This window comes from Quercus suber, unplaced genomic scaffold, assembly GCF_002906115.3.
Source record: "Quercus suber isolate HL8 unplaced genomic scaffold, Cork oak 2.0 scaffold_62, whole genome shotgun sequence".
NCBI lineage: Eukaryota > Viridiplantae > Streptophyta > Magnoliopsida > Fagales > Fagaceae > Quercus > Quercus suber.
Genome location: NW_027069527.1, coordinates 1155116 through 1227204, shown reverse-complemented (window position 1 = coordinate 1227204; position 72089 = coordinate 1155116). Strand labels below are relative to the sequence as shown.

General features: G+C 33.1%; 2 protein-coding genes and 1 long non-coding RNA gene across 5 annotated transcripts; all 3 read right to left on the bottom strand.

Annotated features, from left to right (window-relative positions):
- Positions 1–17284: 17284 nt before the first annotated feature.
- Positions 17285–23818, bottom strand: LOC112036026 (serine carboxypeptidase-like 33). Of its 2 annotated transcripts, XM_065772685.1 has the most exons (10): positions 23431–23816; positions 23089–23196; positions 22857–22952; positions 22645–22737; positions 22343–22431; positions 21948–22223; positions 21538–21695; positions 20854–20949; positions 20179–20284; positions 17285–17630 (listed from the first exon to the last, which is right to left on the bottom strand). In XM_065772685.1, the coding sequence occupies exons 1-10, from the start codon at positions 23735–23737 to the stop codon at positions 17484–17486; spliced, it is 1476 nt and encodes a 491-aa protein (XP_065628757.1). In that variant the 5' UTR covers positions 23738–23816; the 3' UTR covers positions 17285–17483. The 2 variants fall into 2 exon arrangements, with proteins under 2 accessions (XP_065628757.1, XP_065628758.1); XM_065772686.1 differs by lacking the exon at positions 20179–20284 and having other exon boundaries at positions 17501–17630; positions 23431–23818.
- A 4191-nt stretch (positions 23819–28009) lies between these two features.
- Positions 28010–36064, bottom strand: LOC112036037 (beta-glucosidase-like SFR2, chloroplastic). Of its 2 annotated transcripts, none has more exons than XM_024068854.2 (11): positions 35819–36064; positions 34164–34521; positions 33731–33869; positions 33383–33549; positions 32785–33006; positions 32302–32473; positions 31991–32224; positions 31746–31895; positions 31523–31652; positions 29135–29401; positions 28010–28367 (listed from the first exon to the last, which is right to left on the bottom strand). In XM_024068854.2, exons 1-10 carry the CDS (start codon positions 35988–35990, stop codon positions 29217–29219), a joined length of 1929 nt encoding a protein of 642 aa, XP_023924622.2. In that variant the 5' UTR covers positions 35991–36064; the 3' UTR covers positions 28010–28367; positions 29135–29216. The 2 variants fall into 2 exon arrangements, with proteins under 2 accessions (XP_023924622.2, XP_065628755.1); XM_065772683.1 differs by having other exon boundaries at positions 32302–32470.
- A 19712-nt stretch (positions 36065–55776) lies between these two features.
- Positions 55777–57011, bottom strand: LOC112036055 (uncharacterized). The gene is made up of 2 exons (XR_002885591.2): positions 56869–57011; positions 55777–56481 (listed from the first exon to the last, which is right to left on the bottom strand). It is a non-coding gene; the product is annotated as an uncharacterized LOC112036055 (long non-coding RNA).
- Positions 57012–72089: the final 15078 nt, after the last annotated feature.

The window sequence follows — 72089 nt, the reverse complement described above, 5'->3', positions numbered from 1 at the left end:
TGCCACATGAGGTGAAATGGTTGAGAGTTTTTGCTCAAAATACTTTTATATGGAGTCTCCTCTCATACCATGCACTGATGAAGAAATGAATGATGTCATTGATAAATGGATGGCTAATGGAGTACTTAAGCCCTTCAAGCCTAGTCGAGAACCTACTCCGGAAGACATGTGAAAGCCCTTTTATTGTCAGTATCATCGATATGTGAGTCATGGAACTAGAGATTGTAGAGAAATCCGGAGAACATTTCACAAGAAAATTTTAGATGGCACCTTAAACCTCACCCGTTAGCAGGAGGTCCAATAGAACCCACTGCCTCAGCATCACAGAGGGAAAGCCACAGTAGTTGTACTCTTTCATAATGGGGCTGATGAGGATGAAATGGCCAGCAGTACAAGTATGCCTCCAGCAGCTATCTCTGCTCTTCAAAGAAGCCCAACCTTTCGGACTTTGTTCAATCAATTGGGGCTCAAGGAAGAGTCAAGTAGAACAGCAACCGAAACTCTTGTATCCATTGCTACCAACTCAAGAACCCACTGCCTCACAGCTGAAGCTCATGCTAGTCGAGCTTTCCTAAAGACTACTAATGCCATTACCTTCACCGACGAGGATATGGAGGTATAACTCCCTGATCATAGTAGACCATTATATGTTGCTGCTTAGATTAATGATGTTCACATGAAAAGGGCACTAGTCAACACGGGTGCATCACTCAATCTTATCCCAACCAGCACACTCAAAGCAGCTGGAATCCCACTCAGCAAAATAGTTGGGGCTCCTATTGGAATTTTGATTTTGCTAGAATTCATGAGTACACTATCGGTAGTGTACAACTAGTTCTCAAAGTGGGGACCGTTGTGGCTCTCACCAGATTTCATGTAATCGACTCACCCATCTCTTATCATGCTCTACTTGGAAGGCTATGGCTCCACAAACACAAGCTTATGCCATCTACGTACCACCAATGTGTTAAGGGAAGATTTAATGGCAAGCCTATATGCAGCCCTACTAATCCTACACCATTTGATTTATCCGAGGCACACTACTTTAAGACTACTTTCTATGATGAGCTCACCCCAAGTGGAGAAGATTCTACTTCAAGGCTTGTTGGGATCCCATAACCCTGCTGGCAAGACATTGAGAATGATCTAGAAATAGACATGAGGTCTCTCCTTGATCAAAAAAGAAAGAAAAGAGAACGTGGGAAAACCTCCAGCAGTGTCTCACAGCCACGATGTGTGCAAGTCCAACTGCCAAATGGTCGTTTGGTGTATCATTTATGGTAGTACATGGGGCCTAGCTGCCTTAAGCAGAAAGGTCCCGGATTGAATGAGGCAAGCATTACACCAACATGTTGCAATACTCAAGAAATAGAAGCCCCAGCGATAGAAAAAAATCTGCCTAGTAGTTTGGTAGAACTATCTGAAGAGCCTTCAGCAGTGACCAATTTTTCAACTAATGTAAAGCTAGAAACCATTAATCTCAGTGATGATCCTAGTGTCCAATGACCAAGTTCAGTTAATGCAACTTTGCCACCACTGAAAAAAGCTCAACTCATTTCACTATTAAAGGAGTACATTGATGTCTTTGCTCTGGAGTACCATGAGATGCCCGGTTTGGATCCTAGCCTAGTAGCACATGCTCTTAACGTGGAACCAGGGGTAAAGCCAGTAGTACAACCCATATAGACCTTCCATCCTCATGTTGAAGCTTAAATTATTTAAGAAGTCGAGAAACTCCTCACGGTTGCATTCATCAAGTCCATCATGCATCCAAAATGGCTTTCCAACATTATCTCAGTCAAGAAAAAGAACGGACAAATACAATGTTGTGTCTACTTCCGAAATCTTAATAAAGTATGCCCCAAAAATGAGTTTCCACTTTCGAACATGGATATGCTCATTGACTTAGCTGCTGGACATGCTATGTCTTCATTCATGGACAGTTTCTGCAGTTATAATCAGATCAGAATGTCATCCAAAGATGCAGCCAAAACAGCCTTTCGAACTCCTATTGGCAACTTTTACTACATCGTCATGCCCTTCGGTCTCAAAAATGTTGAAGCCACATATCAAAGGGCTATGATCGTAATCTTTCATGATATGATGCATAAAGAAATCAAAGATTATGTGGATGACATTGTTGTGAAGTCAAAGACGAGGAGATCATCTTACTATCTTACGAAAAGTCTTTGAAAGGTGTCGGCTCTATAAGCTTCTCATGAATCCATTTAACCGTGCCTTTGGAGTTATGACTAGAAAATTTTTGGGGTTTCTTGTCCACCAAAGAGGCATAGATGTTGATCCTAGCAAAGTGCAAGCCATTGCTACTTTGAAGCCACCTACCACACTAACACAACTCAAAAGTCTTCTTGGTAGACTCTCATACATCTGGTGGTTCATTCTAGGTCTCGCTACCCTCACAGTTGTCTTTACACCACTACTGAAAAAAGGAAGACCCTTCCGCTAGACTTCCAAATGCCGGCAGACGTTCCTCTAGCTGCAGCAACTTATGACCAAACTGGCAACCGTATGTGCACCCATACCAGGAAAACCATTCAAGCTGTATTTGGCTTCCAATGATGAAGCAATTGGGGCATTTATAGCCCGAGATGATCAAGAAGGGATTGAACAACCAATTTATTATATTAGCAAAAAGTTAAAGGACATTGAATCTCGCTACCCAAGGGTTGAAAAGGCTTGTCTTACTCTAATATATGCTGCCCAGCGACTGCGTCATTATCAGCTAGCTCACACAATACAACTCTTAACAAAATCTCATCTGATCCACTCACTTTTGAGGCATTCGGTTCTTTCCAAAAGGCTAGCACAATGGCTCTTGCAATTATCTGAATTTAAGATCATTGCAATCACCCCAACAGCTATAAGGGGTCAAGCCATCACTGATTTGCTGTCAAACTTTCCTGGTGAAGACAGTTGGAAAATTACTGATAATGTACTTGGCGAGTTGCCAGAGATTGCACTGATGGAAACAGTTGGAGCTGTTTGGACTTTACGTTTTGACGAATCCTCTACCACTTCTGAAGGAGGAGTTAGAATAGTCCTGTCCAAGAATATCGGAGAAACAGTGGCAATGTCATTCAAGCTTGACTTTCCATGCACCAACAATATGGCTGAATATGAAGCATATCTTATAGGCCTAATGGTGGCTTGTGAAATGGGTATCAAACATCTTCAAGTAATTAGAGACTTAAATCTAGTTGTTTGCCAAGCTAGAGGAGATTTCACACTCAAGGAACCATCCTTTGCTCCATATAAAGCTAGGCTTAAAGGTTAGAGGACTCTTTTGAAGAGTTCAATATTGAACACTCTCTAAGGTCCAACAATCACTTCGCTGATACTTTAGCCACCTTGGGACAGCTTTGAAGGTGCAACTACAGATGTCACTATTGTGAAAAGGCCTATTCCTATCGTACATATGCTAAAAGAAGAGTTCTTTGATCAACCGCTGGAACAGACAGACTGGCGATCATCCTTTAAAGAAGCACTATTATCACTGGATGAAAAGGATCATTTGAAGGTGCTCAAAGATTACGCTCTAATGGTAGGGGAGCTATACAAAAACTTCCTGAAGGAGTTCTAGCTAGATGCTTGAGCCCGGATGAGTCCACTAAGCAATTAAAAGAAGTTCATGAAAAATCATGTGGCTCTAGCGGTTCTGTCAGTCTCTATAAATGCCTCCAGCGGCTAGGGTATTACTGTTACTGGCCAGAAATGAGCAAACAAGCTACCACTGTCCAAGAACAATGCACAAACTGCCAATATGCTTTTGATCAGATGGAGTCATGTGCAGTCTTTACCACTAGTGATTGGCGTATACCCATCCTTGAGTATCTCATAGAAGGCATCTTACCTAATGTGCGGGGGCCTTTTTTGTGTGCGTTAGGCTAGGATGCCTTTCGCGGTAGTAGGCTCGAGTGTTCTGAGTAAGGGAGTTGAGACCGGTCCAACTAGAACTAAACTTAGGCCGGCTTGTGCACAAACGTTGAGTCCAAGTCCAAGGGAAGATGCTACTAAGTGGGCTTATCCCCTGTTTCTGCCGCAGGAACTTTTCTCCAGTTTCTGCTGCAGGATTGACTTTTCTGCTGCAGAATGAACTATTCTTCGGTTTCTGCCAAGGTCTAACTTTTCTGCTGTGCAACAAAACTTTCTGCTGTGTAGTAAAACCGTCTGCCGTGCAATAAAAGTTTCTGCTATGCAGTGAAGCTACCTGCTGTGCGATAAAGCTTTCTACTGTGTAGTAAAGCTTCCTACCGTGCTTTAAAGCTTTCTGCCGTGCTTTAAAGCTTCCTGCCATAAAGCCTTGTGCAATAGAGCTGTTTGCTGTGCATTAAAGTTGTCTGCTGTACTTTAAAGCCGTCTGCCGCGCTTTAAAGCCTTCTACAACGTGAATGACCACTCTTCATTTTTACTGCAGAAACACTTTTTTACTTCCTGGGCATAAATAAATCTAAAACCCAAAGAAAATACCCATCAAACAAATATTAGTTTAAATGGGTTAGCATATTCTCAAATATATACATACATATATGAGTATATATACTTATACGTATTCACATATACATATATAAAATATATTTTTTCAGAACATGAGAAACAATGTATATGTATATATATACTTATGGCAGGATAATGATTAGCTTGTGTCAACAATAAAATACGTAACAACAAATAAAGAAGAAAGCTTCGGCAGGAAATGGTTTAGCTTGTATAATAATTGACACGGTAAATATAATAAAAAGGTACTACAGCAGAATAAATAATACAGCAAGTAAAGACACCACAGCAGGACAACTGATGTGGCAGATGTGATAAAAACGTGCTACAGCAGGATGACTAAATACGGCAGATCTAAGTTATAATGAGAGAAATCAAATATATTTGCAATCAAAATTAAGTAATAAATCTGCCCATAGAATAAGTAAACCAAGAAGGAACCCATACTCTAACTTCAACAACCTTATCATGGGCTCCTGCCATAAAAGTTGTTCATTTTGGAGAATAGGCCTAAATGGCTACTAGCTATTACTTTTAGAGATTTCAAAGAGTGGGTTTGCTAAGAGGGAGGGAAATGATGGTCTATTGATGCATGCCCCTATTCCTGCCGCGTTTTCTCTCTTCTTTTTCTTTCTTTCTTTCTTTCTTTTTCTCCCCTCTGGGTGTTTTTCTTCTTCCCCTGTTTTTCACTCATTCCCCTGTTTTTTCCTCCACTTTGGTCTCCTTTTTTCTGCCGTGGTTACCTTCCTTTTATAGTGAGCTAATTCAATGGGATTTCTCCCTTTTACCCCTAGGGCTTCACCAACTGTTTTTGGTTTGTTGTGGGCATCCTTTCAAGATTACCCACTCACCCACTGGTTGCCCCGACCACTGCCATCTGCTCAGAACATGTTTGTTGCACGACAAAATTCCATTTTGTTTGTTCCTGCCGTATACCTCTACCTCACTACCTAGCTCTATGGCACGCATCAGTGGTCCCAACCATTTATTACTTCTTTTAGGTAAGATACCTTCCCAGCAGGATATATTCCCAAAAGAAGTTATGGCAGGAAACCAAATATAGACCCCCTTTTCCCCCCACCACCAAACCACGCCCTCTGAATCTCTTTGACCGTGGGCCCACCTCCCTTGTATTGGCTGGGTACAAGTTGGTGGTGCCTCGACCCTTCTGCTCTTGCTCTACTATTTTTTGTTTTTGTCTCCCACGCCATTCCTGCCACAGCAGATTAGTTCTGTTTCGTCTGCTGCGTGTTTTTGTCTTATTTCTTCACGCGTTTCCTGCTGCATTTGTCATTTCCTTTAGTTTGACTCTTCCTTCAGCAATTCCTGCTGCTTCTTGTTTCCTTCCATCGTTCTTTTTCATATCAGTTCTCACGCCTCTCTTTTTTTATACAAAAGGATTTGGGCCTTTGTGGGCCAAATAATGTTGATTGGATCAAAAGGCGTTGGACCCAATTTATCTTCATCTGCCGAAGCATCCTGCCAGAGAACTGTATTCTGCGGCAGACTTGTATTTTACTGCAGATTTGCGTTTTGCCGTAGATTGCTTTCACTTGCATTTCTTTCTTTGGACCCTTCTTGTTCTTTGGTCTTCTTGGTGGGCCTTGCTCTTCATTGGGCTTTCTTCCTCATAAGCCTTTGGGTACAAATTTGTAAATATGGGCATCAACCCGATAATCATGAGGAAGCCTACCGCTTGAAAAAATTGGCTACTCGTTATTTTGTGGAAAGAAGTATTCTTTTGTAGAAGGGGTTCAATGGGGAGCCTTTGAGATGCCTAGGGACCCCCAAAGCACAATCAATCATGAAAGGTACATGTAGGAGAGTGTGGTGACCATTAAGGCAAAAAGCGACTTCTCTAGCAGCTGCTCAATCTTGGGTATTTCTGGCCCACCATGAAACAAGATGCAGCTGAATGTGTGAAGACATTCCATACTTGCCAAGTCCATGGGAATCTCATACACACTCACCCCACCAACCTCCAAAACATGTTGACTCCTTGGCCATTCCATACTTGGGGGCTTGATCTATAGGCCCAATCAATCCAGCATCAAGGGTCACATTTGGATACTAGTAGCTACCGAATACTTCATAAAGTGGGTTGAAGCCGTTTCCCTAAAGAAGGCTATAGGCCTAGCTGTTGCAAACTTTATCTGAGAGCATATAATTTGCAGATTTGGCATTCCTCACGAGATTGTTATTAATAATGGCACTCCTTTTGTCAATAAAGATGTCTAAAAATTACTTGACCATCACCACATCAAGCACTGCAAGTTCACTCCCTATTATTCACAAGGCAATGGTCAAGCGGAAGCCACCAATTAAGTGCTATTGAGAATTCTCAACAAGATGGTGCATGAATATAAGGGTGGTTGGATAGAACACCTACTGGAAACCCTATGGGCATACCGAAGCTCAAGCAAAACAGCCACCGGACTATCACCATTCTCTCTTGTATATGGTACCGAGGCTATATCTTTAGTTGAGCTACTGGTTCCCACCCTAAAGGTTGTTCATGGATAAGAAGTAGACATGGATGCAGCCACTTGTGCAGAAATCAAAATTACGTACCTTGAAACCTTGGAGGAGACACAAAATCTTGCCTATAACTGTACCTAATAGTACCAGCAACAGATGGCCAATGCTTACAACAAGGCCATGACATCCAAGGTTTTTGTCAAGGGACAAATGGTTTTAAAGGTAGCAGATCATGTCAGGAGGAACCTCTCAGCACCCTCTAAGTTTGCCCCAAGTTGGGAGGGCCCTATCTCATAAGGGAAGCTAGTGACAGCGGTTATTATTGTCTAGCTACAGCGGAAGGTGAAAGTCTCATGGAACCTATTAATGGCAAATGGCTTAAGTTGTACTATGCTTAACTCAACTTTCAAGTATGTACTAACTCTCCTTGTATAATCTTAACTACTACTATGTGAATAAGAAGTAAGCATTGTCTTTTGCCTCAAATATGAATTTCTTATATTTACAAATACTCTAATATTACTTTCTATACAAAATATGCATACTCTGAACCATGAATAAAGTTGCAGCCTTAACAGCTGGGTATTTTGAACCAAAACAGTCATAAGCACAATAAATATTTTCAAAACTATGTATATGATTTCCATGACAATACTTTAACTTGAACATACTATTCTCTGATAAATAAAGCATTTTTCACAAAACAAATTCATATACCTGTACAGAAATAGCCTACATAGCTAAATAAACCCAAAATACGTAACATGTTTCATTACATCATAACTTAAGGACAGGTTGTTCAAAAAACTAAGCTACTAATAAAAAGCTAGTCTAATAAGCCATCACCAAAGGTTTCCCCTGAGGAAGAAGCACCTCTAGTTAACGATGACTGCATCATTTCATCCCTTTGGCTCACTAAAAGAGAAAGCTCAACTGTCTTTGCTGCAATTTCTTTCTCAAGATCAGCTATCTTCACTGCAAGCTCATTTAACATAGTCTCATTATCTCGAGCAATACAAGCCTCAGCAGCAGTCTAAATCTTATCAAGGAAGAATTGAACTCCAAACTTCATGAACAACAAATCCTTAAGAGCATTCTTCCACTCAAGTGCTCTCTTCAAATTTTTACTCTCAAGCTTTGTTTGCTGCATATCTTGCAATACTATAACAAGCAACTAAAGTCTAGATTTCCTCAATGAAGCATCTAGCTTGCATCCAGTCATGAAGTGAGGATGTTTCCTTACAATTTCTTCTAGCAGTGCCTGACCCTCTGTAGGAATCTCAGACCGCTAGAACATGATAGTATTACTTGAAAGGGGGTAGAAGTTAGCCGCTACTTTCTCATTCCCTTCATCTTCAGCAAATTGCTCCAAGAATTCTTCAAGGCTCATTCTCTAGATAGCAGCACTAAAAGATTCACTCTACAACTCTGCAAAAAGGAACATGATTATATGAGGTTCCTTGCTCTATTGAACATTATGGACAATCGAAGAAGCAACATGCGTTTGGTTGGGCATCCTAGCAATAGCTCCCCCAACAGAGACAGCACAACAAGATCCTTGCCAACATGTTCTTGGCTGGGCATTCCAGTAGCAGTTTCTCCAATAGTGACAGCAATAGTAAAACCCTCATCAACCGTCTCTATATCTTCATCAGTTGGACCTAGAGAATAAAGGACATCAGGAGAGGAAACGCGAGAAGAAACTGAAGCAAGGGACAGTAGTTTATTGAAGTCAGCAGTTGTATCCTCAAAATCGTACTCTTCTGATTGTGTCTCTTCACTATCACCAGACTGTTGTAGCCATAAAAACATATGGTTAGCACCAAAAATGAAGGCAAAGAAGAAAAGAAAAAAGATAGAAAGGATGTAAGAAGATAAGGGATCTATCATAATATCTCTTCTAAAGAGTTAGGAACCTTTATGTTAAGGACATATTTTATGTAATTGGCTAATCCTGTGACAAATGCACTTTACTTGTAATTGAATAGATTTAGGATGTACTTAATACTTCAAGAAATAAGAGTTTAAGTTTAGTATTAAAGCCATGCAAATCTGTCCAAGAAACAAGTGAAGAAGTGTAGATTTTTTAAAGCTCGATAGTTGCTCGACACCTCTCGACAACTAAGCTATCTATCAAGCTCTTCAGCTATTTCCTATCACAATCTCGACACCTCTTGACAGTTGGTGTATTAATTGAGAAAACTGCTGTCCCCTCGATAACTTCTCGACACCTCTCGATTGATCTGAGTTTTACGAAATTCAAATTTCCAGATCTAATTTTCGGCTTATGCTGACATATATGTGTAGGGTTTCTTTTCTCATAACCCTAGACATATATAAGGCTTATTTTAGAGGCCGTCACATAAAAGAATACAAGGAGAACGTATACAAAAGGTGATTGATGCCTTATTTTCTCTGAAAGAAGCTACTGCGTCTTTGTGCTTTAGGGTTTTGTAACAAAGTGCTTCTTGATCTTCATTATTGATGAAGTGAAGAACTTTGTAGCCAACAATCTTCTTCAAGTTGGTATGTTAGTCATATACTGGGAGCCGTGCATCTTTGGTTAGTCACGTATTGGGATCCGTGCATTAAAAGGGTGGCATTCATATATTGAAGAGTTCAGAGGTTCTGAAGTGGTAGAAGGTTTCTACTGTAAGTTCATCTACGGGGATTGTAGAGTCTAGAGACAAAAGTTTTGTACTAGATCTGAAACTTCTCTTTACTATAGTAGATTGTTTTTTAAGAAGGTTTCCCCCCAAGTTTTTTTACTGTGAAACTAGTTGTTTCATTGGTTTTTCTAGGTCATCATATCTTGTCTTATTTAATTTTTCTATGTGCATGATTTTGACATGATATTGATGTTTGTTTATTTTAACAAGTTTTATTCATAATAAATCTAATTAATAACTTGGGTTTAAAACTTGATAATTCTATCAACTGTGGTCTATATTTCCTAACACTTTACTCTATCAGCACTAGTCTTCCTTCCACATTGCTTCAATGGCGAAAGTGCATTAGTAGATGCCACAACTGGAACACTGAACTTAGTAGCTGGAGCTGCACCAGAACCAGATGGGACAATAGCTGGGGCCTTAGGACTGCTAGTCTTGGGGTTCTCAGAACTTGCTCTCTTATGCTTTACCTTTTTAGGCTTATCTTCGGAAGGAGGTGATTTGCCACGAGATCTCTTGGTTGCACTAGTGGCTAAATTAGACTTAGGGGCTCTCACTCCATTCTATGGGAACGTTGCCACCATGAACCACCCAGCCATTAAGGTCAGCCTGCCACTTAACAAATCCCAAATTTTGCCTAGTAGCCCATGCCAAGCTGCCCTTGTATTTGGAATAAGCCGAGCATTGGTAGAAGGCTCACTCAAAGGGGGACTTATCACCACTTGGTCAACCTCTCGGCTATTTACAAAATCAATGAAAGTGCTTATCACCTTCCTCTAATACAGTTGCATATTTGAAATGGCATACCCCTTAGGGTGCCTACTTGAAACCAAGACTCTCTCCACCTTGCTAGCCCAATATTCCATTGTTGTACCATGAACCAACGACTTCATTGCATCACTCAAGGGACATCTTGTGGCATTGTATTGTATCAAATCAAACCCGCACCACTCGGATATAGGATGTACGAAGGGGATGTAATAGGCAAAAATTTGGGAATCTTCTCATGATCAGCTAATCCAAACTCTTGAAATCCAGGCCTAGCATTTGGAAAAGGGTTCAGAAAGCAAAACCCAGCAACAACATAAGAATAGGGCTTCCAAGCAAAGTGAGCCCCATCATCCAGCAATGTGATTAAAGGAAGATTCCAAACCTTCAACCCCATCCACTTCATAAGCAAAGGAAAACCATCTTCAAAACCAAGAAATTGAAGCTCACCATTAGGTCCAGTAGCTTGGACCACCCAATTGGCTATTTTCACATCGCCAACATCTTTGCCAACATCAATATAATCTTTTGAATGCTCTCATATGAAAGTTTGCAACAATACTACATTAACACTAGACTCAACAATATGGTATGGAGATCCTTCAAGCTCATCGCTACGTAATATATCAAGCTCAGAATAAAGGGTACCTAAACACAAAGTGCCTAAACACAAAGTGCCTAAAGGCAAGGACATGCCTCTACTTAACACCACAGCTAGAGGGAATGTGAAAGGCTTCATGAATTGTACTGGAACGGAATTAAACACACATTTGCTCATCCACAAAGCTAAGAATGCAGCCCTCCTTATATCAACATCCTTGGATTCTCTAAACTCCAAAATCCTAAAGAAGAACATGACTCTATTAACTATCCAAGATGTAGAGCCTAGCCTCTGCACCAACACCTACGACAATAGCCTCAGCTTTGCCCTCAGCCGCAGCCTCACTTCTTGACACAGCCACTCCAACAGTACCAGCATCACCAGAGCCCAGCAGTTCTTCCCTTTCAACCATGACTCACAAAAGCAAAAATATTTTTTTCTCATAAACAAAAAATAGGGAAATAAAACACTCACTGCCACCGCGGGAAGTAAAAGAAATTGTGGGCCTTTCTCTCACTTGGCCGAAAGCAAAAAGGAAGAAAGAAAATCTTAGTTTCCCTCTTAACCTTAGCTAAAGCTCTCTATTTCTCTCACTCTTGGCCAAAGACAAGAAAAAGGAGGAAGAAAAGGCTCTGAATCTTAGTCACTCTTTCTGTTTTGGTTAAAACTAGTGTTACTCTCTCACCCTTGGCTAAAAATAAGAAGAAGAAGAAAAGGCTCATTCTATGCCTTAATCTCTCTATCCCTCGGTCCAAGCAACCAAAAAAAAAAGAAAAAAAGAGAAGAAGCAACCAAAGCCAACCTTTTTACTGGTAGGCATGAAAGCTACAAGTGACAAGACATGGGAAAAAGGCCAGCATTTAATGCAAGAAACCTGGGGAATAACTGAAAACCTACCAAGTGTTGAATGTGGGAAAGTTATAGGAGCTTAACCCCTTCTTACCTTCTTGTTCATGTACTTCTACATTATATAGAATGTAACTATGACCGAAGCCACATAATTCTTAGACTGTATCTAGGACCAAGGCATTGTAATGTTATTTATATTTAATGTAAAATTTAATTATTCAACGGAGTACATTCCAATCATAAGGGTTTCTTATTTTCCTTTTAAATAAAATAAGTGACGACTTCATGTAAAATTCTCAATTTATGGGAAAAAAATATAACCAATTGAATTGTCATTTTGAGAAGCACCAACACGATTCCACACATTCACGCTAGTTTGGCCCAACTAAGGAATGTTGGTGGGTTAGAGGTGCAATCTCTCACATTTTCCTATTTAAATAATTAAAATAAGTAATGACTTCGTTTAAAACCCTCAATCTAAAGAAAAAAGAATCAACATTTTGAGGGAAATTTTTTCAAGTATGAATGATTCTAATTTTTTCATGTCATAATTTTTTAAAAATATATACAAAATTAATGACAGTCAGTGTTTATTTTAATGTTGGTAAAGTGACAAAATTTGAACTATTAATTAAAATATGAATTGATAGAATTTTAAGAACTTTATAATAAATGTATTTATAGAAACAAAATAGTGTTAGTCAATATTTGTTTAAATATTGATAACTTAATAAAATTTAAATTATTCATTTAAGTACAAATTGTTAGGATTTTAAGAAATCTACAATAGAGATTGTTGAGGTACAAATTTTCGAGCCCTAATCCCATTACCCCACTCACTAAAAAATACCCATACAAGCCCATAAACTATTTTGGGCCCACATAAATATTTCCTACATACTTTCCACATATTACCCAAATATTCTCCATATTATTACCCAACTTGGGCTTCTACAAATATTTCCTATATAAGCCCCATAAATTATCTTGGGCCATTTCACAAATAGTACCCATTATATCCCATTTGGGTTTTCACAAAAATAATTATCACACTACTACCAAAATTGGACTACAAAATTATACTATCTCCACAAAAAGGCCCAAACTCATTTACCTTGTGGGCAAAACCCAAATAGCCCAACAAAACCCTCTTACAAAGCCTGTTGCTACACAGCATTTCTAAAAGCCCGTTGCTACACGACACTCTTACTAAAACCGTTGCTACACGGTAATATTTTTACAAAATCCCAAAAGTTCAGATACTATTTTGGCAATTATTTACAAAGCCCAAATACTATTTTGGCAATTATTTACAAAAGCCAAAAATATTATTTTGGCACCGATTTACAAAGCCCAAATATTATTTTGGCAACTATTTTTAAAAGCCCAAATATTATTTTGGCAAAAACAATTACATTATGCTTAAAGCCCAAAACTATTTCTTAGCAAAAAAACATATTTTCATATACTAAAGTCCTTAACTCGTGGGAAATATAAATTACTCAAAAATACTTCCTTTACAAAATTTTTGGGAGCTATTCTTATTTTTTTCATAATCAACTAACTACAAAAGCCCATGTATATCACCCATGGCAAAACTATTCATTTTGTAGGGATGAACAAGTCCAAGGAAGCCCAACAACAAGGCCCAGCCGAAATAGCCCAACCCTGTGCTTATCTCAACAATTGAAGCTCAATTGAGTAACTAAAGTGGTTAGACTAACCACTAGTCAAGTTTCAGTACAACCAAGCTGATAGTTGGGGCTCATTACCATCAGTTCCAGCTTGTCAAATCAAATCAGGAGAGGACACGTGTCCAGTAAGGGTTAAACCCTTCCCTACCAAGCTGATTTTCATCATTTCTTATGTGACACAAAGCTGAGATGACATGACATAAAGATGGAAAGTTTTCGCCAAGCATCTTTCCTTTCATCTCCAACCCATTCGGTTATGGACTAAGGGCAGCCATAACCAAACCATGAAAAATTCTGGAATGACTTGAAAATAGTTCACTATTATGCCAAAAATGTGTATCTTCTAGTTCATGGACCAAGCACATGAACCAAAATGGAGAAACTTACGGGAATGTGGTTTGGAGGGCACCAAATGGATCTCCAGTAGAGTTCCTAGCAAAGGGCTCCAAGATTGACACTTGCCTTAGGGTGATACAATCTGCTCTAGAGATCTCTGATTCTAGCAGCAGCAAAACCAAGATCATTAGCCTAATACATACTCTAATCCCATTAGCTAAGGACAATCAACATTTAATGCTAAGTCAGAACTCCAACTACCATTACCCAAAACAACAAAGAACACTCTAAAACTGAACTTACCACTCTTGGCCAAATCCTAGGAACGATTCTCCAAGGATTTTCTGAAGATTGAGGCTGACTTAACGATCAAATCAACTAGTCATAAGCCCTAATTGGACCACCAGATTGAAAGTTATCATCAAATCAAGTTTTAATGGCTGAGATGCACTATCACAAATTGAGTCCGACTATATGTGATTATGAACAACTGATTTCAATTAGCTATAAGTGTAATCGATTGGAGATCAATGATGTGTCAGAATTTGATTGGTTAGGATTACATTTTATGGTGAGGTTGCATACACCTAATTAATTAGATAGTTAAACATTAATTATTCAATGAGTAATTTATGCAATTATCTTCTAATTAGAGTAAATTTGGAACCAATTAAGTCTAAAATTGGAGTGACTGGAGCCATTTAATGATAATTGGGAGCTAATTTGGGACCTATTAATATTAATTGTGCTGAAATCATTTTCTAACAAATGACCTCTGCTCACCATTTCATTAATATCTCTTAAAATATTTTGAATCTATGAATAAGGTTAATTTTCCTAAAAACTAGACATCCGGAGCTTCAATTTAAGCATAAGAACGAGACAATTCCGATCATAATTGAGTCAGATATGATTTTTTGAAGTTGGCTCTATAGGCTGTTACAGCAGCTACGGGAAAACCGAATTTTGGCTTGCTCTCCACTCCGACCAATCTCCTCATTTAATGCACCAGATTTTTTCCAAGGCTAAAATGAGGTCTAGGTTCATGATTTTTTGTCAACCCTCATTAAATGACCTTCCATTCATATTTCCTCCATCACTACTATATAAACCCTCCCTCTCCTTCATTCTAAAACACACCAAAACCCCCTCTATTCTCCTCTCTTGAGTTCTAGAAAGTAAAGTAGTCTTATCATATCTTGGTCTTCTTGAGACTCAAGGTATTAAGTGAGACTCACTCTCCCTCTCCTAACTTTTCTTTTCCTCCACTCATAGGACCTTTACCAAGAATCTCTTCCTCCACCATATGGATCTTGCATAGGTATAATCCCTTTCCCTAAATTTTTTTTTTGTGAGAATTTAGGATTAAAGCATGATAGTAACTATTTAAATTCTCTTGAATATGTTTGAATGTTCTTAAATGTTCTTATGTGTTCTTTATATGTTCTTGGTTGTTCATCACATGTTCATGCATAACACTAGTTTTGATCTTAAATTCACATCAAAAATATGAAAAACATGTTTGTTTAATAATTCTTTCAAATCCTTAAATCTAGGCTATCACCATCCATACACATTCACTAGAACTTATTTTTCAATCCAAATGCGATACTTAATAAATTGAATTAAGGTTTATCACATGCACACACTTTAAATTCAACATGCAAATTGATTGGATGATGTGATTTGAATGTTGGCCACCATAGTCTAGAAGACCAGTTTCACCAGGTAAGGTGAGTGTCTAACACCTTCCCACCTTGTAACATAGCCTCCGAGTTTAGATCAAGGGTTAGTAGATCAAATACTTATCCATGTAATTTTCGATTTTTAGATTGTAACTAGGAAACAAAGCCATGTATTTTATCTTAGATTGTATCTAGGACCAAGGCCATATAATTTTCCTATGATCAATGTAAATTCAATTTCAAATTAATAAAATGAGGATTTTTTCAATTTTAGTTTTCTTATTTATTCCAATAATTAAATAAGTGGCGACTTCATTATAAAACCTTTAATCTAAAGGGAAAAATGTAATCAGTCGAACCTCCATTTTGAGAGGCAATAACACGACTCCACCCGTTCATGTTGGTTTGGCCCAACATCATAAAAAACGAGCTAGGGGCGCGGTCTCTCACAAGGTTCTGAGTCTTTAAGTTCTTAGTTTCAAACTTAGAAACTAAGTTCTTCAGCCCCTAGCTCACAAATACCCCTCACACCTCCATTTATAAGCTCTTATCCATCCCCAGCAACTTTACTAAACACTCTCTCACTCACTACTCATACTACCCAAAAATGACCCTCACCACTTACTACATATATTATATCCACGAGCATACCCTAGCATCAAAATGATCTTGCTACGCTAGCTAGAATGTCTCTCTCTCTCCCTTCATCTCACACTAAGTTTCCTCATTATTTGTTATAATAGAGCCCATGTTGTTTGTTTATTTATTTACTATTGAAGGTTATGATGTAATTGTTACTATAGAGTTCTTCCCTCATGTCATTGTATTAGAGGACTCTTCTTCATTGGAACCAATGGATGATGGTTTTGAAGATGCAAATACTTTGTTTAATCTGTGAAATAATTAATGGCTGGAATATTTTACTACTAGAATATTTTACTGCTAAAATCTTTTACCACTAGAATATTTTACCACTGGAATATTTACTGCTGAATTATTTTGCTGCTGGACTATTTCTTTATTGCAGTATACCTTTTATTGTGCTGACGTGTCTGTTGTAGGAAATGTTTTTTGGGCCATCCCATAACCCTTGTCAGTCCCATCCTAAGCCCAAAGCATCAAATAAGGCGAATTCTTTAAATTTTCACTGATAGCCTTTGGGTCGTACTTCAAACCCATTGTCAAGTTTCGATCTAAGCCCCCAACCCAACATAAACCTCATTTGTCGGAAGGAAGACTTTTCCGCCCCCAACAGAGATCACTTAAGTAATCTAGTGGATATCAATTCATAGAAATTAAATCATTCAAATCTAGGTTAATTTTATATGTTTTTTTTTTTTAATTAATACAATAAGATTTGAAATCTTTGATGCATACTCTATTTGGATCCCTTTTTAATGACAAGAATTGAAAGTCACGCAATAAAAATGTATTTGAACACGTAAAATTCGGATAAACCAAGCTGGTCCACCTATAACAGACTTCCTTAACAGCATCTCTTGACATCCTTTTTCATGAGAAGATTAAATAAACCCTCTTTTTTAACCCTCATCAATAATGTTGACAATTGAACCAAATCCTAGCCACTTAGTGAAATTATTATTGCCATTTCGCCCTTCAAAAAATAAAAAATAAAAAAAGAGAGAAGAAGAGAGTGGAGGGAGTTTATGTGTTGAGCTCAAGAGCTAGCGGCACACAATTGCCATGGTAGACATTTTTATATGCTTCATTAAGGTACCTCAAAGTCTAATGGATGAGTTTTTAGTTTGCCTTGCATGTGTGATTAGTTTCAATTTTAGCTCCTCATTACAAATTTGTGTTACAATTCGAGGCATCAAAATCATTATGCCAAATTGCCAATGATTGGAACAAGGTGCAGAAAATATCATCTGTGTGCAGGGAGGGGTTCACCAGTCAAGAAAGAGTGAATGAGGGAAAGTGCTTCACTTGGCTTGTTGAGAGGTACCAAATGACCTGCCCCTCTCACTGTTACAAATGTTAGCCCCTCATACTCTACCATTCTCCCTCCAACCTGCATTTTGTTTACCAAAATATCATCAAAATCCAATTTCATTTTTTAGCCTTAAATAGATCAAGAATTCACCTTCTTTTTTCTTTTTTTTTGCAATTGAAACCATAGTACGCAGATAAATGTCATGACTCATGCTTAAAGAAAACAAGCAAGCATTTATTCTAACAGGAAAAAAAAAATGGAGGGGGGGGGGATGTGGAGTTGGAGGATTCACACCAATGAGGAATTTTTGAAATTCTATAACTAAAATTATTTTAACTAACTATTTAAAATTGAGCAAAACTTAAGTACAATACTTATGTGTTGTTCCTTAGGTTCATTTTTTAAGATTTTGCCATATGGATTTTTCTCATGGGAAAGAAGTGTATTTTTTAATTAAATAGTCACATGGTTGAATCTTAAGAGGGGAATCTAAAAAATAGCACCTAAAATACTGTACCTAAGTTTTGTCTTTAAAATTTATTGAAATATTTTATTATCAAAAATAGGAATTTATTATACCCATATCAACTCAATCATTCCTTAAAGTCATTTGTAATTAATAATGTACTAATTTTGTAACAATTTTTCTTTTAATGTACAAAATCAAGGATTCCATAGAATATCATCTCTATTTTGTTGTGAAATTTATCTTTTATAATATTCATGATTGAAAATGTTTGTTCCATAGTTGCAATAGAAATTAGAAGAATATGTACAAGTTCAACCACTCTATAAACAAATTGGTAGATTATTGATTTTTCAATTAATAATGGTGTTCAATCGTAAAGTCATCTTGCTAATTACGAAAAAGAAATGCCCAAATAATCATTTTTGTGGTTTCTCCAAAAAAAAAAAAAAATTATGTGGACCTAGATAACATGGTAGCACCCTAATCCCAAAATATCAAACTTTTAATTTTGCTTTCCAAATAAGCTAACAACCAAAATATCATACCAAATACTTAATTATGATGCATAAGTCATTTGTGTTATTTCGTAAGCGAATATTTTTTTCGCTTTTACTTAAATTTTTTTTTAAGTGATTTGTTTTTGTTTTTGAAGTGGACCACCGACCACATTCATGAGCTAGGTGACTTTTGGGGACTGATTTTCAATTTGAGGGATATGATTTTTTGGACCACAACTTTCAAATGATATTTATTATTATTCATTATTAATTAGCTTTCAAAAGTCCAAGAAGGCCTTTCGATTTCTTCTTAGTTTCATCATTAGTGAGAGGTAGGGATGGTAATGGTGTTGGACGAGCTTAGATCACGGGTGTCTTGTCTTATTTTTGGGGTGGAGAAAACCTGCATGGGGTGGGACTATGGGAGTGGGGCAAGTTAGGTTCAAGGTGAGTTGGAGGTATTTTTCTAACCTGACATTGATGCCATAAAGATGAAACAAAAAGGGAAAAAGATGATGGTGAAAAATACCAAGAGAGAAAAAGAGATAAGTATTTTGGAGATAGTAACAAAATATTTGAATATGTATAAAAAAAACAAATTATATGTATATATATGTGTATATATATATATATATTAAGGAAAATATGCATATACATATTTAAGATAGGGCAATGTAAGACGATGGGGAGCAAGCAAAGCCCATCCCTATCCCGTCACCTCTTCAAGACAAAAATAATCCATACAAGACAGTAAAATAGGATGGCTAGATGATTGACAATTGATGTGTTTTTGCCATCCCTAATAAGAGGTCTAGTCACTGGTAAGAGATCTATGTATAATATGAATGCATAAGGGTGGACAGGTGGATTTTTTTGCCATGTCTGCTTGTTGTTTGCTTGTTTACCATCACCCATATGGCTTGATGGCTATATATAAAGAATATTCATTCATTGCGAAAGTTCTCTACTTTAGTAAGGACAAGCGGTGGAGGTTATAGGGCCCTTTCCAAACTCAGTCATTCAAAATCTCATCAAATACACATGAACAGAATCTTATCTATATCTGTTATATAATATTTTTTTTCCCTTTAGTTAGAAATCGAGGTTTTGAAAATGGAATAGAATAATACACCTCAAGGAAGATGAAATAGAATAATTTAACTAGAAATTGTCGTTCCAAGTAACAAAGAATGTAAAGCCCCATACAATAAAATTCATATAATTTGGATCTCAATTTGCTAAATAAATAGTGGGTCAACTAGCTTTGGGAACGAGGAATTTTAAATAATAATAAAATTTCAATTCTCGTGTTTAAAACCATGTGTTCAATTAATTTAATTTATAAAGTTTTTTTTTTTTTAAATGAACACCAAAAGTAATTAGTATCTTAACTTGATAATAAAATATAAAACTGTGTATTTCAATTAACTTAATTTGTAAAGTTTTTTATTGTTGAATAAAAAATTTAGATTTCAAAACCCGTTTACTTCAAAATCAATTAATATTTTAATTTGATAATAAAAAACAGTTATTATGAGATGAACGCTATGAATTAAAATTTTATTTTATCTATTTTAAAGGTTTAATTTAATAAAAAAATAACAACTTGCATTATATAACGGGGAAAAAGAAGAATATAATAAAAAAGAGGATAATGAACCTGACTGTTGTGGTACCAAGAACGCCAAGGGGATTTGAGAGAGAGTCCAAGAGCCTCAATGCAGTAGCGTGACCCAAGTACTGGTACTCTGCCATCTGCATCCCCACTGTTACCAACTTTTTGTATTTGCAAATATCGTGAACAAAAAAAAAAAAAAAAAGAAAGCAGCAGACGCTCGGTCTGCCGTTATCCAAAGATTCCAAACCCAGCCATATAAAAGGCCATCCATTGATTCACGAGGTTGTTGGGGTGTGGACCAAACTGCAAGAGACACGTGAGGTCCCTGTCAAAGGTTTAAAACCAAGCTTCGTCTCTTTGCTTTGCATTATTATTAGTTTTTTTCACGGTCCACCTCGAGAGCCCTTCACATTGTGTCCAATCGTTCCCCATCTATTTACTATTAGGCTACATCTTATTGCAGACCCTCATATGCACACTTTTTGTTTCACTTATAATTGCCTAACGATGAAACACAATTTTAACTGAAATTTTGTTTTTACGATTTCAACTACCGTTAGTAATTATCATCATTCTTATTTATTATTAATATAACGATGTTGATGATACAGGTTTTTCTTACTCACAAAAAAGTAATAGAAAAAATTTAAATAAAGAATAAGAATTAAGAAGAAAATTAGTTTATTTATTTATTTTTAGAATCCGCATAATATGTACCTGTAAACCCATATCTTGAGGCCACCCTTGCTGAGTTTGGTGTAAATGGGTAGGATAGAAAAGACCGTGTCATTATATTCCCGAAGGATGGAATCACTGAAAAATTATAGTAGTTACAACGTGGAGCTTATTGAGGGGAAAAATTTATATATAGAAAGAATTACATTCTAAGTTATATTTAATGTAACTTTAAGTAATATTTTGTCATTTAATAACTTGTTATTGAAATCATAATTTGAAAATATCACTATTGAATTACATATTCTATATATTCTTAACATGCATGTCAATTTCCATGCCAAATAGAAGTTATTTACAATTTGATCTATAAACTTATATTTTATATATGATTTTAAACTACAAAAAACTTGAATTTATACAATTGATTGATGACTTAACTATTGATCTTTTATTATCTTAAAATTTTGCAAGTATGAAAAATATACAAATATAACATAATTCAATGGTGGATTTTATTAAAATTCACATCTAATCAAAAAAATATTGAATGGTATATAAACCTTTATCTAAAGGCCTTAAAGTTTTAACTTTTAAAACAATGTAATAATTATATTGCAAACCAAATTGAACAAAACTACTTCAAAAGAAAACAACATATGTGTGGTTTGAAAAAAATACTTCAAAAGATAAAAACATATATGTGGTTCCTTAGTTTATACTTACTTGCAGACCTTCCATTTTACATTGGTAGTTCTTCCTTTAATGCTTGCATGAAGGGATGATTGAACATCTTCCCTGTTGAAGTATTCTTCTATGTAATCAGAAAAACATGGGTCATAGCCTCCAAAGATTCTCATCCTCCTCATCCTATAATTATTCACCTTTTCAACCATAATTCTAAGTTAATATTCAGTGCATCCAATGTTCTTATTATTTTGCCTAATATTAAGGAAAATGCTGTAATTATTATCAATTTTATTATGGGAACTTACAACTGAGATTAATAATTATGACTATTGTCAAATAAAAAATGCAATAAATAATTTTTTAAAATACTTTTTATTTTGTAGTTTAAAAGTTGACACGCCAATTTATAAGAGATTTATAATAATATTCATAATACCAATTATCACCTTAGCGAGTGAATTAACACTGTCACTGCTATCAGCCAGCGAAGATGTGCTGTTGGTAAGGCACTTGGGGGCATAAATATTGTAGATGTCAATCTCATTATATTTCTCAAAGAGTTGGTTCATGACAATGTTACATTCGCTAGACCAGTTGGGGCTCTTAAAATCACACACTTGTTTAGCCTTGTCATAGTGCTGGTCTGTTATAACAGTGTGGCTCCACGCATATTCTAGTAATCCCTTATAATCATAATAATCATCAGTTTCCGGATTCCCTACCTGCAATACATATATAACATGACAGTTTTATGTTATAAATATACTACATTTTGAACATAGAATCATGATGAAAGCTTTTGTGCAACATATAAAGATTTCAATTTGGGGGGCTTACGTACCATAAAACCTTTGAGATTGATCTTTGGGTATTTACTTGTATCCTTGTTTCGGTCATATACAAGCTCTGCAAGTTGTGGCACGTAGTGGCCTACAAAATATAGAGTTTATAATTGAGTGATAGTAAAAATACTACAAATTTTATTTATATAAATTTTACAAATTAAAGCATCATCAATTACAAGTAATTTCGACATTTCTTTTTAATTTATTGTCAAATTAGTTTATAAGCTTTTTATTATACAATTGCTAGTAATTTTGAGAGAGAGAGAGAGAGAGAGTGTTCAAAGTTCATGTTACTCACCTGCATAACTCTCTCCTGCGATGAAGAAATCATGGGTTTTAAACTGTGGAAATCTTTGCAGCCAGTTCACCAAGAAATTGTAGGCATCCTCAGCTAAAGTAAAGTGGACAAATTAGAGTTCACAACTAGTAAATATTTAATTTAATCCTTTAGAAAAAATAGTATATAATTAATTGATTCAATAATGAGGTAGAAAATGGTGAACTATGTACCCACAAACCCATCATTCAATTTGGTGAAGTCAGAAGATGTGTTAGTGTAGGAGAACCCTACTCCAACTGGGGACTCCACAAAGAGCAAATTTGCTTCTGCAAGGGTAATAAAATACTAATTTTCAAGCTAAAAATACGTACAAAAGTTTTTTTTTTTGGGCTCTAAACATATTATCCAACAGTGAATAGATACGAATAATCAAAATAGGATCAAAGTATTATATGAAAGGACCTTTATTCCAAGCATATTTATTGAAGTGAAGTCCAACTCCATTTTTATTAACTCTAAGAGGTCCCAACTCCGCAGCTGCACCATACCCAACTGAGGAACATCCAGGTCCTTCAAAGTTGCAATTCCACAAAATAATTAAATATACTACACCTTTAAATGACTAAATAATGCACAAAAGATTTGTTAAAAAAAAAAAAAGAAAAAAAAGAGCAAAACTTTATAGTATATGATTGGTAAATAAATTGGAAATATGGGGTGAGAGAGATAGCAAATTAAGCTTTACAATATATGATTGAGAAGAACAGCAAGCATAGTTTTAGTAGGACTAAAATGTTTGTACACCTCCATTAAGCCAGAGAAGGAGAGGCTTTTTGGACCATTGAGATTGAGCTTGAAAGAACCAGTAGAAAAGGGCCCTCCCATGGTGTTGATTGACATTGATGTAACCTGAGAACTGGGAGATAGATGGGCTTGTGGGTTGGCCTGGTAGATTTATTACCCTATCAGATTCCTGGGATTTGGGGTATTCTTCTTGTGATGCTTTAATGCAAGTTGTCATGCACTGAAGAAAGAGAAACATGGACAAGAGAGAGAGAAAGAGACATTTATTTGAACTAGGATTGGCCATTTTTGTTCCAAGCTTTTGCATTCACTCCACTTGTAAATACTAAATAGGTCCTTGAGTATGTGTATGTGCGTGTTTGTTAGAGAGAGAGAGAGAGAGAGAGAGCTAACGGTACTTACAAGATCAAGCGGAAGATAACAGATGATGATGAGGTCTGAGCTAACTGATAAATTATTCAACGGATAATCCTTTTTTTTTTCTTTTTTCTTTTTTGTCTTGTTAAACTCACACGCCACAAGCAAAACTGCATGTGGCAATTACTTGCGCGGAGTGAGTTATTAGGAGAAACACACACACAACTGCCCGATGTGAGATCGTATAGAGGCAATCCCTAAGTAGAAGCAGTAAATATTTTTTCGTTAGACTCACACACCACAAGCAAAACTACATGTAGCAATTACTTACATGGAGCGAGTTATAAGGAGAAACACAAACACACAACTGCCCGATGTGAGATCATATAAAGGCAATCCCCAAGCAGAAGTAGTAAATATTTTTTTGTTAAACTCACACGCCACAAGCAAAACTGCATGCGGTAGTTACTTGCGCGGAGCGATCGAGTTATAAAGAGAAAAACACACATTCAACGGATAATCTTATGTTATCAATTTTACTACAAAAACTTTATCAAGGAAAGTGATAATAATATTCTTCTTAAAAAAAAAATAGAGAGAGAGAGAGAGAGAGCTAACGGTACTTACAAGATCAAGCGGAAGATAACAGATGATGATGAGGTCTGAGCTAACTGATAAATTATTCAACGGATAATCCTTTTTTTTTTCTTTTTTCTTTTTTGTCTTGTTAAACTCACACGCCACAAGCAAAACTGCATGTGGCAATTACTTGCGCGGAGTGAGTTATTAGGAGAAACACACACACAACTGCCCGATGTGAGATCGTATAGAGGCAATCCCTAAGTAGAAGCAGTAAATATTTTTTCGTTAGACTCACACACCACAAGCAAAACTACATGTAGCAATTACTTACATGGAGCGAGTTATAAGGAGAAACACAAACACACAACTGCCCGATGTGAGATCATATAAAGGCAATCCCCAAGCAGAAGTAGTAAATATTTTTTTGTTAAACTCACACGCCACAAGCAAAACTGCATGCGGTAGTTACTTGCGCGGAGCGATCGAGTTATAAAGAGAAAAACACACATTCAACGGATAATCTTATGTTATCAATTTTACTACAAAAACTTTATCAAGGAAAGTGATAATAATATTCTTCTTAAAAAAAAAAAAGTAAAGTGATAATAAAATGATTGGTGTTATTTCAACAATATAATTAAAAAAAAAATACATTTTGTTACTTTTTTCTTTAAAAAAATTGATTTTTTTTTTCTTTTTGTAATTTTAGATGCACTTTTTTTTAGATAAATTGATAGTAGAGTAGGGGAAGTCTTATTTATTTTTATTTTTATTTTTTTGTCTTTTTAGATAGGTAGGCAGGGGCGAAGAGGTAAGATTCAAATTGTAGACATTGGGACATTTGGTACCACAAATGATGCTTTCTCATTAGAACATCACTTGAACCCCGATTATTAACATATGAAAAATGTTAAAATTATTACAAATTTTACTACAAAAGATTACAAATTAATGCAAAAATGAATGTAATTAGTGGATTTTCAACAAAATAAATGAATAATAAAATTGTCTTTATGTGATTGGTGTCACATTAGTTTGTAAGGCTATAACTATATATTGCAATTTATAATGTCTTTAATGTTACTTGTAGGGTTAGGATTTGTGGCCCAAGCCCAAAACAATAAACTTGTAGAGTATGGGTGAAAGAGCTAGGTTAGATATGAGATTAACAACAACGAATCACAACTTTCAAACACAAGCTAACATGGAACTACACGTAAAAAGTGAATATCCGAAGAGCTATATTATTGATTATTTGATGAACAAAACTCTTAGGGTTACAGTCCAGTTCTCTCCTCTTCTATTTTCTTTTTCTCCCTCCTCCATATCGTTAGGAGCCTCCTTCCTTTATATAACCCCCCTTCTCTTCATCTCCATCGTTCACTTGTTCCTCATCCATGAGTTTACTTGAGTACGTGTCACGTCAAGCATCTTCTTTTAACTCTGTGTGAGTGGCGGTAGGTTAGGATGCACTATTCAGGGGTCTTCTTCACATAAATGCGGCCAGAAAAGTTGCTGCAGAGTATTAAATACAGTGGTAGCAGTTTTCCCTTTAGATATTTCTCCATCCTTATCGTTTCCCAATATACTCAGAGCTTATCTTGATCAGGTGGAGTCCTCGAAAAGTCATTTTGGCCTTTTACACACTCAATTGATTTATAATATTTGCGTCAGAGGATTACAACCTCTTCGGACAGGAGATATCCTCTTCGGATTGTGATAATTCTTCCTGCTAAGGGTCCCACTTTCAGATGGGCCCTACCCTTACCATCTCCTTCTTCTCGGTCGCAAAATAGCTCTCATATGGGCTCTCGGCCCATTGTGTTGGACTGAGCCCTTTTCCCCCCACATTACTTTTTCTTTTTCTTTTCTTTTTTATGAGAAACTTGTAACTTTATTAAAAAAAATATAAATTCATTATATCATGAGAAATAGTCGACTCAATTACTAGCATTCAAACAAAAAAAGGAATATTTCTTATCATAACTCTCAATTTGATGGAGTGCACATGTATATGACATATTTTAACTGATAGCTACAATAGTTCACATGTATTGGTTAAGAGATGTATGGTCCAACTGAATGACTGAATAATATGTTGAGCTTAATTAACAGTATTATATTCAAAGCCGCCTATTTTGACCACTCAACAACCACAAGTCCTTATTATCCACACCCCCCCCTCCCCCCCCCCCCCCCCCCCCCCACAAAAAAAAAAAAAAAAACACCCATAAGTCCTATGATTGATCAATTTGACATTAACGTGCAAAATGACATAGCTTAAAAACTATTCCCAGTTTTTCATCTATTGGAGAGATTTGAATACCTGAGGCTGACTGCTTTGAGTCTTTTTTAGATTTCTTGCTGACTTTGTCTTTTTTCTCAAACCAATCACAGAATGGGTCCCTTCTTTTTTTATGAATCATATGTCAAGTCCAGGAAGATATATATATATATATATATTTCTTTTTAAGTTTAATTCCAATCAGTGTTGGTCCACTTTCCTCAAACTAGTTGCCAAAATCACAATATTCAAACTTTAGAGTAACTTTTTAGGTGGATGATAATTGAGTGAAAGCATCAAAAGTTCAAGATTGGTTTGTTGAATTTTCTTTTGAACAAGTTGCCAAGAAAGATCATATGTTTAAGCACATTATCAAGTTAATTAAATTATATGGTCATTTTGATTTTTTTTTTTTTTTAAATAGAGGTAAGTTTGTTCACAAATTACTTGATTAGATTTTTTTTTAGATAGTATGATTACATTTTTTAATCCCTTTGCAAATTTATGCTAAAAATTAGTTAATTAGATAACTAAAATTTATCAAAGCACATACAAAATTAAATGTAACAAACCTGAATTTGTCTAATAAAATTTTTTGCCACAAAAATAGGCTAATTTTGCCAATAAATTGAAAATATGATTTTTTTTTTTTTTAAATTATATTTCTTATCTATAAACTTAAAAATCCAATCTTAAGTCTATATAAACATGCATATACACACATTACTAATGAAAATAATAATTTTATTTTTTTATCACTCTATCTTACACGTCAAGCTTGGTTTGTGGACTAAAAAAAAGGCATAAATGGTTTGGAAAACGTTTTACAGAAACAAAATCTGTAAATCATCTTTTTACATGGCGTTTCTCTTTGAATGTTTAATAGAAATCATATTTTCTGGTTTGACTAAGGTTTGTTTTACAACAAAGCAAACACCAAAATATGCTGAAAATGTTTTCCAGGAGAACATTTTATATCCAAGCAAATGGAGCCTAAAGATGCACAAGTTTTTGTGTAAAGTAAAGTCTACATTTAAACAGTTGGTCCATTTGTACAGTGTACTCTGCATACTACATGGTGATATGTAGTTGTGGTTACATTTTTGAAAAAACTAATTTTGATTGGTGCTATGTCGCTATGAAAAAGTATATGAGCCAAAAGAACTGAGCACAACCTTGCAAGCCTACCGACAAAGAACCACATCACTTCAAGATTCACACGTAACTTTCTTTTAATGCAACCAATTGGGTAATGACACAATATATGAATTTAGAAAGGTCATTCCACTGCAACAGTAAAACCCCAGAACTAAAATTCTTTTAGTCAACAAAAGATTTTGTAGGTAACTAACAAGCAGTCTAAAGAGATAAATTTGTATTCTTCTGTTTTTCTGAATTCCATGGCAAAGTCTCCAAAGTGCTAGAAATAAATTTTTTATTTTACAGGAACTATGTACTAATATCCATAAAACCAATACCGTAAAAGATATCATGTTACATATGCATTATATTACAGTTAAGAAACAAGGACTGAAATTTCCTCAAACAAAAAACGAAACAAGGACTGAAATACATGCTGTGAAAGAATTCACACCAACTTAATGCCTTCCATGTCTAGCAAGCAGTCTCCTAATGTTTTAATCAAATTACTTGAGAAGCTAAATATCCTTCGGTTATCAAAGACTGCTTTCAGGAACTTGGAATCTTGTTGTTGCTGCGCATTTGAAAGGAAAAGAAACACTTTTAGATCTTCACAAAAATATCACAAAGCATTTTGAGCAATACAGAGATATTGTATGATGTTTCTGCTGAAAAGAAAAAACAAAAAAAAAAACAAAACGAAAATGCCTTGTCCAGGAGTGAACATGGGTTAGAAATGCTCAAGGTCCTCAACCTACAGCTACTGATCCTATGGGAAATCAAGGATTTGTCGGTGCTTTCATTTTTGGCTGCAACCCCTGCATGCAGTGGATTGTGTCCCTTCTGCATGAATTATTTTCTATTTCGAGGTTTCTTAGGATATGAAAAATTATTTACAGAGGGTCCTATCAACTTTTTTTTTTTTTTTTTTTTTGTGAGAAAGAACTCTGTAATTTTATTAATGAATAGCCGAATTGGCTTGAATTATAGAAACAAGATGTGGATGAATATCCTCCATCCACACCGTAAACTTATTAACATGTCTCGCATGTCTAGCAATGTTATGGACTGACTTGTTCGCTTGTCTTGGCACGTGTTGAAACTCCACTTGTTGAGTCATATCAACTTGTTGAGTCATGCAACTGAAGTTTACTATAGCAGGAGCCATGCTTTGGCAATTAGCTGTTTGTTGGATGCAGATACTAAGATATGCTAGAATATTGGATATATATGCTAAAATATGCAACACCAAAGAAAAAAATTTTAGGTTACTAAAGACAGTAAATCAAACTAGATCATTAAGAAACCCTGAGCAGAATGGGTGGAGTTCATGTCCCTTGCCTTGGTAGTGCTATAGTTTGAGGTTTCCCGTAAGTGTATAAAGTATATAGAGACTGGACAAGAGTGGGTAAGCCATCAGAGGCTAAAGATGCTGAAGAACCAATTCAGCGTCATCCTTTTGAGGTATCCTTTTCCTTTTGATAGAGAAAGGGCGGAGAATAAATCTTGAAAAGCGACTCAATGGGTCCTGCAGACCTTCCATCTCATAGTGTCCAAATCGCCAATCTCGTACAACATAAGGTCTCATTATAGGTTCCTCAAGTCCTCCTGTTAAAATACGGAAGAATAAGAATCAACATATACATTATTTTATGGGATACTAATACAAATGAATTATATGCACTGCCATTAGCAAAGACTTTGGGTCATGCACTAGAAACTACCACATTTCTATCGAGACAGTACCATATATAAGCAAGTTCAGGAAACTAGAACTTACCTGAGGGTACTGTGTTTCGAAAATGCATTATTTATTTTTGATCGGTAGATAAGAAGCTTTATTGAAAAAGGAGAAAAAAGATATATAGCAATAGAAACAGATTCCTTGGTATACAGGGAGTGTATAACGAAACCAGGAAAATAACTATCCAAAACTACATAATCTAAAAAATCCAATAAGAAGGTATGGCAAAACCACGCAAAGCAGTCATCTAATTAAAAAGAGACAAAAGGAAAATGCACTTCAAGTCAATGGTAGAACGCTCCTCCCCCTTCAAAAGTTTGGTTATTCCCTCCCTCCATATATTCCACATAATACAATGTGGAATGACACCCCAAATAGATGCTACTCTATGCCGCCCAATACCACTACGCCAACCTGCTAACAACTCAACCACTCGTTTAAGTATAACCCATGAAACACCAAACAAGCTAAGCCCAAATGACCACATAACTGCGTTAGGACAATGAAGGAGAAGGTGGTCCACCGATACCCAATCATTCCTACACATGCAGCATCTATTAACAACACAAATATTCCTCTTTCCCAAATTATCCAAGTTAAGAATCTTCCCCTTCGCAGCTGTCCAAGTGAAAAAAGCTATCTTGGAAGTGGCTTTCACCTTCCAAATACTCTTCCAAGGGAAAGAGTGGCTATCTCTACCTGATTGCCCAATTGAAGATAGGTTGGGCTTATTCAAGTCAGGCATGTGGTGGCAACTGATTCGTGTGCGGAATCAATTTCCTAGCAAACACCTCATTCTGGGATTAAAGCGCCTTCCATCCATTACCAGTTGATAACGAAAAGAAAATATTAACATTGAGAATGCATTGTGTTTGTTAAAATTTCCTTATTCAGGCTATCTATTATATTCATAAAAAATATTTCTGTTAAAATAGCCTTACAAAAAATGTTGGGTGCAACCGTGCAAGCACTGTGTGGGTCCAGCCCACATGCTTGGGTCAAAGCTCATTTAATGAGCTTGCTTCCTCAAGTTTCCAAGCCCAGACTGCCATTCCTTGGGCAGTGACTTAGGCGTGTGAGACACGCTGAAGCTGACAAAGAAGAAAAGAAAGAAAAAAAAGGCCATTCGGCCAGTGTGTGTGACAGAGAGAAACACACGGAAAAGAGCTGAAGCAGAGTGTTATTTTTGGCTATTGTGTGTGAGTTCCAGAGAGGGCAAAACACAGAGCAGGAGAGTGCCATTCGGCCATTGTGAGAAAAACACAAGTGAGAGCTTCAGAAGGTGCAGTACGAAGAAATAGAGAGAAACATAAAGAGAGTGAGAGAGTGAAAAAGAAAAAGAAAAAATTTTTCTTTGCTCAAGCCACATACAAAAAACATAAATTGATAAGAGTTTTTATGGAGTTTTTAAGTGTTATAACCATAGAGAGAGAGAGAGTTGGAGTATTTAGAGGAAGATTTTGTTACTAGCTTTATAATAAGATTGTATTTATTTTTTGAGATTTATTTGTTGTATATCTAATTTATTGTGCATTTAAGTTTAACATAAACTTAATAGTTGTAATTTCTATTTTATAGTGAATTTTTTTGAAGCTACCGTGGTTTTTCTCTAAGATTTGGTATTTTTGTGTGATTGTGTTTTCGTGGTGCTTATTGGAATTTTTTTTGGTTAGTTATTATGCTATTGCTTGGTAGCTCTTATATATTTTAATACAGAGGAGATTAGGATTTTTACCCCAACAAAAAAAAAAATTCCGATATTTCGTAGGTGGCTAAGGGCCCCAGTACTGAATGGGGCAATAGGGCCCCAATTCAATTTCCATATAACTAACACAAAATTTATTTATAAAGTTATCAGTGTTTAATATGAATTGCAAATCCATCCTTTGAATAAGGGAATTGGGGAGAATGAATTACAAAACTTAAATCCAAGAAACGAGAGATTGTAATTTGAAACTAAAAAGAACTTGAGTTGCATGGTTTACCTGCATACATGAAACCATGTTTATTAACTGCCCGATAGAATGGACGTGTTTTTTTCTCCTCAGCGGCTCTCTGGAGGTCATTCCATGCTCGTGCCCGGTCTTCACGTGTAATTCTACCTGATGTCACCACCTGAAATCAGGACACCCACTTAAAATTCTACTAAAGATTGCAATCAGAGGATAGAAATATGACCAAGGCGACAAAACAAGCAAAAGTTCTAACTTTAGAGAATAGATGGTATGAAGGACGTGGAATCCGGGCAAGCCCATCAGCCCGATCAACAGCTACAAGTCCAAACTTGGGACCATATCCATCAGCCCACTCCCAATTATCTGAAATTGTCCAAAATAGGTACCCAATCACAGGGACACCCTACAAAATAAACATAGGCAGGTCATCACCAATTATCATTAATGAAGTCCAAATTATAGCCAAAATAACTAAAAAGTTAAATTCGGAGTAAAAACCATGATCATGGCTGCATAAACAGCAAGCAAATGTTCTAAAATATATGGCCGACGGATCAAGTCTGTCTCATCTGAAACCCCATTTTCAGTAATGATGAAGGGGACATTGAGATGTTTGTATTTTTCATGGAACTGTAGCAGCATGCGGTACAGGCCATCAGGATATACCCCCCGTCCAGATTCACTATACTCGTCAGTCTCTACAAGCTTCAGTCCAGAACCAGAGATCACTTCCTAATTGGTCAAAAAAATAATGTCAATTAAAAATGTGAGTATGTATGAGATTTACTTAGCAAGAAAACTTGAGGTACCTGTCCATAGTAGTTTATGCCTATAAAATCCAGTTTGTCAGAGATACTATCCACATATGGGAAAATAGTCATGGAATTTGCCAATGTAACAGCAGCAACATCAAAGAGCCCATATGGCCGCATAAACGAGACATGGTGTGCAACTCCAACTATTGGATTTGATAAGGTACTGCTAGAAATACAGAGAAATTTTGAAGAGGCTTAGAATCTTGTGTAAGCAATTAAATGTTGTGAATAATTTTGAACAGAGAGAAGGTGAGATTGCCAAGAATAAATGGAGGGTGTAACTCTAAGTAGAACTCAATGATGAAAATAGACGTGATATAAAAACCTCAGTATGGATCAAACATGGCTGAGCAGTCCATACAGTAGGGCACATTGAGGGTCCATGGGCCATATAAATTATGAAAATGCTCAAGATTCAAAATTTCAAATTCATATGAAAACCTTTCACACATTCGAGATTCTGTGAAGAAGAGAAACCTTTTCTCATGTATGTACTCATAGGCTTTTGAGTGCGCAATAGCCATCCAATGCATCGCCTGTTGGAAAACACCAGTTGGTAAGGCAGATGTGGCAACCTCCAGCATATCAGGATGACCACCAGGCCAAGCACCAGCACAATACGTCAGCATACAGAAAACATGAGGCTCATTAAAAGTCACCCAATAGTCTACGATATCTGATACACGGTCAACAACCAGCCTGCATGAAATAAAAAGAGTTCACAGAACTGACAGGACAAATATGACTCACTCCACAAATAAGAGAAGAGCTAATTGCAAAAGAGCAAAATGACATTAATAAAAAAATTAAAAATTAAAAAGAATGAAAATTAAAAGGGGCCTTAACATTTCCGACTTAGTAGTCTCTTCTCTTCTCTACTCCTCTCTCCTCTCCCTTTTTGTTATAACTAGAAGCTACTTTATTGACGAAGAGATATTTCAAAGAAAAATGAGACGGCATTCAAATAATAAATAAATGAGAAATGGATGGTCACTGGGGAAACCAAATAGACATTGACAATTTAACAACTGAAGTGCAGAAAAGAGCTAAATCAACCATTTAAAGGAAGACTAACCTGGTAAAATCCATGAAATAATCAACAGTTTTTTCAAGCTTCCACCCTCCATACTCACCAGCCCAAGGTGGCAATGAGTGATGGAATAGAGTAAGCATCACCTTCATTCCATATGAGTGAACTCTATTGATGATCCACCTATAACGTTCCAACGCCGCATAATTGACCTAAAAAAGGACATCATGCAACTGAATAGGTACAGATTTTATTTAAAAAGGAGCCCTAAATTGTTAGTTAAACTCCAGTATAATTTCCTATATGCACTGCCAAAAACCGATTTTCATCCAATGAAATCATCATACATCAAAAGCATTTCTAGCTGTCTATGAATGGTCAAACTATACTTACAATATCCTTAAGACCACTGACAGGCTCTTTGGGCATGATTCTTGACCAATCAATTCCCATTCGAAAGACACTGATGCCTGTCCTTTTAGCCAAATTAAGCTCTATATCAGGATCAGACCAAAATTTAAGCCTTTCTTCCCTGAAAATCAAGCAAGCAAACTAATGTGTCCTTAAGCCAACCATATATTTTTGTGATCTGAATAAATGTAAGGGCTACACATAAGCAAGTTACATCTTATACAATCAACTCTATATCAGGATCAGACCAAAATTTAAGCCTTTCTTCCCTGAAAATCAAGCAAGCAAACTAATGTGTCCTTAAGCCAACCATATATTTTTGTGATCTGAATAAATGTAAGGGCTACACATAAGCAAGTTACATCTTATACAATCAACCCATTTTCAAGACATCATATTGGAAACCCAAGCTTACGGGTGTGGAACATTGTGCCATGCAGCTACTTTGTGATGGCATTCTTCGCTTTGTACAGGTTCTTCTTCACCCTTTTCTTCTATGTACTTCGCGAACCCCCTAATCATTGCTTCCATTGCTATCTTACGAGATTTTTTCCTCTTAAGTGTTCTATTAGTGTCTTTTTGTGGTAATGAAGCTTGCTGCGACCCACCATCAGCAGAGGCAGAACCTATCAAAGCATCTGCAGGTTGCTGGCCGTGGTGCTCTGGTTTATCACAAGTGTCTTCTTCTGCAAATTGGAGCCAAGCATCATTGAGCTTGTCTTCAACATGTGCTGGTGCTGTCGCCAGTCCAAAGAAAAACGAATTCTCTCCTTCTGCAGAAAATCAAAACATAAAAATATATCATAAATTGTAAATTATCTACAAAGATGCACCTAGTACTCTCCAACCAGCAAACAGAATTGTTCAATCCACCACATTTGAAAACAAATATAACAGCTCGCAATCATTATTATGACTTTGCTGCTGTCTTTCAGGCATTTTTAAGTGCCTAGTTCTAGTGCTTGTTTGGGATAACTTATTTTCATAATTTCATTAGTCTATTTGGCTTAAAAATAATCTAGACAAAACTACAATTGTACTTAGAAAAGTAAAGCTTTAAAAAGTCTCCAATAACAACCTAGGAAGCACAAATATTTCAAACTCACAGCCGTATCTATATCAAACACATATCCAATATATCGAAACTTTCCAATAAACTTTTAAAAATAATAATAATCTTTCTCTCCCTCATGCTGACTTACTTTCTTTCTATAAAATTAATAGTTTCTTAATAAGTTTTGTTACTTAATCATATTCTACTCCTTTTTTTTTTTTTTTCTTTTTCTCTGTTATATCTCAAACTAAAAACTCTAAGAATCGTGTTTGAAATAGTTTTAATTTTCACGTATCGATATAATTACAGGCGAATCAATTTGATTGCCAATGTATTGATGACCTTTCTCAGGCGTCGATTTTTGTGATTCAGTATTGCCTCGATGAAGAGAACTTTTACTCTATTGATGCTGATGCTATTGGATCACACTGTGTTTATCATTAACAAAAATGTTAAAGAGATTAGAACTTATTTATCTATGATGCTACCAAGCTATATTGATGGAATTTGATTGAACTAAGGATTCCAAAGATCTACAAAGTTAACAGCTACAAACTTGTTATGAATCTAAGAAATTTTCATAAATATGAAAGAGTAATGATATTATAAGCTATTCACGAAAAATTTAACCGAGCAAAATCAGTAGCTATTCGCTTTGAAAGCACTTTGAATTGTTAGTAGAATTTAGAGTTGTAAGGGTTTGAAAGTTTATTGGATCACACTGTGTTTATCATTAACAAAAATGTTAAAGAGATTAGAACTTATTTATCTATGATGCTACCAAGCTATATTGATGGAATTTGATTGAACTAAGGATTCCAAAGATCTACAAAGTTAACAGCTACAAACTTGTTATGAATCTAAGAAATTTTCATAAATATGAAAGAGTAATGATATTATAAGCTATTCACGAAAAATTTAACCGAGCAAAATCAGTAGCTATTCGCTTTGAAAGCACTTTGAATTGTTAGTAGAATTTAGAGTTGTAAGGGTTTGAAAGTGCGTGCGTTACTTACCGTTAGCATCGAAGACGGCGAGAGTGTCGGAGGACTCGTCGATCGGCGATCGGAACGGGCGGAGGTTCTTTTTCCTGTAGCGATTGAAGGAGAAGGCGTTGACGGCGACGGTGACGGTGACTAATACTCCGGCGAGCTGGGTGGCAGTGACGAAGAGTGCTATAAACGGCATCGTATTGATTACTCTCTGAGCTGAGAGATGAGGAAATGAGAGAGTTCGAGACTCGAGAGGCAAGGTGAGAAGAGCTGTATATATTGGGCTCCATTTGGTGAGAGATACTACTATTTTGAAATTAAAAGGATAAGAGACGAGGGGTTGACACGTGTCCAATACGTTAACGGACTTGTAAATTGTAACAGAATCTGAGTGGGAAATGAATTGATACAATTGACTGACAAGACTCTAGAGTGCACGCAACTGTTTAATTAAATGATATTTGTTTTGTGATGCGTTTTGGATGGCTGTCAAATTATCTATAATTTTGCCATTTTTGGAAGGATTCCTTCAAAATTTAAATTGAAAGAAATTAATCAAGTGATACCCTTAAAATATGGATGAAATGTTTTATAATGCTTAAATTTATAAAAGATGTATTATAACTTTGCTGGTTTTGTTTTCTCAAGAATTATTCTAACTTAAAAATGAATGCAACTTCCAATAAATCAAATGGGTTCCATAATTTTTTATCTCTCTCTTTAAAAAAGAAATGGTTTAATAATCCCTTGATCATAAGGACTGTTGCTTTTTGGCAATGGGCGAATGGAAAGCACAATAAAAACAATAAAACTAATGCAAATAGAATTGACAACTAAAAAATTAACAATAAGTGATTGCATAGAAGTTTCTCAAAAAAAAAAAAAAAAAGTGATTGCATAGAAGATCTCTAGTGAGACAAATGGTATGGCTACGATTTCAATTCAAGAGCGCAAGTATATATATAACTACAAGTATATATTTCTTGAAAGAAAATTAATATTAATCAACATTAGCAAATTAAAAATAAATAACTACAAGTATATATATTTCTATCATTACGATGGTAATTAGAAAATTTTCTTCTTAAACATGAATTTGTAGGAATATGGCAAAATCTACCTCGAAACAAGTCTGTTTAAAATTTAATTATTATGTTTTTTTTTTTTGAGAAACTAATTATTATGCTTAGATTATCACTATAACCTTAAATAACTAAAAGTGTGTGTAATATATATATATATATAAAGAAACAAAAATAATCAATTCATAACTAATAGCAATCCTTTCAAGAGATTTATTTAAGTACATAAAATTTTATATGTAATTTGATTTCTCTAATATTAAAGTGTTAAAAAATCTATACTTGAAGTTATAGTGTAGTGAAAAAGATGAATTTAAATGTTCAACGTGGACCAACAAACTAACCAATGACTAGTTTTACAAGGGAAAAAAATAAAACATAAAAAAGAAAAAAGATACAAACTACAAGAACTACATCACTCCTTCCAAGAGCCTTGTAGTATTGTTTTTTTTAAGGGAGATATCAATGGTTTAAATCCTTCCTTCTCACTACTATTAAAAAAAAAAAAAAACCAGCCCCACTCCTATGATAAAAAGAAGACATCTTGAAGAAGTGTTACATAGCTACTTCACAGGACAAGGGAGTAGCTTTTTTTTTTTTTTTTTTTTTTAAATTTTTTTACCTTATTGTTAACCACTTAGTTTATTTCAACTCCTTTATTAGACTGGCACATAATATTCATTTCATTCATCTTAATGGTCCAATCAAGGAATAGAGTAAAGTTGACCCAAAATTAACATGTTTTTAGCCAACTCTACTTAATTTCTCTCCACTCCTCCTTTAATCCAAACGAGCTGTAAATGACAATTGACTTCACGTCTTTTATTTCATTGACGAGTAGCAATTATTGCCACATATAATATAAGTAGGTAGGTAAGTTTTTCCTGCCTACTATTTTGTTTTTATTTGGTAGAAGGCTTTTTTAGTTTACTTTTTAAAGTGAGGTGGAAACAGATTGGATGAAAATAAGCTGATCCTATGTTTGGAGAAACTGAAAAAAGCCTAAAAAAATTTTAATGTTTGGTAGTGTTTTTGTATTCAATCCTTTTTCAATACCCAACCCAAACACCATAGAACAATTTCTTACGTGAGATGGACTTTCTTTTGGGTTTAATCCTTGGGAAATGGGGGAGCCCTTTGGATCTTATCTGGTCAGAAGGGTTCAGGTGGTCCTGTAAATTTGTGGTCCTGCCCAATCTGATATTGTCTTGGGCCACATAACTCTGAATTTCTGAATGATCCATTATTTGATGGTCCATATAGATTTTTATATGGACTTTATGACCAATATAATTCATGAATGGTAAGGATTTGTGCAACCTGAAAACATATTAAAAAAGCATTTCTTCTCATTAAAAAAAAAAAAAAAGCACTTCTTAATTTTCCCATTTATGTGTTGGGCTTGGGCGTACTTAGTTTATGTTTCCCCTCTACTTCTTTCTCTCTCTCTCTCTCTCTTTTTTTTTTTTAGAGAGTTTCAACTCCTGATGATAACTCTTTATTATCAGACCAAGACATCAATCAATTTTTTATGTAGACGGGGATTAAACTCCAGATCTCTTATACAACTATCAGAGACTTTATCAGTTAAGCTAATTAGAACCTACTTCCCCTCTACTTCTCCAAATGATAAGAATTATTTAAAATATTAAAAATAATGTGACTATTAAGCATTACCCTTAAATCAAAATATTATAAATATTTTTAACAAATATAGCCAAAAGACCGTATTCAATATATATATATATATATAGTCAAAAAACCAGTTTAATCATTCTTATGCTAAGATGTAATTGTGTTAATCATCAATCATATGGTCACTAAATATAGCAATAATAGCATCGGGAGAAGAGTAGAACTCCGAGCAATTAAGACAAAATAAAAAATAAATAAAAATAAAATAAAATAAAAAAGACTAGGTTCAGGTTTTATGGAAGAGAGTTATCAAGGCGAAGGTGAAGTTGTAACGTTGTATAGGTAAAACTAAAAGGCAACAAGTTGCGCCTCGAACATACTTTTAATAACGACCAAACTGACGAGTTACAAAAAGAGTTATGGGGGAACAAAAATTTTCAGCCTTGATTTTTTGAAAGGATGAAAAAATAACTTCCCATAATTATTATTATTATTTTTGGCCGGGGTGGGGTGGGTGGGGTTATTATATATATATATGTCATATCATATACTATATAATAAAAGTTAAAATTAAATATTGTAGTTGCGCTAAGTGGCTACTCTCACTAATTAGTAAATTAATTTTATTAAAAAAAAAACCCACGTTTTAACTAAGGGATAATATTTAACAAAAATTTAAAACAAATTTAAATTTTATTCAAACTAAAAGTTTATTATCAAAAGTTTCTAAACTTAAATCCTACACAACCCATGTTTTTGTTTTTAAAATTTTTTTTTCCTCAAGTATAATAAAAGTTAGGTTTAGAAACCGTAGTTAGGTCAAGTGGCTACTTTCACTAATTAGAAAATTAATTTTATATAATAAAAAAAAAACCCCCCATATTTTGACTAAGGGATAAGATTTAACAATATTTTTTAACAAATTTAAATTATATTCAAACTAAAAATCTATTATAAAAAATTTACAAACTTAAATCCCACACAAAAACCAACGTTTTCTTTCTAAAAAAAAATTACTTTTGACTAAGGGATAAGATTTAACAATAATCACATTTTTGTTTTTTATTTTCCCCCCAAGTTGCATGATTTAACAATAATTCAAAACAAATTTAAATTCTATTCAAATTAGAAGTCTGTAGGGGTGTTGGGCCTAAAAATTCATTATGTATTTGGGTTTAGGGCCTATGGCCCAAGCCGAGGACATAATCTTGTCCGAGGAAGAAGAATCTTTGTTTAGAGAAAGTGTGATGGTAAGTAGAAAGGTTATCTTCGTCCACAATGACTTAGCAGGATGAGCTGAGGAAAAATACATCCACAACAGACCAAGGTTGAAGTTCGAAAAAGTTATTTACCAACTAAAGTTAATATTCCAAGTAGATCTGTTGGTGCAGGTTAGTATGACAAAGACATCCGATAGGAAAGCACTCTAGAATATCTAAGGAGAAAACTACTACCTCCGCATTAAATGCACTGCACCTGACTCCCTGGTCGCATTAATGTGGAGGTGACACCTGAACAGTATATTTCAGCTTATAGCTACCAAATGGAGATGGATGAAAATGACTGATAGGACAAGTATCAAGACTAACCATTTTGGATGCACGTGGCAGTAAATGAGGAAGAATGAGAGTATATAAGGAAAGGATGGAGATAAGATAAGGGGATCGAAGATTAAGGAAAAAAAATACTGTAACGTCTAAGAACAGAGCTTGTAATTGAATGTTAAGAAAAGTATATAAGAATAGATCACCTCGGACCTTGCCGAGGACAATTTATCTCTAATATAAACCTTTTTTCTGTCCATTCTCTTGACATTAGAATCCAATATAGTGTTTGTTCGATCCACTAAGGCTCAATATTTAACTCACTTTCTACAAATTCATTGTTTTGGGCTTTTTAGGCCTAAAGTCCCTCCACACAGTAGAAAGGAACCCAAATCTGGTCCTTACAAAGCCTATTATAATTTAGAAATATTTTTTTTGCGTGCGTGCTCAAGAGCTCTTTAATTTTTTTGGATAAAGGTTAATAATTTGCATCAATTATAATTTAGAAATATATTTATTTATTTTTCAAACAAATAAAAATAATAAACTTTAGAGATAAGTGGTAACTGTAATTTCTCTTTTTGAATTCATTTATAGTTCTATTTCTAAATGAAATTACCCTTCATTAATGAGAGTATTTTTGAATCTCATAAAAGTCTAGTTGAAAGAGGGGAATTCTCTTATATATAGTATAGAATAGATTAAGCTATAAAGCTCTTGATTAAAGGATAAGATTTAACAATAATTTAATATAGATAAAACTTTATTATCTAAATTTTAGAAATTCAAATTATACTCAAACTAAAAGTCTATTATCAATATTTTTAGAATTTATATATATTTGGCCATGGTTTTTCGATACAATCCCTCTTAACTAATAACTCATCCCCATAATTAAATCTCACACAATACACTCCACATTGTCGTATTCTTTTTTTTTTTTTCAAAATGCAACTTACTCTTATTTTTATATCTAATAAATTCATCTTACTTATTATTCTCTACTTTTGAATCTGCGTACATGATATTATGCTAAAGGAAGTCTACTATAAATAAGCAAAATAATGGACACCCATTTAATTTCTTGGTTTTCTTATATAAGTTTTTATTTATTTTTCTATATTCTCAATTTTTGAACTCTTTTGTATGTTTTAATTTTTAGTTTTGGTTATTGTGTTTAATTTGTAAGTGTGATGATTTTTTCAATTAAACTATTACTAGGAAAAACTCGGTATTAAGGAACTATTTTGTTTATTATTGTTTGTGCTAGCTAGAGCATAAATTAAACACAACCCAAATAGGAACAATCAAATTCATTCCATATCTCATATTAAGAAATTAACACAAAGCACAAAGAAATTTTAAAATATAAAAATAGATAAACACTTATAAAGTCTAAACTCTAAACAATCAGAACTTAAAGTAATTTATTTATTAAAATTATTTACTTGTTTTATACTGTAATTTATTATTACTATTTATTTAATAATTTAGTTTTAATTATTTTAAAATTTTTGAGTTTAAATATGAAGCTTCATCAAGCCGTGCATTTTTGTATTAGATTTATCTATTTAGAGGTTTTTCCCATAAAACTTTTGGAGATCTGTATCAGATTTATGTCGTGTCAAAAGGTTGCATGGAGTTTACCCACTTTATTGACATCTTATTAAAGAAGCATTAATCAACATAAGGAGGTAATATCCTCACACACTAATTAAAATATATAATAAAGGTAACTTAGCATATTGAATAAGATACCAAGAAATGTGAACAATGTGTTACAATTTCATAACTATATTCTTAGACATGGCACAGGTGCAACCTCATAGTACAGGTTTCAATTGCTTAATTTATTACAATTTTATCACCTCCTCTTGGTGTTTCCAAAAAACAAATGTCTAAATTTTAAATCCACTATATCCCAATTATTGATTTAATAATAATAATAAATAAATAAAACCTTACAATTCTGGCATGCTATCTCTGTGCTATTGTTATGCAGATTTGGAAAAGAACGACTAGTAAAGACAACCAACTAATCTCTATGGCTTTGCCTAAACCCACTTTTATCGTCTCTCTTGTATATTTTCCTTGCACAGTGGAGACTTGCCTTCTTGTTTTTTTATGTCTAAGGAGAGTAATAGGAGGCATAGTTTTGAAAATCGGTACGATCAAAGAATCAAAAAAGCACTCAATTCTCAAGTTTTACTGGTTCTTGGTTGGTTTTGGCTGGACCAGATTGGTGTTTGGTTCTCAACCGGTTCAATTTTTAAAACCATGCTAGGAAGAGTACTAGCGGCTCAGTATAATTAACATCTAGCTTATTAGCTACTTGAAATTCCATGGAAATGGGACAACTTGACCCAGCACTGCAGAGAAAAGGTTTAATTTTGACTTGTTGCTAACTCAAATTCAATATTAGTTCCAAAAATTGAAACCCAAAATTGGAACTAAGATGTGCATAAAACCATTGTGTGCAGTGTGTTACAGGCTTACAAAAAATTCTTTATTTGTTGAAGGGCACCCAATTGGACTAAACAGCTTTATAAAGGATGATGTAAATTGTGATCATATAATACTGCACCACATGAGAAGTGGATGAGCAACTGAGTAAATTTTCTGACTTGGCATTGATAAGTTTCGTTGAATATACAACTAACAAGTATAGACACTTTAATTGAGGTGCTATAGTGTTATATTATAATTTCTTTAAAATTGCTCGTATTACCATGTTGTACTCGTTCCCATATCTATGTTCATGCTTTCTAGATATATACATGTATCATTTATGTTCGTTGTCCTTTCAAGTTTCAGAATAAGATGGATGATGGTTCATTTTTCACTAGTAATTTTTTTTTTATCATAAATTTTCACTTCCTCTAAAGTGCCGACAATAACCATATTATCTTTTTTTTTTTTTTTCCTTTTTTTTTTTAATAATCATATTATCAAATTTCACTTTTGAATGTGAACGCTTGGACTTCTACTGCCAGCTATATATTCTTTCCGTTCATATTGTTTGTTTCTATTATGATCCTTTCAAGTTTTTATGGTAAGTGGTAAGTGGTAACTATACATGTCTCTATTGTTTACAGTTTCTAAATAAAATAAAATAAAACCTTTAAAGTTTACACTTTTTTTTTGTGATCATTGTTAATCCCTTATTCTAATTTTGTTAATTTTCTTATATATGCAACTAACGGAGTATAATGTGACATTATTTTAATAATATGACAAGACTGTTTTATTGAAAAAACTACTCAACCCTTACCCATTTTATCCAACCCAAACCTGTTTTCGTGGGCAGAATACACATCTCTTAGAACAAGATTTCTTTCATCTGGAAGTACAGCTTCTAGAGGACCAGAGCTGGTAGAGCTCAAATTTGTAGACCAAATTGGAAATGTGATTCATTAAAACCTATTTTCAACAATCATGTGTACTTTGAAAGAGAGGGGGTGAAGAGAGAAATTATCGTTGAACTACAGCAAGTTTTTTTTTTTATTTTTTTATGGTGATCTATTAAGTAAGTATTGTTCGAGAAAACGTTTTCCGTTTTAAATAACAAAACACATTTCTTACTATATTGAGCTTACCTTCCATTAAAGACAAAGTTTAGCTACAAAACCAATTGTAGCCTACAAACACACAGAAAGAAGGGTTTTATGTTAATTTATGTTTTTACTTTTTTTTCATACCAAACATAAAAATTGTTTTTTGCCCTAACAAAGTGCTCTTTCTTGCTAAGGTTTTTTTTTTTGGCTGCGGGGAGGGGGAGGGGGGACTTTTTCCCTCGTATTCAGTGCCACTACTCCCATAATATGGTTATCCATCAATTCATAAATATGAGTATGCATTCAACTCACTAATCCAATCTAATTCGACACTTAGAATGATTTTTCACTTTTTGTAGGCTAGGTTAGGTTAGGCTTAAGTTGACAATTTTTTTTTTTTTTTGGTTAAAAGGGGAATTTATTGAAACTAAATAGCCAAAATAGGCAAAGTGCTAGTTGAGAGTCTTAAAGAGTACAAACCAGAAGCATCTGAGTCCAAAATACTACAAAAACTTCTGTAGTATAAAGCAACCATACGACACATTTAGGGTTTACATGAACTATAAAAAGTTAACAAAATTTTCAACCCATGAACTCGATTTAACTTTTGTTATCAATAGTTTAAAATTATTATTTAAATTATTATTTATATTTATTATAGTATTTGATATTTAATTTGATAACTGAAAACCCTAAGAACCAATTGTGTGATAAATTGAGCATTAGAATATAATGCTCAATTTTGTGAATTTTAATAATCATATATATATATATATATCATATTAAAGTCGAAGCACAATCAAAATCTAAATTAGTTTCTAATTGTAGTATAATTTTGCGCAAAATGTAGATTTTAATTTTCTTAATTTTGATGTCAAGTGACTCATTCATAATAATTAACGCATACAACAAAATGACCACCTCACTCACCTATGTAAGACTATCTCAATATTTGCTACTATTAAAATGTTTCCAGGCATAAACATGCGTTACAAGTAGTTTATTGAGTAATGGGCTAATAGAGTTAAATAAAAACCCAATTTTTTACTCGTTAGAAAAACTTAATTTTTCTAAGGTCAAACAAAATCACCTTAAATTGATGACCCAATTTGACCTGACCCAATTCAATAGGTTGGGTTGGATTGAAGATTTATGAGTTGGCATTGACAAGTTTTGTTGAATATGCAACTAAGAAGTATAGACACTTCAATTGAGGTGTTGTATTTGTAGTGTTATATTATAGTTTTTTTTAAATTGTTCGTATTGCTATATTGCACTCGTACTCATACCTATGTCCATGCTTTCTAAATATATAGGTGTATCATTTATGTTTGTTATCCTTTTGAGTTTTAGAATAAGATGGATGATAGTTCATTTTTCACTAGTAATTTAATTTTGGTCATAAATGTTCACTTCCTCTAAAGTGCCGACAATAACCATATTATCATTTTTTTTTTTTTTTTAATAATCATATTATCAAATTTCACTTTTGAATGGTTTTGAATGTGACCTTTTTTTTTTGAATGTGACCTTGGACTTCTACTGCCAGCTATATATTCTTTCCGTTCATATTGTTTGTTTCTATTAAGATCCTTTCAAGTTTTTATGGTAAGTGGTAACTATACAAGTCTCTAAAGTTTACAGTTTCTTAAATAAATAAATAAAACCTTTAAAGTTCACACATTTTTTTTGTGATCATTGTTATTCCCTTATTCTAATTTTGTTAATTTTCTTATATATGCTACTAATGGAGTAATAATGTGACATTTTTTCTTTAGAGAGAGTTTTAACTTATGACATCCGTTCCTGATGATAGCTCTTTATTATCAGACAAAGACACCAATTAGTTTTTGGTGTAGACAGGAATTGAATTTCAGATCTTTTATACAACCACCAAAGATTTTACCATTTATTTTTATTTTTTTACAAAATAAAATCTCTACTCTAGCCTAATCTAAGTATAAATGTGTGTGAAACGCCCTCTTAGAAATTTGAATCTCGGCTCTTACTTCCCACACCCCACAAACACTTATACTTGTGGAGTGATCATCACACTAAGGGTGTGCGGTGGTAGATATTTTACCAGTTGAGCTAACTAGAATTCACGGAGTAATAATGTGACATTATATCCAACCCAAACCTGTTTACGTGGACAGAATACACATTTGTTAGAACGAGATTTCTTTCATCTCGAAGTACAGCCTCTAGAGGACTAGAGCTGGTAGAGCTCAAATTTGTGGACCAAATTGGAAATGTGACTCATTAAAACCCTTTTTCAAATCAGCAATGATGTTGTACTTCGAAAGAGAAGGGGTAAAGATAGAAATTATTGTTGAGCTTAAGCAAGTTTTGTTATGGTGATCTATTATGTGTTTATTGTTTGAGAAAAGGTTTTTCATTTTACGCTCTATTCATTTTAGTGATGATATTTTCTAAAAAAATGAGTCGTTTTTCAAAAAGTATTTTCTATAAAATTATCTCATTTTCATATGTTTAGTAACAACTTTAAATGAGTTGAAAAACGATATTTTTACTTCTTTTATTTAGCTTGCTATGAGATAGAATTGTTTTTAAAAAAAAATTAGTAGAAAAAAATCTCTAAAAATAAGCCATACTTTTTTAGTTAACCAAAAATAGTTTTCTTTTGACTCATTTTTTCTGATACTACCAAATACTAGAAAATACGGAAAACTATCTTTATACAATATTTTCCATCGAAACAAACAAAGTATTAAATAACAAAACACATTTTTTTTACTCTATTGAGCTTACCTTCCATTAAACACACAGAAAAAAGATATTCTATGCATGTTAATTTATGTTTTTGCTTTTTGTCATACCGAACATAAAAATTGTTTTTCGCCAAAACAAAGTGCTCTTTCTTGATTTATTTATTTAATTTATTTATATGTTTTTTTGTGGGGTGGGGGCCTTTTTCCCTCATATTCAATGCCACTAACCCCATAATATGGTTATCCACCAACTCACGAATATGAGTGTACATTCAACCCACCAACCAAACTCAATTTGACACTCAGGATGATTTTTCACTTGTTGGTGAGTTGGGTTAGGTTGGGTTCAAGTAGACAAAATTTCCAACCCATGAACCTAATTTAACTTATTTTATTAATAGTTTAAGAATATATTTTTTAAAATTTATAGTTTTATTTATTTTGGTATTTTGAGATTTATTTTGATAAGACTATAATATAATTTTTTTTAATTATGAAAAAAAAAGTGGCGTCTCAACCTTTGGCTAGACTATTACACTCCCCACACATGAGATACCTCAAAAACCCTAAGGACCAATTGTGTGGTAAATTGAGCATTAGAACATAATGCTCAATTGTGTAAATTTTAATAATCATATATATTATATTGAAGTTAAAGCACAATCAAAATTCAAATTAGTTTCTAATTGTAGTCTAATTTTGCACAAAATGCCTATTTTAATTTTCTGAATTTTGATGTCAAGTGACTTATTCATAATAATTAACACGAATGACAAAATGACCACCTCAATCATCACTACTATTGAATATTGAATGTTTCATGCGTAAACATGAATAAAAACCCAATTTTTTACTCATTAAAAAAACTTAATTTTTCTAAGATCGAACAAAATCACCTCAAACTGATGACCCAATTCGACAGATTGTGTTGGATTGAAAATTTCTCAACTCGAAAAGGTTGAATTGATTGAAAATACCTCAAACCTAATCCAACCCAACCCAAGCAATGCACCACTGCTCATGAATGACGTGTGTCCCCTCTTGTGATAAGAAATTATGTCATCACTCCTAGCTCATTGGTATGGAACACTGCAGATGAAGTTAAAGAAGTTATCACTTAGCACCACATAAATAAATAAATACTAAACAAAAAAGAGAAAGGTGTTACAGTTTTACCAGGAAAATGTAGTTGGACTTGGACCACCAAGACAAAATATTCGAATTATTTTTCACTCTTTTCCTTTCCCCACGAGAATCTTTGCAGGGCTTTTGTTCCCTTGTTAAATCAAAATGGGGGGCCTCTTCAGAAAAACCAAATTGATCCAGTACTTTGGAGTTTGGACACATACAAAATCAAATGAAACATATATATAATACAGAATGCCAAACATCTTTCAAACTCTCTCCTTTATCCATAATTTCTATATTATTGGTTTCTTGATTCGGTTGTGCATATTTATCACTTAAAAGTCACCTCAGGCCACAAAGACTAGTTTACTTGAAGAAGCTCATAGCTTCTTCTTTTTTATTTATTTTTTATTTTATTCAATCGCCTACATATAAGTTTTATTCACCTTCTATATGTTCAGGTAGTGTATGTCTCCTAGTATTCCAGGGATTCCTTGTCCTAACGTGGTTCTCACTTCCCACTACCCTGCTGATTGAAGGACTCAGAGGTCACATCAACTTCCCCATCCGCATTAGGCACATCAACCAGTTGATTGCAACTCATATAAAAGTCCAATGCTGCTTCCCAACAGTTAGTTTTAATACCATTTGAGGGTAAAAGTGAAATGTATTTTTAATTGATTGGATATGTCAATAATTGCATCCTGATGTTTACAACAATAACAACACCAACCAAACTTTAGTTCTAAATTATTGGAGTTGATTATGGATCCTTAACTGACTATTATAGTCTGCTATTAATGTTAATTTCTGTCACTCTTTATATATTTTCTTTTTGTTTCCTCGACTCAAATCAACTTATTCTTGTTCATTGACGCATTAATCACTTTTTCATTAGTTATAACTTGGTTTTCACAACAACAATTGGTTTTTATTTTAACAAAATTATCTAATATTGTTACCATTGTTTTTTTGGTTTTTTTTTTTTTTTTCTTGTGATTGTTAATTATCTTATTTTATAATGGCTTTTCACGTGGATTTTTATCTAGAAACACCATACAACATACAATATAGCCATCTCAATTACCAAGCGAAGAATATCTTTCTAAATTTACTTCGGGACTGCATCCTTATCACCAAGGGGTAAGTCAAAATATGGTTAATGCTTCATGAGATCGGTTTGGAGGGTTTCTTCACTTCAAGCCTAACTTACTTGTGCAGCAGATTTGATCATGCAATTCAAGAATCAAAGGCACTAAACCATTTTGCTTATTCTCAAACCTAGATAGAAAGTTAGAAATCATCAATTCTTCCTTAACCATATCTCATTTACAGTACTTAATTTCCTGCTGCTGCTAGTGAAGTTATGTCTCTCTTGGTTCTCTGGACAGAGGATACACCGATAAGAACGCAGTAATTTATATGAAAACCATATAAAACAAGAAAATCAAAGTGGTACGCAAGAGAGAGTATGTGCAGGGAATGGGAGTAAAAGCCCAGAATAGGGACTAGACACTGATGGATGTCACCTGGGGATGAGTAGGACATGGAACTGAAGGGTGATTGTGGAAGAGGCCAAAATAGCCAGCTGCGGGCATAATTCGTAAATCTAAGACGCATGCATGCACATGTGGCGCACGCACACACACGCACACATACACACATAATTAAAAAATAAAAATAAAAATAAAAGCAAGGCCGAACACACCTAATTTAAGTTAATTAACCAATCATTTGCTTATTTACTGAAGTAGGTAAAAGTATAATTTGTCATTAGAAAAAAAAAATTGTATATAAACAAATAAGCTAAACAAGAATAAGGGAGAAAAAACACTAAACTAAACATAAACAAAGAATTTTGTCAAGCAATGGAATTATATGAAATGGGTATATTATTATCTTCTACGTATATGTTCATTACTATCTAAATAACTATATGTTTGCCTAAGATTAATCTTAGGCCCTCACTCAAAAGAAAGAAAGTGTTAGTAATTGTCTAAAATTTTTACTTTGATTTGGTTAAGTTCTTTTAAGTATGGAAGGAAATTTTTTTGCTTGATGTGAAAGAAAATGATTTTCCCTGGGTGACTTTCGGATACTTGAATTTGGATCTTAAATCAATGGATTTAAAACTTTTTAATTCTAAATTTATAAATTTCAAATTTATTGAAATGATTTCTAAAATTCCAATAGGGTTAGATGTTATTTCAGATCCAACAATTTCAAGGTATAAAATCCTTGCTGGATTTAGCCAAATCCAAATCCTACTATTCAAACATACCATTGATATAAAAATAAATTTTTTTTTTTCATTGAATAAGTAACTGGATATTCCTTATCCATCAAGGAATAGATTTAGAGTCTCAGAACTAAGTATTGTTACAAAGGGTTTTATGGCTTTCATCAAGGTTCCTCCCATATAAGAGGAGACAAAGAATCTTAGAGGAACATTAGTGTGTAGAGTAACTTAGTAAAATCTGAATTGAAAAATATGATTGAGACTAGTTATAATCCATACAGTTAATAGAAGATTTTGGTTGGTGTTATCTATAGATGTAGTAGGTTTGGAGTTTGACAAATCATGTTAAATATTGTTGTCTTATTGCTTTATTTTATAGTTTGTGCAAACCCTAAATGTGTTGTATGTTTGCTTTATTTTCTAGTTTTTGTAAACCCTAATTCCAAATCAAACCAGAAAGAGAGGAAAAAAACAAAAAGAATAAAAAAAATACTATTACAAGGACAATCTTGGACACACTGACACAAGAACATTAATGCAAAATTTGAGCGCAAATTTTTATATGATAGTCTTACTGTCGAGCTCAAATTCAGATAGCATTTGTGAGCAAATCGAGTGGGCCCTTTGAGTATTAAATTTTGTGTACGAATGTGTGTACATGAACTAATTCAGTGAGTCGTAAGTCATACTTCTTTTTCAATGTAGCTAATGCTAATGTGGCAATATTTGCTTCTTAGTTGTGGCTCCAAAAGATTCAAAAACCAGTTTAAAGAGACTAGGAAAGAGCTCGAGTCAAACTATGTGAAACAAAACAATATACAATAGTTAAAAAAAACGCAGGCCAAGAAATTGGGGAAGGTGACTTTGCATTACTACTTTGACCATATCTTAGGAGACTGTGATTGTAATGCCTCTCGACCCCACAATCCTCCAATAAAACTTCATTTGAAATCAAACATTAGAATAACAAAAACACAACCATATATCAAAATTTTTATTTTTTTTATTTCTTTTGGGAAATTTCAAGTACTTTGGAGCTTTGTTACAGTTACCTAGATTCCATGGTCCCCTTTTTTTTTCCCCAACCCCGGCCTGCCATTAAAGTGGCCCCTTGTTACATAATTGACTGATTTATATTATTATTATAAGCATACAATTCATTGGACCGTCCAAGCTTTGACTTGGTTGAGCTTTGAGAGGGACCAATCTCAAAAGTGACCGGCCATTCAAGCTTTAATTAATCTTTCATCATGGTTCTCTCAAACTCAATTTTTTGATTACCCAATTAACTAGCTTTACCAATGCGCATTTGTGATTAGAATATAGCCAGTAATCTTCACCGCTTTATCGTGCTCAATCTATGGTGTTTTGACATCGTGATTCATGGCAGCTCATTGCTTAAGAGAAAGACTAGTTTAACATCTACAAATGGCCTATATTCCCTAATAATATTCCGTTCTTTTGTCGGGTGCTATTTGACATTTGTGGGACAGATTTTTATTGTGTAGCAGAAATGTAAATTCCCTCTCTCACATGAGGGTGGATTTCATGCAATTATATATAATCGAGATATATAACATTTTTCTAATATGAGAAGACTTTACATGTGTTATATCTAACCCCATATAAAAGAGATGTTATATATCCTCGTTACACATTATTATGCATCAAGCGAAACGGAAGATTACACACATCTAAAGCATTAATTTAATGTATTCTAAGAGTTTTGGACACACGCATTAACAAAATAAATTACATTCTTGATTCTTCTGTGTTCTAAGAGTTCAGGAATTAAAGTAAATTAGTTTTTTTTTTTTTTTTCTTGCAAAAAAGTAAAAGTAGTTTAACATGTAGGTTTAAGCTAATAATTATATCCTTTAACCTTGCCAGCATTAAAATTATTTGATGGACAAAATAATGATGAAAAAGAAGAAAGATATATAACCATATAATAGGGCTTTTATATTAAGGGAAGGGTGTTTTTGCAGTCTTGCGTTGTTCGCTAGAACATGCAAAATTTGGGAATCACACGAGTGCACAAACCTATTTGCACCCAACGGACCAAAAACTGCCATCTGGACAAGTCAGAGGACTATTTAATTAGTCCTCCAATGGTACGGACATGCCGAAATCTGGAACTCAGGGTAAGATAATTTTTGGGCAAGCACTGTTTGGCTTAATTATTGACTGACCGCTGTTCACTTTTTACAGTTTATAGTCTTTAATTTACAGTGAAGTCCATGACTCTCTTTTTTCTTTTTCTCAATATACTGTAGTAAATAATAAAGACACTGTCAATTTCCCCCTCCCAAATAAAAGAATGTCAGTAAAAAGAAAAAACAAGCACTGAAATTTTAAGGTACAATTCATCTTGATTCACTGTAATACAAATGAAATCAAAAGAAAGTGAAATTTTTTGTGCCAGTAGACTTTTTCTATTTAAAAATGGTTCTTATCAATGATCAGAACTTGTGAAACTAATATGAAAAAGTGTTTCTCCATGTACTTATAATTCTTTAATTCAATTGTGGATTCCAATTATATAAATCAATTGATAATTTTTTTTTTTGTTAAATAATGGACTTGTGATTCAACCTCTCCTATACAAAATAAATAAATAAATAAATAAACACATCATATGTCTGTTTGGGAATAACTTATTTAGTTTTTTGTTGAAAGTGTGCTAAAATATATTTTTTTTTTTTTTAAAATAACAAAATGTAAGAAAATGTGAGAAAAAAAAAAAGTAAAGTTTTAAAAAAATAGACATATAAAAGCTAAAAGCTAAGTTAACTAGGGTCAAACAGATACCATATCTTAACTAAAGTTTTGAATTCTAATTTAAAGACCTAACTATTGGAATGGAATATTCGTCTAAAATATGGAATAGAGTGAAATTTAGACTAAGATGAAATAAAGGAGGTAAGTGGCACCTGATTAACTAAGCACCAAACCGAACAGAATTTAAAACGTGATCTTAACTTAAAGACAAAAAAAAAACTAAAGGAACGGTCAAAATGTGATCCTTATATAACTTTTCATCCAAACATTCCTTAGCTTCACAATTTAATCAATACTAAAGAAAAAATTTCCATCGAGGCATATTATTGAGAGGTCATTCCCCTCCTTTTCAAAGTCACGAAAGGAATGATTCGAGCAAAAGTAAAAAAAAAAAACAACCTAATGAAAGAGCCATGTTAGCATGTTACCTAAAGCGGGAATTGAGTTTGACAAAAATGGGCCCTATGCTGGTGATACCTTACACAACTAGAGCTGAAATTGGGTGTGAAGGAAATTATGAGAGTGCTTCAATCCAGGCTTAACTTTCATGTTGTCACATTCGCTTCACTGCCATTTTTTTTGAGAGAGAGAGAGAGAGAGAGAGAGGTAAAATTGCTAAGTCCCAGACAAGGGTAAAGGCATTCAGCTTTTCAATGCCCACTTGTGGATATCATCATTTCCTGCTAGAAGTCACCACCCTAACCACTTTTTAGTACTCATGGTACTCAAAATATGTAACCCAAAGTCTTTCCAGATATTAAGTAACCAAATTGTTATTCATCTTTACCTTTTTTTACTGTTCAATTAACTACATGAGTGTGATGGACACATTTCACCAATTCATTTGATTTCTTCTTCATGTTATTAAACATTGGTAGATGATCTCTTTATACATGCATACTCACTAAAAGCAAATACAAAATAGTCCATTTGCTCCAAAATTTATGGGAAACAACTAATTTCAAAGGCAAGGATAGATTAAAGTGTGCATTGACTTGCTTTGTCTGAAAGCTTATTTGTTGAAAGTTAAAGTTTAAAAAAAAAAAATGTAAGTAAGTAAATAATCTGATAGAGTAAGAGAAAAAAGCTAATCCAAACTCACAACTCAAATTTCACTCAAAAAGTAAGAATAGGATATAACTGAAGTTTGATATCTCAAATTTCAGTAAAAAAAAATGTATAGATAACATATGAGCCACATGTACATGCCACTCTCTCAATGCATTTTATTAAAGGAAAATGTTGCTTCTCAAAAAAAATATATATATTAAAAGAAAATGTTAACTGATGCTTTAAGAACATTTGTTAAAATATCAATGTTAACAGATGCCCTAATGGCATCTGTTATTAAAATATCAATTTTCTCTTAATTCTGTATTAATTATTATTACTATTATATTTGTGAGTAGTCCAAGAGTGAGAAGGGAAAGGGGATGGTATTTATTTGTCAATGCAATGAAAACAATGCAATAATTTCATAACTAAACGACGATCACATCTTAGCCTAATATTCGCACAAAATTAATGCACGTTATATGGGCATTTGTAATAACCCTGAAATTTACAAAAACCATCATTGTTATGACACATGTCAAACTAGCTAATAATTCAAATATGTGTAGGGGCTAGCATTTGTTAATGATTTTATCGTTCTAATAGGGTTCAGCAACCTAAACTAAGTCATTATATAGTCTGTACACTGCCTATGAAAATTTTTTCTTTATGATGTTGACATGTTCTTTATTTAGCATGAGAATCTTGATCAATAATCATATGCAAAGTTGAAACGGGGAAGAGCATTACAATTCAAACAAATGATGATTCATGCATGATAGTAACTTAGGTGTGTGAGGTTGCAATGTCGCTTCATACATATCTCTATCCTTTTGGAAGATTGGTGAAATATTCGCTTTGGTCTATTCTATTCCAAAACTAATTGCTTATCCATGTTGTGTTATTGAAAGAGAAAGGGAATGCACTACTTTTTGCATGTCAAAAATTGTAGCTATATATATATATGGTTTGGGAGATTTTAACCATTATCAAAAGGGAGCAGCACAAAACTTTCATTTTCCACGTACAGGACTTTGCCAAGGAGATGAACACATTAATTGTTATGTAGCTAGTTTTTTTGTGACCAAAAGATTTGGTTTTTTAAGTTCTTCATCATAGCTAGCACTAGCACAAAAAGCAGAGCATAATTTTCATTAAAAGAAGGTTCTTTTAATTTCCATTGGCTTAAAATTTATTCATCCATTCAATCTACACTGTTAAGTCCATCAAATTGTCGTTTTGAAAAAAAAAAAAAAAAAACCCCTAAAACTAAAACTATGGGTGAATCAAGATAAAAGGAAAATGGGTGAATTTGGATGTAGCTTTTTGTAGAAAGTTAGTCAAAAGATAATGCTATAAAAGGGGTTTTAAAAAGATTGTACATAAATAAATAAGCTAAAAAAGTTAAAAAGTTGAAAGACAAAATATTACTAAACATACTCTACATTTTTATTTATTTATTTATGGAAAACATACACTACATTGAAAACATATAAAAGTTAAATGGTGTAATTTATAAATTATTTTTCAATGGTTATACATGTATATACATATATATACAAACATATATACATATATCATATATGAGAAATGAGAAATGAGAAATGATTTATTAATTAATGATCAGTATCATCCTAAATTTGTGTTACATTTGTGGGAATATTAATTTGCAAATGAAAATACTAAGTTTTGACAATAAGCTCATAAGTCATAACCACTGTAACAAATTAAAGTACAATATCATGGGCTTATGAGCTGCTAAATTGATCAGCTCCTTCAGTTTATCCTACTTGTCTTGTTTAAAAGAAGAAACAAATCAAAGCATGAAAAGGATCAATGAATTGATTTATTTATTTCTCTCACTTCCTTTTTTGGGTTTTTTTTTTTTTGCTTTCTCTATGAGCTCGCCACATTTATGATGTGTGGAGAAAAATCACTTTCTCACATCAAGGGTAATCAGCTTTTTCATGAACAACCTTTCTGGTAGGAAAAAATAAAAGTCTGTGGAGAGAACTCCAATAATACAGTGGATATTTTGTACATCAGAGCAGTCACGAGGGGAACTCTTCCACAGATCTGAGAGAATATTTACTCTCTTCCTCACTTTCTCAGCCAACAACATATAAAACAACGAAATTGATGACTGCAACAGCATATTTCTGCACACAATAATACAATTGAAATTGATGGCCCTAACAGAATATATAAAAGAAACAAAGAATATTTACTCTTAATAAAAACAAAATGGAAATATTTTATTAATAATTCTAGCTTCTTTTACAACTCTACAGCTCAAGGACCACTATAATTTGCATCTTCTTCAATCCTTCTAAATTTACATGTAAAACCCAAAAAATAAAAAAATAAAAAAGTAACCCATGTTGCAATTGAGGTATCCATTGCTTGCATGAATGCTAAGAGGCTCTCAAGACTTCTGTAACACAATTTTTTATGGGAGATACATGACACTATGATAGGCTAATTTCAAACAGCTCAGGAGGGATAGACAAGGAAGGAGAAGATGAGTTGGACGGAAACAGGGAGGGACGGAGATTGGATTCTATATCGGTGGATTTCAATATAGAACCCTTAAAAAGCTGGAAAATAAAGATAACAGACACAGAGTTGGGTCTTACAAGGTCAAGAAAAGGTCTTACAAGGTCAAGAAGATGGAAAAATAAAGAGAGAAAAAAGAGAGAAAAGAAAAAGAAAAAAAGAATTGGATGAAGGAGGAGGTAGGATAAAAAGCTCAGGGAGGATAGCACCCAGTTCTCATAAACAAGCCACCATCACAATGGAACTCTTGTTTCCAAATTGAATGCTGGTGTAGATTTCTGCTACATGGAAGATTTCTCTTTGGCCATGAATTCCAAATTTTGAAGGGTTCAGCAGGTTGATGTTGTTCATGGTCCCATGCATGACAATGGCTTCTAGGTGACCTGCATCATTGAATTATTATAATGCAAGATCAGGTATATGTACGGAAGAAGAAAGATTGGAGATATAAATCAGCTTTGGAAGTGTAATTGAAACCAAAAGTAGAACTAGAGTTCAATTACAATAGTCACATCTTTGTAGTACAAACCATATTTATCTTTCCATGTACTGTTTATGGCTGAGAAACAAAAAAGGTTGAACATACTGAAAATATGTATCAGGTCAAAAAGAGAGACAGAGGAGAGTATATATATGTGTGTGTGTGTGTGTGTGTGTGTGTGTAAGATTTGCAAAAATGAAAAGCCATGAGTGTTTCTATAAAAAAATACTAACTAGAAAGAAAGAATACAAAAAGTTTGACAAGCCAGGTAAAGCTTTCAGAGTCATACCATGTAGAGACTTACAGTTTCTTGCTTTCATCTTTGGAAGCTTTTTTTTTTCCTCTCTCTCCACACAGAGAGAGAGAGAGAGAGAGAGAGAGAAGTGTAAGAAGAAGAAAGTGCAATGCAAGAAAAAAAGTGTGGATGTGCAAAGGCTTATATTATGGGAAAAATATGAGGGAAAGTTGTTAGGGACAATTAGTGGGCTGCCCTGATGGACCTGACAATGACAGGTCCAAGGCCCAGAAAGAGTATAAATGGACTGAATGACGTCAGCATTGGTGCCTCTCTCCACCGGGTCGATCTGACCGTGCTGCCCGGCAACCGTCTTAATTAAATTAATGTTTTTTTTTTTTTTTTGTAATTTTTTAAAAATAGGATTTGAATTTTGAACATACAATACCATGTAAATCAGATAAAAAAAAAAAAAAAAAAAAAAAAGGTAGCATCAATTAGTCAAATAACCTATAGTCATTATGATAACATCTAAGACTTTTGCCTTTTGTTCTTGCTTTTCTAATTCTAGTAAATTGTCAATTTTGTGTTATCTGTTGAATTCGTTGTTAATGTTAATTCATAATCAATTTGAAATGGTCCAATTAATTATTTGTACCAAAAAAGAAATGTTATTTTTATCTAATAAAAACTTGAATTTTAAATATATCATTGGATAATTAAAAATAATGTTAATGGCTATATTAGTAAACTCTGAATCCGCCGCTGGCCGTAGGGGACCAAGTGGTATGGCCATGATCTGTTCTATGAAACCCTAAAGTTTCTAATCTTTTTATCCAAAACAAGGTAAAACATAGAATAAAATAAAAACTCATTTCATTTAATTTACCTTAAATTAAATTTCTAAATTTGATGCTATTATAAATAAAATCTACGTATAATTTATTTGTTATCACTATTTTAATTTATGTACTTACAAATATGAAAGTATATTAATTGTGTCAATTTTGAAGTCTCAAAATTATTAAATAGGTTAGGCCCATTTCAACCAAACATAACTTATTTATTAAATAAGTTGAAATGGATCATGTCTTTGGCAACCCAACATGACTTGTTTATTAAGGGTGTAACATGGATTGTGTTGTCTCCACCAACTTTATAAATTGGTTTGTTGGAGTTGAGAGGTTTTTGGTCTTGACACAATTGTTAATAACTTGTGTTCATGTTGACCCGTATAATTGAATACTCACGTTTCGATAAAACATGAACACTATCAACCAACTTGAATCACAAACCATATTGTATTGGATTGTTTGCCTTGTTTTCGCCTAAATAGAAAGGTGCCACATTATATCAATTGTAACATGCAAAATCCTCATCCTATTTTTAAGGGTTGTTAATGGGCTGAGTCAAGCGGGCCTTGCCCCTTTTAGCTTGGGCCATGGGCTTATTGAGCTGAGTCAAGTGATCTATTGACCAATAAACGGGCTAAGCCGTAAGGGAAACCCTAGCCCATGGCCCTACCTATGGGCATTGCTATTTTGTTTTTAGTGGGCTGGGCTACTAGGCCCAGCCAAATGGGCTATGCATAGGCATTTTTAATTGGATTTTCCTTCATAAAAAAAAGAAAAAAAAAAAAAGAAAAAAGGGAAATAGTCAAATTATTTATTTTAAGGAAAGAATCAAATAAGGATAAAGTTTAACTACAAAATTGGTTATAGTCTAAGTCTATAATCTTACTCAATATCTTTTTATTGGAGGTGAATTTTGACAAATCTACCGTTGAATTACATTTTCATCTTTTATCCTCTATGCTTGCAAAATTTCTAAAAAATTAAAGATCAAGAGCTATGTCATCAATAAATTTTTTTAAATTACAAGTTTTTATGGTTTAAAATTATGCATAAAATATAATCTTATAGATCATATAGTAAATAATATTCAATTGACACAAAATTTGATATGTGTATTAAAAGCGTAAAGAACATGCAAGCTAACAATTACATTTTCGAAATATGTAGTAATGTTAATGATATCAAGTAAGGTTGTAGCCTTAGACTACAATAAATTTTGTAGTTAAATTTGGTCCATCAAATAATTCAAAACTTATTTTATTATTTTTTTCAGTCAAAACCTAATAATTTTTTATATTAATGTTTTAATTAGTTTTTTCTTTTTATATTTTTTTTAATAAACAAAATGTTTAACGTTTATTATTTAAAAATAAATAATAAATAAAAATTACTAGACTACTAGAAAAATAATGTTTAGAAAACATAAATTATCATAATAAATTTAGGCATCCTAGTGGTTAGGTGCAAGCTCTTAAAGTATTGCTCTCTCACCTCTCAAGTTTGACACCCCCCTCACCTCACCCTAACGGGCCGGCCTAATGTGCCGCCATGGACCCAAAAAGCCTATTCATGAGGAACTGGAGGCTCCACTAGGCCGATATGGCTTATGTTTTAGGAAAATGGGCTTCGCTGTCTTCTTTTATTGGTTTTTTTTGCCGAAGGCTTTCCCCATCTGTTGAAAAAAAAGGGTAAGTGGATCCTTCTGTGTTTATTCATTTAGAAATTCTTTTTTTAGAGAGATAGAGAGGTAGAGAGGACCTATGGCAAACCACGCCCATTTGTATCATGTGAAGCTTTCAAGTGATGAAATAAGCTTTCAAGAAATTACGTTAATTTTCGTAGCTTATGAGATTATAATGAAAAATAGAATAATTTAGCAAATTCGTGGAGGGGTGGAGTCAATCTTTGCAGGTAGTCACTCTTCCTCATAGATTCTTTAGAACCTAAAATGTAATGTGATAGTCTTTTACAATTTTACTCAATTGATGAAACAAACAAACAGGCAAACCGGACTTCAATCCAAATGACCCCCAAAAAAAGAAGTTATTAGTTGAGGTCTTAGGTCCAATTAATTAATAATTTAATATACAAACTCATACACTAGAAAGTCTACACCTAACTTTTATAGGTAATTCACCCTCGTTTGAAAGATTCATCATTCATCTGCACAAGACCAGAATTTGGCATTCCAATTTTCAGTTGTGTCAAGCTCATAAATTGAGCTATCAATGATTCAATTTGTCATAATGGCTAAGCTAGCTCTGAGTTGTTGTCTTTTGACAATAAGAATATCAATCAGTAAATAACGTACAAGATGAGAAATATGGGCTGGCCGAAAAGAAAGAAAGTATTATTTCTAGGCGGGTGTCCGCAGGTTGAAGTCATAAATATGGGCTGCTTTTACAGTTTTACTCTAGAGTTACAAAATTTCTTAGAATCTTTTTAAAAAAATGTTTTGAGTGTATGTAAAAATGATTTTGCTCTAATTATAAAACCAATCAATATTTATAAAGACACAAAAATTTTCACAATTGTTAAGATAATCTATTGTGATTGATGTACAATAAAAATAATACTAGTAGTGGTTTTAGTAAAAATAATGTTGTACTAATCATAATCCATCATTTTAATAAATTGGGAAAAAAATAGCAAAAAATTTTTTAAACAGTTTCAATCTATATGACATCTGCTCCTGATGATAACTCTCCAAATCTTTTATTCAATCATCAAAAACTTTACCAATTGAATTAATTGGAACTCATAACGAAATTCGTTGTATTTGTAGTATTGTTGCAACTTGACATGCCAAGAATTATGAAAATATTTTATCAAAAAAAATTATCAAAAAGATTTGAACTTTTTTTTATTTTGTGTGATTAGCATTTAGATGGAGCTGTCAACCTAAAATAACCGGGCTTAATTACTCATGGACGAAAATGAGTACAAGCACTCGGAATACAAATGCGGCTTCTACTTGGGCTGGGCTGGGTAGAGTAACCTACCTAGGTTTGCAAACCAAATATGTGGAACCCTCTTTTGAAATGAATCCCTGTAGTCATTTTATAAAAATAAATAAATAAATAAATTCCTGTAGTCCTTTAGTGGAAGACGAGCCATGACTATTATATTCTTCAAAATTGAACCAAAAATTGTTATCAAATGTAAAGTTTTAATAAGAGATGCGAATTTTCCAGGGATAAATTTTATATCAAAGAAAAGGCAGAAGAATTAATGATGTATTCTCTTTTTCTTTTCTTTTTTTCCTTTTAAGGAAAAAGTTAATTAATACCCTAAGGTTTATAAAGTATTTTTATAAAATTTTTATGGAAAAAGAAAAAAAAAATATTTTTTTGATAATTTTTTATATTTTACATGAAAATGATATCAAAATTTTTCTAAAATTGTCGATTAACAATGCCCTAAAGACACTAGTTAACCGGTTCTTTCTTTTATTCTAAATTTTCAATGCTTGGGTTTCTCTTTCTATCACTCCCTGATTGTGAAAACTAAACTAATCTTAAAATTTTTTCATCTAACATCAAGAAACTTTACCAACTAGATTAATTTGACTCACATAAAAGTGATGTAATTTTAAAGCATGACACCTTTTAGCAATGGCTTGATCTTAGCCGAAAGGTTAGGGATAGTATGACATTTAAGTAGAATAAATATACCATCGTGCACCTTTAGTGCAATGGTAACTCTACAAGTATAAATGCTTGTGGGGTGTGAAAGGTAAGGGCCAGAGTTCAAGTCTCTAGAAGAGAGCTTCACACACATATACAATACACTTAGGGTACGTTTGGTACGCTGTAATAGCCCCTGTAATGGAATAGTTATTCATGTGTAATATCAATTCGGTCATTTGGTTGCATGTTTATTTCATGGATTAGTTATTATATTGGAATAACTATTCTTTAAATTGAAGAATAGCTATTCCTCTTTAAAATGAATGTAATAGCTATTCCTTAGTATATATAATAGGTTTTAAAATTAATAAATTTTCAAAAATATAAAGTTTCCTTATACATCATCTTTTACAAGTTTTCCATATGTAACAACCAAACTTATGAATAGTAATAGTTATTCCATTACAATGTCTTCTATTCCCAGTAATAAAGATTACTATTCCTAATGTAATCTACATTCAGTGTAACAAACGTACCCTTAGATTAAGTTAGAGTAGAAATTCTATTTTGTATAAAAAAAAATATAAATAAATAAATAAATAAAAAGTATAAGGGAACATGTTTGTTTTTAATTTTTACAATTTGTTGAGGTGATAAATCTATATATCTATATCTATATATATAATAATAGGTGAAGCAGAGAGAGTGTGAAATTGTAATTCTAAATTAGAACTCTAATTGTGTGCCACGTGTACACACCAATTTCAGTCAATTAACACAGTGCTCTTTTCTTTTTCTTTTTTTTGGTAAATAAAACATCCTGCTGTTCACACCCGCGTATATTCAGGTTCACTTCCTTTTCTCAAAACCGAAAATCCTTCAATATACAACTCTCTTTTTAGAAATCTGTGCTTTACATTTAAATTTTGGCTAAATAAAACCTTTTGCTCTTCTTTATATATCAGACACGCCTGTAAAAGAGAGTGTGAAATTGTAATTCCAAATTAGAATTCTAATTGTGTGCCACGTGTACACACTAATTTTAGTCAATTAACACAGTGTTTTTTTTTTTTGATGAATAAAACATCCTACTCTTCACACCCGCGTATATTCAAGTTTACCTCCCTTTCTCAAAATTCAAAATCCTTCAATATATAACTCCCCTTCTAGAAATCTGTGTTTCACATTTAAATTTTGATGTGATAGTGGTTATTCACCGATTCAAACTTTTTATTTTGCTTTATTAGAAAACCAATCCTAACCATTTATGTAAAATGGAGTAGTGTTTTTCCATAGACTTGCCTTTTTAGGTAGTCTCAGTTTTTCTCCCCAAAAAAAGAAAAAAAAGAAAAGAAAAAAAAAAGAAAGGTAGTCTCAGTCTCAGTTTCCAATTGATTACGTGGCCCATGCCCTAGAAGTCCAGTCAAGGTTTTAAGGTCATATCATCAGCTTGAGCCCATTAGCGTTAATTATGAGGTTTGGTCTATGCCAGCTTTCTCAAACTGGCAATTGTGTATTTCCTCTTCTTCTTTTTCTACTTCTTCTTCATTTTCTTTTCTCCTTATCTTTTCACCCTTAGTGAAAAGTGAGGACTGAGAGGATAAGGTCTCTGAGACTTTCTTTTATATATATATATATATATATTTTTTTTTTTAATTTGGGTGAAGAAAGTTTCTTTGATCAAATTTGGGTCAATGCCTTTTGAGGAATCTTGAATCCCAGCTGAATAGACACTAGGACCAACATATTTAAATACTGGAATCAAAGTTCTCATTTTTTAGAACATTGCACTAGTACCAATCAAAAACTATTTGATACTTTTCTAAACAGAAATGATGTGACATATACATGTATGTGTTCAAAAATTTTAAAAGAAATAGGTTACTAGTCTTTCTATATGGAAACAGATAAGTCTTTTTTTTTGGGATGGGAAAACAGTTAAGTCTTTATAAATTTCGATCCTATATATTAAAATCCCTGAAACCATGTTTTATAGTTGTAATAGTTAGAAATTTTACTGTTACATTTCGTGTTCAATTGCTGTGCTTGCCTAAGTAATCACATTAGTCTTCAACATCCCAACCCCTATTAAAAAAATTCTTATATAGGTTTAACAAACTTTTAATTTATTCATTTGACCTTCTCATGAATTAAACTAAAATTGCTAGGATTTTGTCCAAATTATAATAAATAATAATAATAATAATAATGTAATTGTGGACAAATTTTCAATTACAGCTTATATTCTTTTAGCTTGGACTTATTGCATTTTTTTTTGTTAATGAGTGACCTATCAAAAAATTTTCCACAACTTTTTGATTGCTACATTTTAACCTCTTAAACTTTAGATTAAAATGAAACCGTTATAGAGTTTTGTAATGGAATTCTAATAATTGCATTTTAGTCTAAATTTTAGAAACTAATGTAACAATTAAAATTTTGTGAATTAAATAATGATAAAACCAAACAATAAGGAGGGAAATTATAATATAACTTTTTTTTTTTAAAGATAATTACAATATGCTGCTAACCTCATAGTGAACTTTTTTCCCCCTATACCCAAGCACTTTGTACATGGGGAGATACCAATTCAGTTACAAGACTTTTGGGTAATATACCTTTAATATATAGTAGTTAAATAACCTGCATTACCAAAATAAGGCTTTTTTTTTCCTCCCTTAATTTTAATTTTTCGACCCTTCCACTTCCTACCAAAAGTATATAACCCAGTAGACCAAAAAAAAATAATAAAAAAAAAAAAAGCCACTTCTTAGTGAGGTCATTTGCTCACCAACGAATTAATTAGAGCACATTCTTTAGGTACCAATTGCCAAATTGCTGGAATTTCTAATTAAAAAAATGGCACAAAGATTGCAATTTTTATTATCAACTAGTTTGTAAGAGCATTTGCATTAGTTTGTGCAAAATTTTTGTTTATTTTAGTATAAGAACTTTCTTTCTTTATTTTATATATTCACTTTTCAAAATATCACACATCAAATTATCTATTTTACACTACATTTCATTAAAATATCAAATTTTCTTGATTTTTTTTAATTGTTTTTTTGTTTCACATACAACAATCACCGTCCACTCTTTTTCTTCGTACTCAAGGTACATAAAGAAATAATAAACATCTAAATGCAAAACTAATAATGTTAGTATAAATTTACATGGTTATTGTAGCAAACTTGTAAATTTACACAATTATAACGAACTGATTTGATTTATTTTTAAACAGTGTAAATTTTACACTTTTTTCTATTATATACTAACCGATAAAAATGCTCTAATTCATGCTTATACACAAAAACATTCAACATCAACAATAATAATAAGTGGTCATTTTTTACTTTTGCACTAGCTGCTGACTATTATAAGTGGGTGAATTAATTTTTAAATTAAGAAAATTAAAATGAATACTTAACTACAATTAAAAGCTAATTTGAATTTAATTTGGACTATGACTATGCTTCAACTTTAATATAATATTATTTAGCAAAAAAAAATTAATATAATATACTAGTTTATTCTTTTACTCTTATGAGTCCGGTTCAGATCATTCAGTATAATATATAATTTTGCCATTCTGAAGTGTCTCACTTGAATATTGTTATATATGGTCCATAATGACACAGAAGAACCACAGGAAATGGATTTTTTTTTTTTTTTGGTAAACAAGAGCTTCAGCTTAAATTAAAAATTAGAGTTGAGGCAAAGCCTGTCAAAATACATGTCAATAGAGTCATAATACAAAAGCATAGACATGTCCACTGGGGGATCATCACAAATCCTAAAATCTTGTTCTTAAACAGTTCCCTTCTTCGCCAAAAAGTCTGCACACTGTTTGCCTCTCTAAAGCAGTGTCTGATCTTAACTCTAGCCTCTAGGCAACGGATTGCGTCTACGTAACTGTAACACCTCTGCTGTCCCTATCTTCCATTATCAACCACTTTCTGATCTCAATCCCAACATATTTTTCAAGATTTTGATACCAAGTTAATAGCTTAATGATGTGGCTCTTAGACCATTTGAATGGTCATTGATTATACCAATTACGTTTAATATATAGAAGTTTGAAAATTCAATGTCAATCCCACGTGATAACAACATTTTTCTTTCTTCTTTAAATAGCCATCAATTCTCTCCTTTTCCTTATGTTATTAATCAAATCTCTCATTTTCAAGAGGTTACTACTGATTAGACTTGAAAACTCTACCTAGCCAACTTCAAATTTTTTTAATGAGATGCTTCATCAATTTAATAGGTAACTAATAGGATATGTTAATGTTTTAATGACAAAGATCTTGCTCGGATATTCTTATTAACAAGTAATAATAATATATTAAGGTTGCCCTCTATGTATTTCTAGATCTTAGCATGTAAAAGTGCAGGTATCTTCTTCTTCTTCTTTTTCTTTTTTTTTTCTTTTTTTTAATGAATTAAAATGAATGTATCTTACATTGCTGGGCTTTAGAAGATGAATTTTAGCTTCTCATTCATTAAAAAAAAAAAAAAAACTATAATAATAATAATATAAAAAAGAGCATGAATATCCACATTGTGAAGGTATTTTCACTTAATGTTGTTGGTAGGTCCAGTGGAGCTTCAATGAAATATATATATGTCTGCATTTTTTTTTTAACATACCATCCTTTTCATCCAATACAAATATTTAAAAAATTTCACTATGACCTGTTTGGATTGAGGGGGGATGGAGGGGGAGTAGAGGGAAGTAGAGTAAAGTTAATTGAAAATATGCTAATTTTATATTAAATTTACTCTACTCTACTCTACTCTACTCCTCTTTCTTTCCTCTCAATCCAAACAGATCATTAAGCATAAGTTCTTGTGGGAGCTTCAACCTTCAAGTTATTAGCTAAAACTATTTCTTTTATTTTCTCTTGGGGGTGGGGTTCACCTAGATGCTTTGCTTAAATCATGTATCAAAAACGAAGTTGACTAGTCTTCCAATTCATTACTGCGGCATGAAAACAGAGTCTAATTAAAAATATTTTTTTAAAATCTGTTGACTGGGCTTATTCTTGGACCCCCCAAAATTTTGAAAATAGAGGCTCAAGTGTCAATTCTATGGGTTTCTCAAAAACGAAAAAAAAAGAGAGTCAATTCTATGGGTACCCATCTAATAGAATGAAACAGTAAAATTTTGCAGTATATGGGACCAATAAGACTGCGAAGAATAGGGTTGATGTAGAATTAATTTCATGAAAAGTCTATACATATCCAATCTCAACCGTGCATTGAAGAGAAATCTTCCCCTAGCAACTTAAATGCTTTTAAATTATATAATGCACTTCTCTCCAATTCATTATTCATGTGTGGCAAGCACATTGTAATGTCACATTCAAGTGCTTAATATTAAACAAAAAAAAAAAACACCGGTCAACACCAACCCAAAAGATAATATATAAATAAATAAGTAAATACAAATCTTAATAATAAATAAAAATTTTAAATAAAATGATAGAATTTAAACCTATAACACCCTCTTATTTATGATTGTTATTTGTAATTGTTAAACGTGAAATAACCATTACCATGGAAAAAGCAACAATACTATGATCTTAACAAATTACACAATTTTTATCACAACTCGCTACATGGTGAGTTGTAAGTAGTGAGTAAGGGTAAAAGTGTGAACTCACATGGACGCACTACTTTTTTTTAGTGCTCCGAACTTGTTGCATGGCGAGTTGTGACAAAAACCATATAATTTTTGGTGGTTCTAGCATTTTTTTTTTCATGAAAAATGATTAACTGCCAACCGATATCTATATAGTTGGTAGTTAGTGTACGCATAATCATCGTCATACTTTGAGTCATAGGCCCACCTTGCTGCCCATTTGCAACTTTAGATCGGTGAATTATGAAGGTTATTGTTCCCTAAAAAATAGTCTAAATGGCCCCATATATGATAAATCGTGCAATAGGCAAGTTTGTGTATATACATAAGAAATTATATATGATTGTGACTGTTCCCTTGATGGTGTTGATGGGTCCGTCAAATATCATGATTAATGCAATAGGTGAGGTTATGTTGATGCATAGATATGAGCACGTTTTGTAAACATAGATTCTTTCCAGTAGTAACTTTTAATTACCAATCAATAAATTTATCATTCCCCTCAAAAAAAAAATTAGCATAATGTTTAATTTTAGAAAATTGCAGATTAGCCTCATGAACGTGTTATACGCATATTTAAAAATACAAAATCCTTTTCTTCCTTATTTTTGAGCTAAAATTCTCTTTTAGTATGAAATGTTGCATTTTTATCCTATGAATATAATTATTAGTATCCTATGATACACAACATGTATCAGATTATACATATCAAGTTAAATAGAGAAAAAAAAAATATCATCAGAAGTGGACACCACAGGTTGAAACTCTCTAAGAAAAACATATTTATAATTATATAGCGTATAGAATCTATCATGGGTTTAAATTGAGTTTTTTTTTTTTTTTTTTTTTTGCTTATTTTTTTGCTTTGACTTTAGTCTATAATATATATATTTCAACCAAATACATTATGAGAGAGACCATTTATGAGCCCTTATTGCAGCCCGTGCTACTGAATCAGCTGCTTTGTTTTTGGTACCAACAATTAAGAATTTAAAGAGACACGCAATAAAAATAGATCCATTTATGAAACTTCTTATCTAGATGGCAATTAAGAAAATTCAAAGTTAGATTTATGAAACTTCTTATCTAGATGGTAATCAAGAAAATTCAAAGTTAGATATATTTAAAGAAATAAAAGATAAAGATAAAGAAAGATTCTTGTTTGAAAAACCTCTTATGACTATTCTTTTCGACTCTAGACGATAGAATCATCCATTCCGATATATAAAAAATGATTGATTTGAAAATGCTATATAAAATGAAATGTCACGATATTTTTTTCATACATGTAAAAGTGATGGAAAAGAAAGAATATCCCTCACGTATCCTAGTGTCTACCAACTTTTCTGAAAATGATACAAAGATAAGAACTGTCTACAATCTAGATTCTAGACTTTTCCAACTTTAATTTTTCTCTATTAGTACAAGTTATTATAATCACGTCTACATATATCTACAATTAGACGCTCCTTTAACATTATTTTTTCATTAACTAAAAAAAAAGGGTCAAATAGGAGTATAATAGTAAGGATTAGCATTGTTGTTGTGTGTTTTTGTTACTAAGCGTGGGTTTGGATTGCATTGGGATGAAAACGTTNGCTTATTTTTTTGCTTTGACTTTAGTCATCGTTCAAGTTATCCCTTTGGGGTTTAATCGTTCTCTAAATGCTATAAATAAAAAAAGCCTTATAAGCTTGTTAATTAAACAAACTATGGTTACAATTATGAAAATTTTGATCAAAACTAAGTGTAATTTTTCAAGCGGTTGTTTGGAAATTGTGAGATATATATATATATATATATATTTTCATTTATTATACTACTATGATTTTATCTTTTTCATTTTTCTGGAAATAAAGAGAGCCTAGTTTATGATTTTTATTTAGTTTTCATAAATCTAATGTTATGAATATACGACATCATATCATTTAAAAATATATTATACTAAATGAATGATAATTAATTGTAAATAATGTGTAGGAGCCTTACTTTAGTGATATTTTTCAATTTTCCTATTAATTAAGAATTTGGGTTCATTCTCTTCCCTTGTTGTTGTAATAATAATAATTATTATTATAATAATAACTATCGATTAGATTTCATTTACTAACTATCAAGTAGCAGTAATATATTTGTTATTAACTATCAAATATTTATTATGACAGGGATTTTCTTTATTTAATAATAAATTGTGATGATGCTTTTCCGAGCTTCTAAGGATATATTTGTTAGGATTTTTTAAGGCCGTTAAAATTCAGGAGTCTTTATTTTAAAGTCAATTAAATCATACAATGACTTTACATCAAAGAGAGGCAATTTTCTTATTCCACAACTTAGAAAGCTACTACACATAGAACAGATAAGCATCAATATTAAATTGATGTTTACAGATGTGATCATAAATATAGAGCTAGTTTCGGTCGTCTAATTATTATGTGTCTACAAATCTCATATTATAAATCGCTCCCATCGATCTCTGTCTAATGCATCATTGTTGTGTTGAACTTTGGGCTACTAGCTAGTGGCACGCCATCAATTGCCGAGAGTGACATTAAGCTTGCAATTGGAGTTAAATTTCACCATGAAATACTCCTGTATTAATTGAAAAAACACACATTTAGAAAATTTTAATATAATAACCACTGAGAGAATGAGTGATTGCTAAAAAATGGTAGGTCTTATGATACTATTTATGCTTTTTTTTTTTATACTATTCGTGGACCATATTATACTTTTTGGTACTATTTATGGATCCCACTGTACTAGTTCAATTAAATTTTATATTTATCTACAATGCTTTCAATAATTAGTTTTCAATTTCAGTAAAATAAGCGGCATCCAAACACTTTCTAAAAGTTTTTTTTTTTGGTTCTCCCTTCAGAAAGACACAGCATGCTCTTTCCTTTCGGACTTCAAACTCGTTGGCCCTCAATTACCATCGAAGTTTGCGTGTGTTTGTGTATGGGCTACGAAGTGCATGGAAATGCAAACCCTGTTTCTTTTCGAGTCAACAACCTAGTTATTATTGTTATTATTATTATTTTTTAAATGAAAGAAAAAACGAATCTGCCCTTTGTAGGGCATTAAGTACTACTGATCATCCTCGTGCTCGAAAATTTTTCTTTTACTCAACTACTTCAATCTGATTCCCACACCACACAGCACACTCAATTAATGATTGATAATGTTCATAACGATAATATTAGTAAGAGAGGAGTTGGTTTTCTTTCCTTTTCTTTTAAATTGGTAAAATAATTCACAAATCAATATCAATAAGTTTAATGATATAAAACATTTTACTAAGTTTAGTTTACAAACAGTTAAAGATGGCATGTTATGATTGGTAATGAATTTGGTAAACTCATACTAATTATTGCCCCAAACACAATTTGTTAGCTTAATAATTTGTGAAAACAAATTATGCGTATATTTATATCTCTATCCTTAAAAATTCTACTCGTAAACAACCGCAATGTGTGATTTGATGGTAGGAGTTCTCGAATTGTTTCACTTGGTGAGTAATTCAAGTGATAGCTCCAGTAATGTCCCGGTGGTACAAATTGTATTACTTGTGGCGTGGTGGGGTTAACGAGTCCACACCAAAGACCTCTTTTTTTATCCAGTAAAAAAAAAAAAGTATTCCTCCCATAATGGCATAATCGGAATAAACTTTTTATTTTGAATAATATTTTGAGAATAATACTAGAATATATATACCTAACTTTACACTTTTTGCTTTACTCTTAATGATTATTTTTTATTATCAGATTAAGATACCAATTAATTTATAGTACAGACAAAGATTAAATTTCATTTCTCTTATTCAACGGTAACCTACGATGAGATCTTACCTTGAATATTACCATTGGAACTTACTACGAATGAAATTGGAAAATATACTTATTCAGCATAAATAAATAAATAATAAAAAGCAAAAGAAACTGCTGGAAACTTGTTACTGTAGTAGGATACTTTGTAGCAAAATATGTTAATATGAAAGTGGCTAGGAAGGGCGGTTTGACTAGAGAGCTGTACGTTCATATTCACTACTGCTGTTGTGCACAGCATGTTGAGATGCGAGATGAGATGAGTTGGTATCTAGAAATAGAAATATGAGCATCCAATAAAGCTGAGCTGCACGTGGAATAGAGCGAGATTCTAGAAACATGAGTAAAATCCAACGATTCCAACCAGCAAAGCTTGCTCCTTCAAGTTCAACCTCAGATGTCAACACCGTGGGGAATAGCCTAAAAGGACTGCCTTGATTATTACAGCCTGTTAATTGATAGCTGGAATTTAATTTGTTCTTTAATTAGTTTTGATAAATAGAAAAATATGAACTAGTTAAGTATTACCTTCTTCTCATCCACAAAAAAAAAAAAATAATAATAATAATAATAAAAATTGTGTGTGTAGGCCTTAGTTTAATTTCATTGATTTAAGTTGTTCAAAATATTCAGTAAAATGACATTTAAACCCCTACAATATAGAGGATGTTACAAATTAGGCGTAAATACACTTTTGGTCCCTACATTTTGGGCCAGTTCTCGATTTGGTCCCTAAATTGATTTAGCTTCTAAGTCAGTCCCTGATTTCAAAATCGTTTTTATTTTAGTCCCTGCCGTCAATCTGGTAACAGAAAATGCTGAGGTGGCAAACAGAATGCACTGTGTGCACAATAAATGCTGACGTGGCTATTATAATAATATTAAAAAAATTGATTAGGCATTTTTTAAATGCCACCTCATCATTTAAAATGCCACCTTAGCATATAAATTAATAAAAAAAATAAAAAAAATAAAAAATTCAATTTCTTGATTTTAATTTAAACTGAAAAAATTAAAAACAAAAAAGCTTATTTTCTTATTTTCTTTTTATTATTTTCAAAAGAACAAGGGTAGGATGTTCTTCATGTTCTTCGGGTTGCCCAGAAATTAAAATAATCTAAGATTTTCTTCTCTTTTCTTATATTTTCTTAGCAAATAAACATGCACAAATTCATACAAAATTTCCATCCTCCACCGAAACCTCCAACATGAAGAAATCATCAAACCGACATGAAAAAGCCAACCCAGATAAATCAACAAACCTCTAACCCAGAAAAATTATCAAACCCGAAACCTACAACCAAGAAAAATCATTAAAACT

What these genes read in the sequence shown, in the direction of transcription:
- LOC112036026 (XM_065772685.1), bottom strand. Translation starts at nt 23,737, where the DNA reads ATGCAAAAGCTTGGAACAAAAATGGCCAATCCTAGTTCAAATAAATGT. An exon ending in CCTTCTCTGGCTTAATGGAG is followed by an intron (nt 23,197 to 23,430) that starts GTGTACAAACAT and finishes GCAACTTTGAAG; the next exon opens with GACCTGGATGTTCCTCAGTT. An exon ending in TCAATCTCAAAGGTTTTATG is followed by an intron (nt 22,224 to 22,342) that starts GTACGTAAGCCC and finishes TATGTATTGCAG; the next exon opens with GTAGGGAATCCGGAAACTGA.
- LOC112036037 (XM_024068854.2), bottom strand. Translation starts at nt 35,990, where the DNA reads ATGCCGTTTATAGCACTCTTCGTCACTGCCACCCAGCTCGCCGGAGTA. An exon ending in GAGTACATACATGAGAAAAG is followed by an intron (nt 32,474 to 32,784) that starts GTTTCTCTTCTT and finishes CTGTATTTCTAG; the next exon opens with CAGTACCTTATCAAATCCAA. An exon ending in TTTATGCAGCCATGATCATG is followed by an intron (nt 31,896 to 31,990) that starts GTTTTTACTCCG and finishes TTTATTTTGTAG; the next exon opens with GGTGTCCCTGTGATTGGGTA.